We start from the raw sequence: 52,945 nt of genomic DNA, 5'->3' as shown, positions 1-52,945 counted from the left end.
TATTTGAGTTGTCATGGTGAATTTACTTCACCATGACAACTCAAACTGATGCACAAAATGTCATCCTAGAACAGCTTAAGAGCTGCTGAAAGGAACAAGGTTTGAAGAGTCTATAAAAAAATCTATCCCATACAAGCACTACAAGTACAACTTTTATCCAGCTCTGAATTGAATGAACAATTACTACACCAATCTTATGTTAGAATATAAATAATGCCATGTATTTAACTTTGTATTTGGTCAAAAGAGGAAGGTGAAATTACAGAGATTTCTCAGCACTTTATCAATAATTTGAACCTTTTCATTTGCAAAAGACAAAAAGCTCTCTCAGAAGAATGCTTGAATACTGTAAACCTTTCTCAAAATACCTATAAGACAAGATAAATTGCACATTTCATATACATAAGCATACTTTAAAATAAAAAAATCCAGTGATACTACAACTCACAAATATTACAATCCAGGGAGATTTTCAGACATTACATTTTTCTCTCTTGGCTGTAAAAAACCAAGGCTTGCTCAAATTCTCTAAAAGTAAGCACAATACAAGTTACGTGTTTGTCAATAAATTATGGACAAATATCTTTCATTTGAGAGTTGATGTACATCCAGGTGTTTCCGCTTAGGCCAAATCTCTTGACCTTAGAAATCTGTTCGAGTTAGGTGAAATTAGACTTGGAAGAGGTTTATAATAACAATATACAAACTATATGCATATCGGGGGGGTGCTTCCATTGACGAGTGGTTACCATGCGTGACCATGGGGGTCTTAAAAAGCACCCTAAACAAGTATTTTCCATGTTCTGAAAATGCACCCCTTAACAAGTATTGGCATGTGAAACCCTACCATTAACAAGTATTGGAAACAAAATGGTACCCATGACAAGTATTCCCTGAATCGACCCCCCTAAACGAGTACAAAGATATTCGTGTCACAGACGTCGGCTTTACGTTTACTTGCATTGGGTTTAGTACCACCCCACACACCTCGCTCAAATCGGACCATAAACACGTAGTGTTGGGGCAAAAAGTACATCCTTTATAATTACAAGTATTTCAGTCTTATAACATCGCAAATTTGACTATTAACACATAGTTTTCCTAGCAAAATATATACCCTTTTAAAATTATTTTAGTGTTTTTGATACCTTTATTTGTAACGTGCCGTCTTAAAAAAAAATCCTTTTACGTTGTTCTTTTTATCACGCATGGTATCCACTCGTTGATGGAAGTGCCCCCCCTCCCTCCCCAGATGCATATATATTCCATTGTGCTAGATACTTGGTATCGTGTTATTATTACCCATTTAATAAAATATGGTTTTACAATCAGGGTCCTGTAACACAAAGGTTGGCGATTAATCATACGCTTGATTTTTACGATTGATTGTACATTGTAGTCAATGGAATCAGTCGTAGAAAAATTGTTCTACGATCATTGCTAAGCTTTGTGTTACGGGCCCCAAGGCTCCGTAACACAAAGATTAGCGATCAATCGCTAAATGAACTGACCAATCAAGATCAATGTTACAGGCGCAGTTGGTTTAAAATTCTGACCAGGGACCAATCAGTGCGGTTCTTTCATATTTGCAATCTAACGCAAACCTTCGTGTTACGGAGCCCTGGTCTGTAAAATTCCTTCCTGTTCAGTGATTATTCGACTATCAGAAAATCACTATCACTTATGCGATCAGTCTAGACTGCAAAATGTGTAATTTACCTCTTCAAAGTTGATCAGATTTCTGAGGTTCCATGAGATTTGACTCTGACAGACTTACTTGCTGATAATTGTGTGTTCATTATAACCTGTGTACTTCGTCACCACATCAGGGCCTCGTAACACAAAGGTTAGCGATTAATCGCTGGAAATGGCCTATCAAGATCATTATTGCATGCAAATTTTTCTCAGTACACTGACTAGGAACCAATCAGAATTGCTCTTTCAAATTAGTGAATTACTAACCTTAGTCACATGGGCTTATATCCTTAACTTTGGTCTGAAGTTGTAGTTTAACTATGGATAGCCAATTGTGACGGGTATCTCTAACACTACAAGTTCAATTGATCAGCATATTTGACATTAATATTTTTCATAACTGGCTGGGAATGATATACTGAAACAGTTCTCTTCATCATAAAAACATGTGGAAAGAACCATGTCAAGGTAAGAAACATATAATGTAAAAGTAATCTTGAAGTGTCTGGCTTCCCATAATTTTAGCACAAAATTAGACCAAGGCCTAAGTTAAACCGGAATTCAGAGGCCATGTCATCATGTATAATCTTGACTTTATTGTGTATAGTAAATGTAGTGCAGTAATAATCTGTACAATCCAAGATAAAGACAGATTAATAAGTTTTTCTTCATTTTCATTTTAACAAAAAGCAATTTCACTTGTGTTGTAGATGAAAAACATCAACACAGTTTCACCATACAATGCAGGGTTGTCCATATACAGTCTATGTGATCTTCAAATAGTTCAGAGATCTTTGATTCTCATAGCGTCATTATCCACACTCCTTACGCATTCATCATTTAACTTCTATACAAAGAATCCTCAGCACCGGAATAATATGGCACAGAGGAAATACGTCAGCAGTCATCACATCACTACGTCTAACCATTTTGCCATGGCAACAATGTCCGAGTGAAAGCCTATGAAGTAAAGTCATAACAGAAGGCTCTGGATACTGTCCTTTGATGACTCCTGAACTCTCGCCGATCCCATCTCCTCCTATGTTGCTATGATAACAATGCAGTAGGGTGGTGGGTAATCTAGGGGGTGATGTTATCACAGAAAGCTAGGGATGTAATAGCCTTTTGATGACCATTAAACTCTCGTTTGACCTCTCCTTCTGCTATACTCCATAACCTAGCCGTCCTATCAGATGATGCTGAAAAAAAAGGAGAAATTGAATAATAATAATAATACTATGCAAAATATATAACGCTTAATACAATGTTTCTAAAGTGCTGAATACTATTACCCCAACTTTAGCATGGCTATAGTGATCAGGTATTCAAGCATTCAAGAAATTTCTTCCTACCCATTAACTACACCTGGGTGGAGAGTGGCAAATGAAAATAAATGCCTTGCCAGAGGATACAAGTGCTGTGGTGGGATTCAAATGCAATCATAGCTCTAATTTTTACCCAGTAACAACTAAAATTTTTCATATAATTTTGCCCATTGTTGTTCTACATGTATTATAAACCTCACATCAACGACTCCTACCCACAAATGAAATACTGTTACAAAGTTTGTTAATAGTACTATGGAAACTTGACACTTCAAGTGATTCATACAAACAGTCCTACCTCATCAAAATCGAAAGTAAAATAAGAATTATGACATTTTGGAGTTTTGCTTATTTTTCACAAAACAGTGATATGTACAACTCAGTGACATGCAAATGAGACAGTCAATGATGTCCCTCAATCACTATTTCTTTGGTGTTTTTTTTGTTCGAATTATACATTATTTCATTTTTTACGGATTTGACAATAAGGACAAACTTGACTGAACCATATAGTATCAAGCAATGCTAATTCCACATGTTCTAGGAGGAATTAATTGTTGTTTCACTTGACAATGAGGAGAAAATTAGAATATTTAATATTTCATATAAAAAAATAAATAGTGATTGGTTGATGTCATCAGTCTCCTCACTTGCATACTGACCAGGATGTGCATTGAACTGTTTTGTGAAATGAAGAAAAAGTTTAAAATGTCATATTTTACTCATTTTACATCCGATTTTGATCAAATTTTCAGTGTTATGCTTGTTGGATAACACTTGTCATTTTACAGTGGCTTTAACTTCATTTGATGTTTCCAATGATTTGGAGGAATTAGTCCTGCTGAGTCTTTATTTGCCTCACCTGGGTTGGGTGCAACATAATCTTGAAAAATTTCTTGCAAAATGAAATACATGTAATCATCATGGCTGGCATTCAAACCCGTTTGTAGGTTGAGACAGGACCACCTAACCATAATGCTTGGTGGTTATGGTCGTTTTACAACATTATCATTCAAATGCCCAACTCAAATTATCTACATGAGTGGATGATATTTGCCCCCCCCCCCAAAAAAAAATATATTACAAAATAATTGGAAAGTAATTCTCACCTGTGACTACATATTGTGAATCAGATGAGAATGCACAGTCCCACACCCACTGCTGCATGTCAACACTTAACGTTTGCAGAAGAGAAAAGTCTGCTGTCCTCCAGATCTTAACCGTCTTGTCTCCTGATGTAGTTGCTAATAGCCTGTGGGAAAAACCATGTGACAAACATTGCATTAGTAACACCAATTTGTAAAGTTTGTATATGCTCTTTAATTACAAACAGATAACAGCTTTAAAGATAAAAGAATGCAGTTGCAGCAAACAATTATTTCATGAGAAAGTCTTTTAAATCAATCAAGGTTAATTGTCACCCTATTATCATAGATCTAGATCTGGTACATCAACATTTATATCGTTACAAAATCATGAAATCTGAGCTGTAAACTGACAACACTTATGATCATTATCACACCAAATGCAGGATGGTGTATTAATATTGCTCGGAAAAATACCCGACATTTGATGGAATTCCTTATTTATTTTGCTCATTTCTCAACAATTACACAATTAATTCCAGAGCCGCTTGAAACACATTTCTGTTTATACATACAAACAAACACTTGGGTGGTCACTTTATTGGATTCTGTTCAAACTTATTTTGAGATCATTACCACAACAGGCATTTCTCTTCAACAATCCATACTTCACATTTACTACTAGGAAACTCTATAATGCACCAATTCCTTTGAACATGCAAGTCAAATTACAATGGAGAGCTGAAAGGCTTTTGTCAAAAGTTGGTGGACAGGGACAGCATTGGAATCTTATGGCTCTGGACGACATATTTGCAATTGTTCGTTCGTTGCAAATCTTCAGCTGATCTGCTGTCCCAGTCCACCATTTTTCAACGAAAGCCTCTCAGCTCTCCATTGCGATTTCAATTGCATTTTCATCGTAATTGATGCATTGTAGAGTTTCCCTATAGGAAATGCTACATCTAACTACCGGTAATGTAAAATTTAGTACGGGAAGATAAACAAAGTTGTCTTTAATTTGTTGACACCTCTGCCCGAAACAATGATCTCTTCATTCATATTCTCTGGTTGAGATACTTATTCTTGTGTCATGCACTACAGGTAGGATTGTCTGTAATTAATGCAGGAATAAAGTTAATACACAAATGGTGACCCATTCTAAGTGTTAACTCGATACCCATGTTTTTCTTGTTTTAACATAACGGGAGGGAATTTCCTACCACCTTCATCTTATTTTGACAAATTATAAACTCTGCATTCTGGTGCTTCTTCTTATCAAGAATTTTACTGGACAGAGTTCATATATGTATGTAAGCTCTGGATTCACAAAACAAGTTCACTGATGTTAGTATTGAATTCCTGGCAGTTAAATAAAGAACTTACGTGCAGTCCGGACTGAACTTGCATTTGAGGGCATACTTCTTGTGAGCAGGGATCTTTGTCTTTGGATGGAGCTGTGAGAGGGCGTTGTCACCCTGGCCTTGGGTGATCCTCCAGACGTAGCAATTGCCTTTGTTGTTGACTGCTGCCATATGAGTAGCCTCAGGGTCTATGGCTATCGACTGGATAGAGGAATTCTGCTCTGGAACCTGAGAAGAAGATGTAATGTGTAACATTACAATTATGATAAATCAGTTAGCTGTGTACAGGATAGAATATGATTTATATGACTTTTAAAAATATGGTTACACAATTTTTTTTGCCAGTTACAATTTGGTCTAGGAATTTTAAAAATATTTTTTAAAAGCAATAATAATAATGAAAGATAAGGGCTAAAAGGACGCAAAAGACATATTAATCAAATTATAACTTGATACTCTCTTACTTTACCTTAAGATCCTTTCCTGGAGGCTAGACTTTGATGCAAAAACAATCAACAATTACTGATATGGTTTACGGTACACCATGTGAAGTGTTATAGAAGCAGTGGATAGAAGAGAAGGAAGTGGATAGGCGAGAAAGTGGAGATTTGAGAATAGAGTATTCTTTCTTGAGAATAGTCCTGAAAAGGACTGTAAACCAGAAGGAATGTTGAGTGAGAAACAGCTTGAGTAGTAGAGCTGATGAGGAGATGCTGGCTTGCGTCGGCGAGTAGAGATGATGAGTAGTAGAGAGACTCGACGTTTCGGACAGGTTGACTGTCCGTCTTCAGGAGTGAAGACGGACAGTCAACCTGTCCGAAACGTCGAGTCTCTCTACTACTCATCATCTCTACTCGCCGACGCAAGCCAGCATCTCCTCATCAGCTCTACTACTCAAGCTGTTTCTCACTCAACATTCCTTCTGGTTTACAGTCCTTTTCAGGACTATTCTCAAGAAAGAATACTCTATTCTCAAATCTCCACTTTCTCACCTATCCACTTCCTTCTCTTCTTCTATCCACTGCTTCTATAACACTTCACATGGTGTACCGTAAACCATATCAGCAATTGTACATGCCACCATGCAAACCTTCAAACAACATCTGAATCAACAATTACATGTGAAGGCTATTTCTTCTTAAAAGGAATGCAATGTGATAGTATTTCTGATAATATGTACTGACTTACCAGCTGTTCGTTGTGGCAGCTCCGTAAATCCCAAATGTGCACAGTTCCACTTTGATCACCAACAATTAACTCTCCCTGTTGATGGAAAGGTAATTCATTTATTTATTTGATTTCCAGCAAAAGAAATACAAGAAAATAAAAAAAAAACATTGACTGATGTCCAAGGATTGCCAAAAGGACACTAGTTCCTATTAAAGGTTCTCCCATTATCATCTTTTGATATGTTATTTACAATGTGAAAAAAGAAAAATAGAGTTGAGTGGAAAAAGGGGGAAAATTTCATAAATTACAACATTACAAGGTGAGTGTGTCATGCATGAAACATTTGAGAACAAATTCACTGTCACTGACTTGACTGTGTTAAGGGGAATATCAATTTACAGACTTTAAAGGACAAGTCCACCCCAACAAAAACTTAATTTGAATAAAAAGAGAAAAATTCAACAAGCATAACACTGAAAATTTCATCAAAATCAGATGTAAAATAAGAAAGTTATGGCATTTTAAAGTTTCGCTTATTTTCAACAAAATAGTTATATGAACGAGCCAGTTACATCCCAATGAGAGAGTTGATGACATCACTCACTCACTATTTCTTTTGTATTTTATTATATGAAATATGAAATATTTATATTTTCTCGTCATTGTCATGTGAAATGAAGTTTCATTCCTCCCTGAACATATAGTATTCCATTATTTCAACATTTTGTGCTTCAGGCAGTGAGGTCCTAATCATCAAATTCGTAAAAATTGAAATTTTGTATAACTCAAACAATAAAAAACAAAAGAAATAGTGAGTAAGCGACGTCATCGACTCTCTCATTTGGAAGTAACTGGCTCGTTCAAATAACTATTTTGTTGAAAATAAGTGAAACTTTGAAATGTCATAACTTTCATATTTTACATCCGATTTTTATGAAATTTTCGGCATTGTGCTTGTCTAATTTTTCTCTATTGATTTAAATCAACATTTTTCTGAGGTGGACTTGACCTTTAAGTCTTGAACAAGCAGATTGAAAAATGAAAAATACAGTGCTGCCAACTTAAATATTCATCTTTCAGGGGTACTTTTTTGAAAGGCTATTCCTTTCATTTGTTGGACATTCTACAATAAAAATATCTAATACAAGTTAAAGAACATCATACAGAATCATTGACACCATTGTACGTTAACTATAATTTTGACTTTATAGGAAGGTGGCCTATAGCTTGCTGCCACTAAAAATTGTGAAAAGCACCTGAAATACAGTTACATGTACATATGAATTACTTGAGCACAGCTAACTCGTCCCATCACATACATTAGTCAACCTCAGGTTCAGGCAGTCATAGAGGGAAAGTGATATAATGACTTTCGTATTTGAGACAATAGTTGTTTTTACAAAGTCATTTCCACTCGTGGTGATGGACAAAGCCTGTAACAGGAACTAAATGTGGTATTATTCTTCATGATAGAATGACTTAAAATGTGATGGTTCAATGAAACAAAAGGGCCTGTTTCTCAAAATTAAGTTTAAATTCAAGTTCAAAGCTATCCTAAAGAATGTTTTTCATATAGGATGTCAAAAACTTTCTACTGGTGATTTTGTGAAAACATGCACAAATTCCATAGAAGGTTTATGTGCAAAGTGAGCTTTTGTTACTTACTTGGTTTGGGTGTAGGCAAGCACAGTTTACAGGGGCATTGACTTGAAAGATCTTCTGACAATGTAAGTTATGTGCTCTGTCAATGAAAAAGTAAATGAACATAATCTTTAACTTCTTGTAAATAAAATGAACTACTTCATATAGAAAACATCTCGAGTATAAATATACCATACTATACATGTTGTAAACATTTTGGTGAAAACGTACACAAAGCTCTGTACACTTCAAAGAAATACCGGGCTTGTAAACTGTTTCTCTGCATATGTTATACTGTAGAAGTTTGTACATGTATATTGGTACAGCCCATACTAAATGTATGGGTATTTTCCCCATTTATGGTGACAATTCCAAGCACTTTTGCTTTTTTTTAAAAGCCACCCAAAAATCAAACAAATGAAAATAAATAAACAAATATAAAAATGAACAAATAATGAATGAACAAATAAATATATAAATCACAATCGTACACTTTTGAGCAGTTTCCTACTTTTTTATTGCCATAAATTTTCTAATTTTCCACAATTTTAATGTTTATCCAAAATGAATTAGACACCAATGTTGATGCCTTCTATAAATAAAAGCAGCATCAGAACCCTCTTACATAAAATGATGCAATCAATCGTATTGTCAATCACATCAGTCAGTATACAAACACTATAAAAGGAACAATCAAACTTAATATTGATTGCATCTCTTTTGTTGTACAACATACCTGAGGTCCCATATCCTAGCCGTGCAGTCCTCTCCACCTGTAAACATCCATTTGCCTTCTTCCTGGAACCCAACCGATGTAACATTCTTAGGAATTCCCTCATAGTTGATGATTGGTGTGGTGTCCCCTGAGTTGATATCATACATGCGGATGTGCTGGTAACCTAAAAAGATGACAAATTACCGGGGGTGAATTTCTTTGAACTGAAATTTAATATTTATAAAAGTTCATTCCAGTGTATGCTTTTAGAGAAGAACTTAAGTTTAAAAAATGGATAGAACTTCAATCTTCAGATTTTTTAAAAATCTTATACAAGGAACATATCTATTCTATGTCATGAAAGACTTTTATTAATACAAATTCTGTTTTTCACAAAACTCTGAAATAGCATTACCGCTCTTTAGTAAAGCCTAGAGGTAAAAAGGTCAAGCAAGCACTTCAATGAATAGATCTTATTCAATGCTCATTTTGGGAAAAAAAATCTGTTTCATGAATATTTACTGCAACAAACTAAATCTTGCTACAAGTTCTGCTATCATTCACAATCACAGCAATTTTAGGAGTCCCCTTCAGTTCTTCATTGAAGTAGTTTGTGACATATATGGAACAAAAAGTTGTAGAAATGTGCAAATAGCTTAAAGAATCTGTGATGGAGAAACTAAATCTGCTTTTTTTAAAGGTCAAGTCCACCTCAGAAAAATGTTGATTTGAATCAATAGAGAGAAATCAGACAAGCACAATGCTGAAAATTTCATCAAAATTTTATCTTTTATTGTTTGAATTATACAATATTTCAATTTTCACGAATTAGACAATTAGGACCTCCTTGCCTGAAGCACAAAATGTTAAAATAATGGAATTCCACGTGTTTAGGGAGGAATGAAACTTCATTTTACATGACAATGACGAGATTAAAAATATTTCATATTTCATATAATAAAATACAAAAGTAATAGTGAGTGAGTGATGTCATCAACTCTCTCATTTGGATGTAACTGGCTCATTCATATAACTATTTTGTTGAAATTAAGCGAAACTTTAAAATGCCGTAACTTCTTTAAAAATATTTTACAACCGATTTTGATGAAATTTTCAGTGTTGTGCTTGTTGAATTTTTCTCTTTTTATTCAAATCAAGTTTTTGTTAGGGTGGACTTGTCCTTTAATACTAACCTGCAGCAGCTAATAAACTCCTGTCAGGGGTGATTTCCAAATGATTGACTTGCTGAGGATTGGAAAGAGAAAAAGATTATAATGACAATAATTGATAAGAAACAAAGATATTTTAACTGAAGTTAAATTAATAAAATGCCATCAAACACCATGGCTGCTGATTGAACTCAATGTCCTTCTCATGATCATTTGTGCTGCAATATAGAAAAACACTCTTGCCTTAAAATAATGAACTTTAATGTCTGATTTTATAATATACAATTACAATAATCAAATTAACTTCCCTAATGTTTAATCATCTCCTTAATATGGTAAGCCACAACTCAATCAAGGCAAATGCACTCAAATTGGCATCTGTGTAATTTCATAAGCAAATACATTACTGTATAGCCCATGAGTTACAAATAATAATAATAATAATAATACATTCTATATCACCTACATCTACCAAACATGGACTATTTTAATTACTTGCTGTCCCAAACTACTATTTTCACCAGCAAATAACTATGAGTACATACACAACAGACATGTTTTTTTTGTTTTTTGCTAACTGATGTACAGATCATTTGGCAACAGATGGTGGATATAAAGACTTTAGTTCATCTCAGTCAATCTCAATTTTCACAACTTCAACATGAACATGCTACAGACTAGTTAATATGCCTCCAAGCTACAACTTTCAGAGTTTAGAATTATCTACAGAATTGACTAAAACCCATCACAGACTTTCAAAGCTATGAAATAAACAGCAAGCTTGCTGTTCATGGTACCGGTACCTTAATAAAATTTTATTTCAAACTTGAACCACAGATTCTATATCAGTGCTGAGGCTGCTAAAATTACTTGTTTTCTTAAAGGGAATATTTAACTTTGTGAGCAATTTAAAAAATTATCATATTGCTCTTTGAAAATGTTATGAACATTCGACTAACAACTCAAAAATACCCATGTGAAAGTTTGGGATCATAACATATTCGGGAAGTGTTTTTAAAAACTGAAAATCTGAGGCAATGTTTGAAGAGAAAAATGCACTTCTCGACGGTTGATTCATGATTCTGTGTCCAATTTAAATCGATATTATATAGCGCCACCTTGTGATGTATGTAAGAAAGTAGGCGGAGCTTACCACGGCGGAATTCAGTTCTCCGTGATCTGTTGTGTTCGAAGTTTGTTGGGGGGGGGGGTCTGTGTTCTCTCGGTGTCCGCTCTGTGTGATAAGCGCATGTGCCTTGAAGTCTGTAATAGCTCTATGGTGAAAGGGTTTAGTTGTGTGTGTATCGCTTGCATTTCATTGGGGAATCTAATGTACTGTCAGGTGTCGAACTCGTGAGTGTCCATTCCGCCTTTGGTCTGTACATTTTGTATATGCTATAGCCTGGGTCAAGCCACATGTATGCCTCGAATGATAGACCAATAGCTCTATGGATAGACCATGGGATTTTGATGAATTTATATTTTGGCGACATAAATTAGTAGCAAATAAAACGGCAACAGAAAATAACGCTAAATAACGGCCAGGTCTACAAATACATGAAGAATCCCAGAGCTGCGTACAGTGTTGAGTAGGGATTTTTTTTTTTTTTTTTGGTTATGTGGATCATGGAGGGATGGAGTGTGATTTTCCAGAAGCTATATTGTGCCCCTCCCCCCAAAATTACCTTTCTGTTCTTTGCTTTACCTTTGCATAAACTACAATACGTCCTTGTGGTTCTTGATTATTCTCTTTTACCTGGTCACGATATAGCAAACGTCCGTCGACTGGTTCGATCGAGATAAACTGATATGGACGATAAAAGAGGCGAATGCACTGAATATAGCTCCATGTATGTATCCGAGCGCAACTCTTGTCATGATATGTCGATGTGCATGTTTACATGCACGGAACATAGCTGGGAATAAAGGCAGCCCGAAAGGCAGTGACCTCCCCTCCTCCACCCCCCCCCCCCCCCGTGCCCCTGACATGGAAACTTCATCATCCACCATCGTGTTTGTGTGTTTACGTTCTCCACGAGCTCCCCCAACAAAGATCATCCCATCCATTGGCGGCGGAAGCCAAAAAATTTAGGGGGTGTCCACCTGAATTTTCATGGACACAGGTAAAAAAATTGACAAGCGCCCACAAAAAAGGGTTATCAACCTAAATTTTAGGAGTTGCTTACCTAAAATTTTTGACAAGGAAAAAAAAAGGTCATCAACCTAAATTTTAGGGGGGGGGCAACACACGTTTCAGGGGGGTCCACGTCAGTGAATTTAGGGGGGATCACGCAGGAAAAAAAATTGACAAGCAAAAAAAAAAAAAGATTATCAACAAAAAAAATTTAGGGGGGCCGTCCCCCCCCCCCCCGCTTCCGCCGCCTATGTTCCCATCAACAATCTTCGGTATAGGCATATCTTCACGTAAGATACTTGGGAGAAACTCCCGGGTCCTGTTGCTTCCCCCCCCCCCCTCCGATCGATCGGGGCCTATCCGTTTTAGACTATTTTGGAACGTGTTAGATATAGGGTAGTAATTTGCAAACCCAAACATCTCAACTCCCGAGACCCTGGAATATCATGACTGTATAAGACCTACAAATTATTATGCATAAGTTTGTTTTGTGTATTTGATTTGCATGTATGACAGTGTGTTTTTTTGGAAGGGGTAGCCGTATTTAATTTTATCCATGATTGGGGTCAATAATTCTTTACATTTCTCCGCCATATAATCCGCTCATGACACCTTTCAAATCATATCACATTTCTTTTTCAATTTCCATTTCTTTCCCGCTATTTTATTCTTTTCTGCTTCCCTTCGCTCTTCCTTCCGTAAATTCTTTACAGTATAAAGACGCAATCTGATTTTTGTTACACAATCCTATGAACCTTACGTGAAGATAGTTTTTTGTGTTCTTTTCTAGCTCGTAATACCTGAAAACCTGTAAATTGGTTATTGATTTTCTTTATACAATTTTTTTATAAACCCCTCATTATTTCAGCGTATTATGAAGCATCCTTTACCTTCAATCTGGCATTGTTTATATATATCATCATATCATGTTCATTGTAGGAAAATAATGAAAAATGAAACAATGTAAAAATCTTAGTTTGAGTCAGAATTTTAAACAAAACTAGTCACACCGTCAATCACGAAAGTTCCCGTTTCTGCTCGATCCAATCACTGTAATTTTTAGATTCCATGGAATAATTAGTCCATCATCACCACAGCCATCAAGTAACAGTACACTTGAATTCGTGTATTTTAAAACAAATGCTTGTGAATGAGCATAATTGTATTTCCGTCAATATTGAAAGGCCATCTCTAACAGGGTAAGACCCCCCCCCCCACCACCACTCTGGATATTTTATCGTCGGTTAATATGCGTGACTGTCGGGATAAGGGAAGAGAGGGAAAATAGAAGGGAAAAGGGTGGGGAAGAAGAGAAAGAAGAAAAGTGGAAAAGGGGGGAAAATTAAAAGAAAAGAGGTTGTCGGACTGACGCCTACTGGAAAAAATGATAGAACTGATTGTCACGAAGGAATGTTCCTCTACTCCATGTATATAGGCTAAATACCATCAGTGTAATGTAGGCACACAGGGCTGTTCTAATAAAATGCTTTGAATGTATAGGTTTTATGTCTAAATCCCTTAAAATTAAGCCCATCATTTTTTACGTACAGTGATTAAAATTGCCCGGCCGTAGGTCCCAGTCGCGAAAATTGTCGTCATTCAATTAGAGTATTCAATATATTCACAAAATTCTTATATACGTGTTGGGCAGCACTTTTAAAATAGTCCCTTTCAGATCAGTAAATTTAGTTCGCAATATAGACAGCTTGTTCTTTATTGTTGTACAACGTCCAGTCGTGATCAAGTATTTATATCACAAAATATATTGTTGAGATGATAACCTTCGTATATACGTGTAGATAAAATAGCTTATTGTGTTTCGCACTTGCAATGATTTTTTATTGAGGTACATCGAATTTGATATTTACATTTAAAGAATAACCTACTTAGAATGTTTAGTTGTCGGGTCATAATATAGAAAACTTCAGCTCGCGCTATTCGCTTGCATTGTTTCAATGAATATCCCCCATGTCAGCAGTGACGTATCTAGAACAAACGAAGCCCAGGCAAGTGCTAAAATCGCACCCCTTTCAAATTGTAGGTCTATTATATATATACTCGGCAGTTGACCAGTCAAAACAAAATAATAGTTTAGTCCGTTTCTTTTAATCATGCAAATGATGCGTATCTAGCGTAAACAATGTATGCGAGCGCTAAGCACGTGCCTATTAAGATCGTATAAAGGAATATTCTAAGCAATTTTTGTAATGATTAACATAATGCATATCCAGACAATGAAAGCAGGCGCGAAGCGCGAGCCGAAAATTGATATTGAGACCTACAATCGGGACATTTTTCACGATGCGTATCTATAATTAAGCAACTCATGCAAGCACGAGGGTGAGCTGAAAAAATATATTGAGGGGAAATTTTAATAATAATAATAATTATAATACTAACAATAATAATAATTCATAATAATAATGGTGGCTTATATAGCTCACAGGTCCACCTTTCGGTGCTCATGGCGCTTCAAAAAAAAAAAAATAAACACAACACACACCAACAATATAAAGCGAAAGGGTATAGATTTTGAATTCTCCTGAATGTTAGTGGGAGATCAAAATTTAGTTTTCAACTGGGACTTGAATGTTTCTGTTGATGAAAATTTGACAATTGATTCCATAGCTTTGGTCCTATAACAGAGAATGCATGGTCCCCCATTTGTGTTTTGTTCTGGGTGTCGGGAGCAATAGAGCATCAGATGATGATCAGAGCTACATGAATGCTAATATTTTGAGATAGAGCTTCGGAGATATATGGGGAAGAGAGAATATAGATTGAATGACGTATAAGTAAAAGAATTTTGAAGGTGATTCGTTTATCAACAGGCAGCCAATGTAAGGACTGAAGGATTGGCGAGATGGAGTCATACGTTTCAGTGTACGTTAGGAGACGGGCAGCAGAGTTTTGTAGACGTTAAAGTTTCGTCGAATCTTTTTGTGGGAGGTTACAGAACAATGAGTTTGATAAATCTAAACGAATGGAAATCAAAACATCGATAATTTTTAGGACTTTTGTAGGAATTCATGAAAAGGATACGTATCTCATTGGGGTAGGCCCTAATGTGAGCGCGAAGCGCGAGCTGATTATTGTTTTACACAAACATGTATATCCTCACCTAAAAATGTCCTTTTAATTATCGTTTGTAAAACTAATGGAGAGTTTTTATCTCCCTTTTGACAAACCAGAAAAAATATACTTCCGAACTGTTTGCAAGAATTAATAAAAAGGTATAAAAAAAATTATGCAAACTCGTAGCTATAGATTAAAAGTTATGACATTTGCGTTTGAAAAAGGATTTTATTTTTATAAGGAGTGTTTGTTAGAATTCAAGGAGAGAATATAAGTAGATCACTAATCAAAAGTTGTCACGAATATTCATCTCTGGGTAAGGACATGCAAGATCATTAAAGGTGCATAGGACGGGGGTATTAATCACACCGTCAGCGGTATTCCTTTTCTGCGTCTTAATTCCTTTGTCTTTTCTCTTCATTTTTTGTTTTCTTTTTTTTTTCTTAGCATCCCTCTTTCCATTTTGCACCACTGAAAGTGGCTCCCGGGGCACGTGCCTCCCTTGCCGCCCCTGCTAGATACGCCATGTAAGAAAGTCCACTTTTCATGTCGGAAAAAATATCAGCTTGCGCTCTGCGCTCGCATCGATTGTCGAGTTACATACATATAGAGAGAGAGGGGGGGTGGGGAAATCAGCTCGCGCTTCGCGCTCACATTGATTGCTTACTCATCCTATTAATGACTTCAAAAAACGTGGTTAATATGTTCAGTTCTCAATAATACTCATAAAAAATTATTGTACATGACAGAAAAAGTGCTTAGAATGTCCGAGTTTGGGCGGAAAATTAGAATTTCAGTTCGCGCTTCACGCTCGCATCATAAAGTTATGCTTATAATATATCCATCCAATTTTTGGTTGAAAATGTGATTCGAATATACATTTTTATGTCCGAGGTTTTTAAAATGTACAACTCGCGCTCGCATTTTATTGATTGGTGAGATTTGTATGACATATTTATTCATGAGTCACTGCAAAATGGATACTTTTGTAGGTGAGTATGTTAAAAAATCACTTCTGTGTTTCGCGCTCGCATGCATGAATCATAGATACGCATCTTGTTCATGACTACAATAACTGCCCAGAATATTCAACTCTCAGTTCTAAATAAAAAGTATATAATAAAATGAGCTGAAATGTGATATATTTAGACCTTATGAGATATGGTAAGATAAGACTGTATTAGAACTTCGATCCTTAGTAGTACGTCAAGCCCTCCAATATATAACAGATAAATAAATGAAATGAATAATGAATAATGCCAAAACTGAGAAAGCTGGTAATGCCCCTTGGGCCTTGGTATGGCGAAAGAAAATGTGACTGAGAGTGTCGAACACTTCCAAGACTCATGGTCGTCTGACGTCGGTACCGGTAGTATACGTTTGTAGAATCAAGGGCTATACCGACAAACATTTTGAACATTTACGATGGAGTGTAGCTCGTAAGCAAAAATATAAATGAATAAAGAAATAAAATAAAATAATCACTTTTGAAAATGAACACCACTCCCCCCCCCCTCTCTCTCTCTATTGCATGGTTGTGGAAGTTCGTAGAGTGTTTTTCGTTTGCGCGGGCGAGGGGCTCAAATAAAGGATTATAGGTATGTTCGTTTTGATCACACGAATCAAGCAGTAAAATGATACATTGGCACCTTGAGCACCTAACAAGATGGACACGTGTGTTATATAAATCTGATATTATTTTATTACTATCATTATCATTATTTAGAACAAATACGCTACTTGCCCCTTCCAATTCCCTCGTCTCCATTTTTTTTCAGGGGGCCGCGGGTTGGCTTAATCTGTAGCGTTCCGTTCCCGCTACCCCTTTCAATAATTTTAATTTTTTCATCGACCATTCTGGAGATATACGATTTCATCTCTCCGATCCGCTTCGTCAGTGTGTAAATGTGCTGGCGTGAAGAGAGGGGGTCGCTGGCAACCAACCTCCAACCTCGGACAAGACAAGAAATTGAAGAAGGAGAAAAAACAAAGCACATTTTGATTTTAGAAACGAAAATGTCTGCTATGTTCTTGTGTGTCTTTTTCCCCTGTTTATATCCCATAATGATGTAATGATATTCATTTCAAGATTTCAAAAATCACGACATGTTCAGACCCCCCCCATGTCCAGGATTGCACTTTGTGAATAATTAGAGAATTCAACCACGTCACACTATCGTTTTTGTCCTTTCATTTTACGTCTCTCTCCCAATTTTCTCTCTTTCATGTGTTGTATAATAGTGTACACTTTGACGTCGAAATAAGATTTGCAGACCAACGAAGGGAATGGGAAAGGTATCGATAAATGGAAGCGAGGGGGGGGACGCCCTCCTGAATTTAAATAAGTGGGGCAGTTCCCCCTTAAAAAGGAAGAGGGAAAGAAAAAAAAGAAAAGAAAGAATAAATATGGAAATAAAATAAGAAAAAGTTGAATATTACGATTTACTAATGATACCAAACTAGCAGTTTTGACAAAGGAAAACAATTAAAATTTAAAGCAAAATAATCATACAATCAAAAATATATTTACAAAAAATCCCCTCCGAAATTAAGGTGTTTGGATCAAACCAGTACATTATAGCATTGTACCCCCATATAAATCTTGGAGGTGATTTAGCACCACCGCTTCCCAGGGTCATGTGCATCGGTGTTTCCACAGATCCAAAACAAACTTCTCGAATTTATAGACATTTCCTGGAATTTCTAGTTTGATATTTAAAAAAAAATCGTACAAATAATGTAGCCAGCCGAAACAAAATTAAGGACTTAAAACCCGTTTATTCATGCCCTTTTTTGAAAGATCAACATAATTACGAAATCCGTTAGCGCGAACAGAAAATTTTCAGCAAACAATTTTAAAAAATATGACATGAATGTTGATAGTTGCTATGTTTAATTATTGTTTACTTGTAATCTTCGGATTTCCCGAAATTTCCTTGATTTGTTTCATTCAGAACCCTTCCTGGAAAAGGTAAAATCTCCCGAAATTCCGAAAATTTCGGGAGATTTGAAACCGTGCATCCCGGAATAGCTTTATACATGTATAACCCTTTATAATGGAATTTTATATAAGGAATTTCACGAAAATGCTATTGAAATAAAAATATAGGGTTTGAATATAAGATCGAGGAACTTTTAAAACTCAACTCTCTGCGTTTACTATTATTTCTTTATTTTATTCTTTAACTTTATATGCCCTGTCGCCGAACACTATGTGTCTTTCCACATTTTTTTAAAAATCCGATTGAATTGATATTTTTAGGTTGGTGCATGACTTCATATTTTTTGGTACAAAATACCATCTTGACGTCTCAGGATTCTGGAGTTTCTTGGGCTTTTCTACCTATGCCTATACAGTGCGTATCAAAAAAAACGGGACAGATTTGAAAAGTCTATAAAATTTTAGTTTCAAATTATTATGTCTATATTTTGGTGTTAATAGGTGCTCTAAGGTCTGGTCTTTCAAATGCTATTAAAAAAATTTAGTTTCGTTCATGCTTGAGCGAACACGGGACGTTTTTGTTGGGGGTTCAAAAAGAGGCTTGCGCCAGAATTGCAGAATATGATTAATATGATGATCGGACTTCTTGCTTATTAGCAGACTTCCTCTTAACCTTTTCATTATCTTTGCCATAATTTTCAAATCATGCGGTCAAAATTCATTTTCAGATCTATTTATTTGCTTGAATTATTCTGTTATTTCTTTTTAATATGCTCTCTGTTAGCTTTGAGTATTCCTTCTTCAAGCTAATTTTTTTTTTTTTTTCAACCGAATAATGGGAGAGCATGGATTTTTATATTCAAATCCTTTCATTATGTGCTACAAATATTATGGTGCCTTTTGAACAAAGCCACACAGATGGGTGGGCGCTCGGGTTGCGCCCCCCCCCCCCATTAAAAAAACCATGACCAAGAAAAAAAGTGGACAGGAAATAAAAGGAAAGTAAAACATGATATTATTTTCTGAATATTATGTCAAAATCTATCACAAAATTTGATATTGTAATAAAAAAGTGGGAATATTTGCATGCTCACTTCGCTCGCTCACAACTTTTTAATACATTTTACCCGATCTGCCATATCTAGCTCCTTCAAAATTGACTCAATACACCATTGTCATTGAAAGACATGAATCCCTTCCTGTGTTTCCTGTCAAGCAATTAAACTTGGTCAAGGAATTAATGACCCATTGAAAAATAGATTCATGTCTTTTAAAGGTACATAACATTATTTGTTTCACATAATAAAACGATTTTGATAATCACAAGTTTTCCCAATTAATCATTCAAATCTTCTTGCTTGGGTTGACAAAAAAATCTTCTTTTCTCAGTTACTTATGAAGGAAAATTAAAAGGTAAGAGAAGTTTAAATGAAAAAACAAAATAATTCAATTAAATAAATAACTTTGTAAATGAAATTTGAGAGCATAATTCGAAAATTGTGGCACAGATAATGAAAAGGTCAAGAGGAAGTCTCCTGATTAGCAAGAAGTCTGATCATTGTATTACACATATTCTGCAATTCTGGCGCAAGCCTCTTTTTGAACCCCCAACAAAAACGTCGCGTGTTCGCTCAAGCATGAATAAAATTAATTTTTTTTAATTGCATTTCGAAGATAAGATCTTAGAGCCTCTATTAACACCAAAATATAGACATCATTATTTGAAACAAAAATTTTATAGACTTTTCAAATCTGTCCCGTTTTTTTTGATACGCACTGTATAGAGCAAGGGGAAACAGAGAGGATCAATAAGAAAGGATATAAGAAGAATAAATGTGAATGAAATAAGGAAAGAGGAACGATTTGAAAAACAGAAAAATAGAAATCATTATACAAAAAAATTCAATCGCGAATATATAAAAAAAATCAGCTTGCGTTGTACATGCGCTCTTATCATTATTTAGGAAAATATGCAATATTACAGAACAGTTTATCCAATGTTCAGCAAATTTCAGCTCGCTTAGCGTATAATCTTTACACTTACCATAAGACCGTATTTTAGAATGACCCGATTCAGCTCTTCATGTCAAAATATTAACAATTTTCAACTTGTGCATCGTGCTCCGCGCTCGCACCATTCTGTTGTATAATCAATGCAAATTAAATAGTAAGTTTGAATCTCGGCTTTCAGTCATTTTTTTAAAAGCAATATGCTTACAATATGACAATCCTCGATCTTGCTAATTTTTAATTTATCGTAATAGTTGGATATGGATAATTTGGTGTGTGTGTGGGTTGAATCATAATGTTTAATTACACTCTATGATTCATGCCAAAATTTTAAACAATGTTATACGCGAGAACATAAATCAAAATGTTTAAGATATCCATACCCTGCTTGATTACCAAGAGTAGAATGACCCGTTTAAGATGTACATGTACATAAAACAGTTCGCGCTCCTATATTTCCTTTCAAATCGAAATATAAGAGTGAACATTAACTTGCGCTTCGCGCTGGCATCATTAATTTAGGCCATAGTAGGTCCATGATTATAAAAATAAAGCTACGATGTACTTAAAAAATCAGACTTTAGTTGCATGGGACATCCCTCCTAAATGATAATAAGTATTGTATCTGCTGATGTGAAACGTGGATGGAAATATTTCTTACCATCCCCGAAGGACCTAAAAATATACATTCTGGCACTGGCGGCGGAAGATTATGCTTCAACGCTGCCAATCCAGAATCTAATATTTTTATACTTTCGCCGCCGGCCGCAGAATGCAATTATTTTTATGTCCTTTTTATGCCCAAGATATACCTTTATATATATATATATATATATATATATATATATTATACTGCACGAACTCTTTTTACTAACTCTTTTTAGGAATCACATTACATTGGTTGTTTGGCTGTGTGCAGTTATGTGTTGGAGGGGGAGATAAACAGCTTTATGTTGTGCAGGGGTGGATCCAGGACTTTCTAAAGGGAGGGGCACCATTTCCTGAGAAAATTTTGACACGGCAAAAAAAATAAAAAGGTTTTCATCTAAAAGGTATTTCGCCAAAAATTTGTCAAGCAAAAAAAAGAAGAGGAAAGGACCTCCCGTTCAAGGGGTGGGTGGTGCACACGTGGGAAAAATGTATGGCATATTTACCTCACAAGTTTTGATTACTCTCAAAAAGGGGGTGCAAGTCGGATTTGCCCCCCCCCCCTCCCCTCCTTGACCAGCCAGCGCAGTTGTGCTCGGCCCATCAGAGCTCAGTCTTAAATATATGAAATATTATAATCATATGACTGCACATGCATTAGAAATGAAAACATTATGTCCTGCATTATGTTCATTTTTCGAGCGATATGAGAAGAGTCTTACGTAATACCAAGTAATTTGCATACCCACATCAACTATGAAACGTTCATGCATGGGATGAAGGCATTCTCCCCCCGGCCCCGGATCCTCCCCTCAGTTCACGACATACTACACAGAGCTCGAGAGACCACATGTCCTTATTCCATTCGCAAGTACATGTATGATATGTTTTGGATCGCACATATTCTTATGCTACACTTTAGATTTATCTTCAAGTAATACATCGACCCAAATTTGCCACGTTACTATCATCCCGGCGAGGAATCAGTAAGTCCGCAATTTTTCTTATCTAAAAGGGTCTGTACGTATCTTGTATTGCGCTCAGATTCTGTTTCTCTTTGAAAGTGAATTTCTCTGCTTCGACACCCAAGAACCGGCAAGGCGCTACATTACACGGCACGGGCCAGCGGAACATGCGCTGCATGTAATGTTTACAATTCTCAGTGCAGCCGCCGACACCGGCCGTAGAGGCCCTCCCCCCCCCCCCCCACTATTCACTGTTGGTTGATTGACAGTTCTCGCTTGCGTAGCCGTTAATACTAGTACGATCTCAACGGCAGAGGGAGTCGTACAATTTATTTCAAATTGGCGAAGTCTCAGTGATTTGAAAAATCGTCTAGTAGACGCGATCCAATATAATCACATATTCCCACATACTAACAACTTTTCATCCGAAATAAAGATGATTTCTAGGGTTTCTTGGAACAAATACATAAACTCATAAACATATTTCATCTTAGTTTGAGAATTTTTTAAATCAGCTTCTCACAAAGTTAAACGATCCCTTTAAGTTTAGAATGTACCGGGGGGGGGGGCACTCAGTACATAATGCATAGTGGGTATGTACCGCAGAGGGGACCCCCATTTTTACACCCATATTTCTGTTCCAAGGCATAGCATTTTGTTCTTATCGAGAAAAATTAAGAAAGAAATCCGCTCCAAAGCTTCGCATATTTTTCGTTACGCCGTTCCGGTTGCATTGATCTGCTGCAATTTTGGTGAAAAGCGGCCGCCGAGCACTGTCCGACCATCGTCTCTGCCCGCGCTAGCTGCATCATGCACGCATGCCCGTTCCATAGGGGTGCATACGCACGTACTCACACGCTGGCGATCCGTTCCAAGGACCCCCGTTTTCACAAAATTGTAGTTCAGAAGCCCGTTCCAAAGACCCTCCTTTTTACAATAAGCCCGCTCCAAGGCCCCTGTTTCTTGTCTCGCCCGCGGCACACCCCTACCACTTTTTTGGTCGAGTGCCCCCACCCCGGGGAATGTACATGTACACTTAGAGTCATAAATAGAGATGCCAATGAGATTGTACATCTTAGCACAGAATTCAAGGATAGTCAAACACCTTGCCCTTGGTATGGAACCCATTTTTTTTTCAGTAGGAAAATTTGGAAATCAACACATATCACTGACTAGATGATTTCTTATTTTTGAGAATATAATGACTTTGCAAATGTATTTTGGCCCCGTCATTTTCATCATCTTTTAATGCAAATTCTCCTTGGCTTAATACAATTAGAGGGTGGCAGATATCTGCCACCCTCTATATGCCGAAACATCTTGTAGCTTAGCTATTACACAGACAACAAGATGGCCATGTAAACATCGCACCTGCAGGTTTTTTCCTGTGCTTTCATAACTTTTTTTTTTAAGAATTGTTTCAAAATGAAATTGAAATTGTATAAATGTTGGAAATGAAGTTCTAGCCCATTTACATGATTTAGATCTTTAACAAGGAAAGTAGAAATATTTGGGGCAAAATTTGCAATGTTGACTGTGGTATATGCACAAGAATGGGGCACAATCCCTGGCTCCATGAAATAAGCAAACAGACGTTAGTGAATGATTTTTACTCTCTAGGAGCCTCCTGGCTAACCCCAGCCCAGGTCAGGATGGAATGGTTCAATGACAGGGACATTACTTCAAATTCAAAGGCCAAAATAAAGGAAGAGTAAAATTGAAGAGGAAATAGATTTTTTAAAAAAATATTTTTTATAGACCTAGCCATACATTCTACTATTTCTATGCCTATTTCTTTTTTTCTCTAAAAGCAAAGAGCCACCTAGACCAAAAGCTACGGTCTCTGTTATGTTGGTTGTTTCGCTGAACTCTGTTGGCTCCACTCATCAAATACAGAGACTAAAGTTCTAGCGTGATCTGTACAGGGGACTCAATGGCCATGTTTGTGTATAAAGTTCGGATAAAAGAGGTAAGTGAAATTGCGCGACAGCCGGAGTAAGTCACTGTTTTTTCCCCTTTTAAGTTTATTTTTCCCCGTTTTGGTGCAGTTCAGGCCAAAACGGAATAATAATGTTTATTTTTGTAATGTAAACTTCTTTTATTTTTATGAAATAGAGACAGGGGGATTCTGCAGTGTAACTAAGTCCCCTTATGGTGGCTGCACGATAACAAGCTAGCCGTCTGTGTACGAGGAGAAATTTAAAAAATAAAAAAATGTTTAAAAAACTCCTGGAAACAGACGGCTGTCTAAGAGCCACCATGCCACCACCCCCCCGATCCCCAATGCCTCTCTGACGATGTCACTCGCCACTCATCCACGACATCACACTTTCGCATCGGACACGCCCTCTTCAAACTCTTGACCGACTATAACCTTAATAAAAAATCCAATAGATTACCACACACGATTTCATGAAACTCACCGATTCTTGATGTTGGACAGTGCGGTGGCAAATACCCGTGTGTGCGTGCCAGAAACGAATAGTTTGGTCATAGCCGGCGGTAGCGAGAATTATTTGATCGCTTGGATTTCCCATTTCTGTTTAAAAACGGCTAAGAAGTAGCCAGCTGAAGGAGAAATAAAAGACCCAAACTAATCAAAGAAAGCAGCTTCCGCACGTCATCTGATGAAGGTAATTGCACGTATAAAAGGCTCGGTATGGTAGCCCTTCTCGTAAATTGAAAACGCATAGTCTGTCTCGGGATCTACCTACAAGTTAACGGTACAAAATGATACCAGTCTTTTGTTTGTAAACAAGGCAAAGACCTTACCGCGAGCTTGCTTCGCGCACTTACAGTAATTGCATCGGCAGCATATGACATATCCAGGCGCTAGGCCAGCGCAACGGCGGAGGAGGAGCTCTCTGGAGCTGATGATTGCGGCATGAGCGCGCGCCGTCCACATTTGCAATGTGCCGCAGTTAATGCACAACTGTTAGAAAGCGATCGTTTAATTCATTTTAAAATTTAGTAGGCCCTAGAAGAAATTAACCGTCAATACTAACGTTATACTGGTTCTCAGAGAAAGAGTTGAACTGTTGAAAATCTAATGAAGCTTTAATGTGACAGTGAAAGGGGAAGTTGAAGTCGCTAGGCCTAAGGCTAAGTAAGTTGAATAAAACTTTTACTGAGCTGCAGCAGTCCGAACTCCGAACTCTTTCCAAACAAGTGCCCGGTTCGGAGGAGCTTAGGTCAGAATTCAAGTTCAACTTGCAAAGAAGACTTGGCATTTATATCGTGATCCAAGGCCGAAGACTTAAATACATAAGGTTCAGTTCTGGACGCAGGATCTGCTGTTCCTCTTTGTCATGTTTGTCCAGCTCCTGGTGATAACTTGGGAAAACAGGTAAAAGTTAACTCTTGTCGATTGTCTAATGTACAAATAAATCAGAATAAAAGAAACTCGGTTGAACTTTTTATAATACATGTATTAGTTCGACAGTAGCCTTGGGCTTGGCTTGACCGAGGACTTTGTGATGATATTTTTTATATTTTGACACGTACTTCTTCATCACGAAGCCTTGAAGATCCTTCCATAGGCATGTAAGGCTTTAATAAGCGATGTGTCAAAAGGCTGTTTTTACAAACAATTTATAGGTATAAATTATTATTTAACAAATAATAACATTTTAAAATCATTCAAAATAGTATATGATGATTATTGCTAATCTAATTATCGATATCGTTTAGATATTTTTAGCGCGATATTGACGGAATTTCTGTTGATCTGTTACTTAGTGTAAGTCTACAGCGTGTTTACTGTAGTCTGTCCAAAATGTCAGAGTTTTTGTTTAAAAATTCAACTTACTCTCATTTCTTTACTTCTGCATCAATTATGTTCATAGCCATATATCTAATGTTAGGCTTACTTGGTAGGCCTGCATCTGATATTATGATCCTTGGGTAAATATAATACCACATGTGAGCCCAGAAGGATGATTGGGTCAGGGTCATTGGTCCCAGAAGGTCCCAGATTTGGGGTCATGTGACTCGTGTCCATCCTTTTTAAAAGTTTTTGTGCATCCTGCTCTCATTTCTTTATTTCTGCATCAATTTTGATCACAATTGGTACAACGATCCTTGGGTAATACAACATACATGTGCAGGATGTAGGATGATGGGGTCAAATGCCAGGTTTAGGTTTTTTAACTTGCCTTCTTAATTTCTGCATCAATTGTGTTTATACACTTGATGCCACTTGATACCACACGTGTGTCCACTAGGATGATCAATAAGATCAAAAGTTATTTAGGGTCGGGTCAAAAGATCATTTTGTATAATTAATTGATTAAGAAATCAGGCGAGACTCATGGTTCGTGAACCACCTTGTTTGGAAGTCTGGTCTGAATCACATTGCCTAGGACTGTTGGATGATTTACTTTGAGTTATTTTGTAAATGTACTATAAAAGAACTATTTTCGTCCCCCTTATCTCTACTAGATCTGAAACAACATTTATGCTGTGACTGGTATTACTACGAGCTGTAGATTTTAGAATTTCATTCAAGATGGAGACCCAAAACATAATTTATGGAGTTCCATCTCAAGCACTTCCAATGCCTGATCAATACCAAAGGTAAGTCTAGGATAGATATCCCCTTCAGACCTGGGTCCCGTAGCGCAAAAGTTTGCGATTGATCGTACACTTGATTATCACGATTGAATGTACATTGCAGTCTATGCAATCAATTGTAGAAAAATGTTAAACAGTTCTTTGCATACCTTTTTATTCAATAAATAAAGGCTCTACTGGTCTTAACAACCTCAAATCTTATTGCAGAATGTCCAGATCTAGCTTCAACTAATTTATATGCAAACTGGATTCTATTCATTGTTTTGTATTAATTCACAGGAAAGAAACCTTTAGGTCGTTTATAAATTTGAATTGGCAATAATCAAGTTTCAGCAGTTCAATTATATGCTGATATGGCCACACCTTGTCTTGCTTTTTGCATACCCTATTGAAAGTACAGTTTTTGTGTGTGTTTTCTTTTTTGGAAGCTCACCACCCCCCCCCCCCCCATCCCATCCCATAAGGCTATCATACTGACATTACTGAGTTAAAGTGCTCTCGAGTCAGATTCATTCAAGAGGGTCACCACGGGAGCCATGTTGGAGGACAAACAATAAAAACCTGTGTTTCAAACCGTGATCAATCATTGTTTTTATGGTCTGGTAATTCACAGGTTTCCCATTGTTCTGTCCTCCAACATGGCTGCTTGTGACATTATGTGGGAGCCCTGTATAGTAACCAAGACTATAATGTGTTGAACTGTCTTAAAGTAATCGGTACTGCAATGCACAAATTGCAGAATAAGATATAATTGTTGCTTCAAAATTTGTAAAGTAACTCATTTTTATTCTATCTAAAGAATTATCTTGAATTGGACATTGTTTTTCCTAGGTATATACTTCTTAAAAAGTAAAAAAGGAACTTGAACAATGACAATGATTCTCTTCACCTTTCTCACAAGTTCATTGCACAACTCATTCACTTTAAAATTTACAAAACAAGACCTGCTGCAATGTAAATGTATTACAAATGCATCGGTGCTAGAGGTTGTCAAGGGAATTTCATCATTATACTGGTGGTGATGATAATGATGGTGGTGTTGGTGATGAAGGCAAAGGTGATGGGGACGGTGATGATAATGGGTTTGGTGGCAGTGGTTGAATGTAAGGTACTGATTTAAAGAAAGTTCAGACAACGATGATGAAAGTGTTGGTTATGGTGAAGATGATGCTGCTGATGATGATGAAGATGATGTTCAAACTCAAAGGTTGTGACAGTGATATTGGTGGACTGGTGGTGGTTTTGATGAGGGTGGTGGTGATGATGATGAAGATGATGATTATAAGATGATGATGATGAAGGTGATGGTGATGGTGATGGTGATGATGATTGTGATGATGATGATGCTGATTGATGATGAAGATGATGGTGATGATGATTGTGATGATGATGATGCTGATTGATGATGAATTAATGATGATGATGCTGATTGATGATGAATTGATGATGATGACGACGATGATGATGATGATGATGAATTTTTGAGCTATCATAGGGGTTTTTTGTCCATGTACCTAGGAGTTGGGAAGAATATCATGAAAAAGTGGTTCTTGCCAAGGGATGCTTTTGAAATGCCCTCACATAACAACTGAAACAGTCAGCTGACACTTTGGATTCAGTCCTTTCCAGGCCTTTTCATGCTCATCTATGTGCAATTTTCTTAATTCTTGTTAGCAAATAATATTTTTAGGTACATTATTAACATCGCTTAATATCCTGTTTTATTAATTGTTTTAGACTTGTTCATTTGGATCTGAAAGGAGCTCCTCCCAAGATGGATTATTTACTGAAAGTGAGTCATCAATTATTTCATTTATGGCTTGATGTAAATAATGATGATCAATGGTGGTAATATTATTTGTTTTTTTCTTGCCTGTATAGCAGAGTGAGAATATAAAGGTGCCATGTTCCCAATAGCTCTGCGTTGTCAACATTGAAATCTTAACTTAGGTTAAGTTTTATACATGTTATCTTAAATTTAAATGGTCATATTTCATGAAACTTTGAACTTATGGGTAATCAAGTATCATTGATCGTCTTGCATGGATTTCAGGTCACATGATCAAGGATAAAATTCATTTAGGGTCAATGAACTTTGACCATGTTTGGGTTATTAACATTTAAATCTTAACCAAGGTTAAGTTTTTGAAATCTCAAACTTATATGGTCGTATTTCATGTAACTTGGACATATTAAGGGTAATCAAGTATCACTGACTATCTTCCATGAGCTGCAGGTCACATGATCATTGTCAAATGTCATTTAGGATTAATGAACTTTGACCATTTTGCATCAGATGCTTTAACAAAGTGAAGATTTTGAATTTTCAAGATGATGTACAGAATTGTGTTTAGTCCTTGTTCCATAAAACTTTCACTACTGCAATATTGATTGCAAAAGCAGACGAGACTGATAAATAAGCAACATTGGATGAGGTTTAACATTGTAGTGTTCATGGGGAATCTCGGGTACTCTTTGTATTTTCCAGAGCAAAATCACCTCTGTATTTTTTCCCCTGCTCACAACAAGTTGGCTCTTACTTTTTTTTCTGGGAACCCAAAAAACTTGAATGAATGGAGTAATGATGTTGGTACTAGAACTTTAGCCTCATATGTTAACCCGTTCGCGACGGCATAGTAGAATAGGTTCTAACACCCCAAACGAGATTAATCAGCCGACCATGTCAAGTTCGAACAGCTCCATTGTTCCGTGCGTGCGAGCTGGATCGTTGATTACAAAAGCGTGTGTGCGATCCACGATGAGTGAATTGATCGATTGATAGTTTTCGCGCATGCGTAGTTCATTTCCTGTTTTGGCTGCACGGAGTTCAGAGCTCACCTGTTGCTCAAGAACTATAATTATGTCCGCACAAAGTGACTTCTTTGAGAATGTATTGTTTGTGATGTGGGTTTTGAAGTTCTTCTTGGACTTCTTCTTTTTTGATATTACTATTATCATAATATTATCATTCTCCCTTCCTTTCTTCTTCCTTTTCTTCTTTTGCGATCTTATTATTATCAAAATTATTATTCTCATTTCTTTTCTTCTCATATTCTTCTTTTTCGATATTCTTCTTATCTTATCATCCTCATTTCCTTTCTTCTTCTGTTCGATCTGTGTCTCATCTTTTTGTTCTTATACTTCCTATTTATAGACCCCCCCTTCTCCCTTGATATAGTCTTGCTTTGTTTCCTCTTGCAAATGAAATCCTCCTTTTTTTTCCTTTTTCTTTTTTATAATGCTCCCTTTTCCTTTTCTCCTTCTTCTTCACTGATAATTGTGCAATCCTACACCTCCTCCATCTCCTAAGTTTTCTTTTTCTATTTCCCTTCTATTTATTCTTGTTATGATTTTGCTTGTGCTTCTTCCTTTTCGTTTTTTTTCTTCGTCGTCTTATCTTCTCTTACCTATTCTCATTCTTTTACTCCTGTCATCCTATTTTGCTTTATTTTGTTCTCTCTCTGTTTTTTTTCTTCTTGCAAAATGAAAAAAATGAAGAATATGATATTTCTTTTTAAAAGTATGTCCGCCAAAACATGAATCTTCAAAATATCTTTATATGCATACAAGTAATATTTTCTGAACAAGAAATCATAATCTTCTCGATAGGGAGCAGTTCTTACCAATCCAAAAGTTTGCAAGGTGGTATACGACAATTATTTTGAAGATTATTTATCATTTATCATCCAATTATTTAAGTTAGCCCACCCCATCCCCCATGATCACCATTATCTTCTCCTTTCATCTATTTTTTCTGTTTCGTCTGCTTTTTTTATTTTATCTTTTTCTTTGTCTTATCATTATTATATTCATAATCTTGATCATTGTTGTTATTATTGTCAAAATCATTATTATTATTTTTATTATCCGATTGTTATATTTTCTTTTATTATTTGTTATTATCATTGTTAGTGTTGATAGTAATGTTTATAATTGTTATAATTGATATTATGTAAACATTTGAATATTTACATGTAAAGAATAAAAGAATTTAGTTTAATTCGATTGAAAAATATTATTGCTATTGTCATGTTTGTTTGGCGCAGCCCGAAAGAAGAATCAGTTTCGCTGAATGCCATCCCCTCTAACCTCTCTAATCCCCTTACCTCTAGTCAACCTCTACTCTCCTCTATTTTCCCTTTACTTTTTCCCTTCTTTTCAATCAGTAGCTTACGCAGGGGGGTAGGGTTCTATTTCATACGAGGCGCTTTTAATCGAAAAAAAAATGTACTACAACACTGCGCAGACAAGTGGGTTATGTTCTCCCTCTCTTCTTCATTTCGTGTTCCGTGCCCCCGGCCCTCTCTCTATTTTTCCCTTCTTAGTATTATCTCGTCATCACAGAAATATGTCCAAACCCGGCCCTCCAAGCCCAACCCATAATAAAAATAAAACCTATTTTAGGATAGGTGCCCGGCATATTCGGCACATAATCAATTTCAAATGATGTCTAGATTTTATGTCGTCTAGAAATGTTCAACAAAAACCTCCAAATTATTTCCTTAATTCAAAATCCAACGGAGACGTTGCCATGTATTTGTGTAAAAAAAATGAATATTATGTATCACATGATTCTAGTAATTAAATTTGTATTATAAACAAGACATTCTGCCTTTCTTTCATTATCCAAGAATATACAATAAGTCCCTGCAATCCGTTTTATTTATTGTGGACTTACTCAATTCTCAGTTTATTTCACTAGTTTAGAACGTGTGTGGTTATTTTCTTGACAATTATGTGCAAAGGATTTAATGATCAACAAATGATTAGTAATGCATGGAAAAATGCAAGAAAGAATAACATAAGTATATGTTGGACAATTTAAAATGGAAAAAAAAATGAGTGTGACCAGAAAGACATTTTCGGTTTTGCTGGTAATCTATTTGTTAGAGATCGGCGGTGAACCAAGGAATTCTCGGTGGAGGGGACTATAAATGCGCTACTTTTTCTTTACTTTTTTTCTGACAAGCAAAGGGGGAGGAAATAGAGGTCAGCAATGAAATCGCAACCCAAGTTACACCATTACTATTTTATACCCCTTTTTTCTAATTCTAGTGCATATGAATTATATTCCATCGTCTAACCCCCACCCCCCTATTTGATTCGCCACACTCACTGTCAAATTTTCGGACAATATGATTTGATTACATTTTAGGAACTTTCCTTTTGGAAATTATTATTTCCTGCGTTCAGTTTGTTTTAATATACAATTTCGTCAAGATGGAAAAGGACTCTGAAAATGATAACCTGCATTGCCAAAGTAAAATTCTAAAATGTCGTAAGTGTATATAATTTCTCACCCGGTACATTCACCTTTACAGAATTTCGATGTATTAAAATAATTCTTATGTTGTATTTCTCCCCTTCCTTTTTCCTTGTAGCCAACAATCCATAAGAGCTCCGATGAAAATACAAATATAACGAGTTAATTAGAGAACTGTAAGAGGAAGAGCGTGCTTAAAAAGAGATACATAGAAAGGCCATTCTCGCCTGCCTAAATATCATATTCCAGCTCATATTGACTGATACATATTATCTCTAATTAATTAATTTATTGTCTTTATTAATTAATTCATGTACTGATTGCTTTATCTCATATCTTTATCCAACTTGAGCGTCTGTTATGGTCTATGGAGTACGGCTAAAAATAAAACAAATAACCGAATGGACGTATATGGAATCACAATATGCTTTATGCCGTTTTTCTCGCACCCTTCTAACAAGCAATTAAAAAAAATAAAACGAGCCGTATGATGATAATGATTAATAATTCATATAATATCCACTAAACATTGTGATGAAGGCGCTCTACTTATTTATTACCCGGCTTACATCAATTTTGTTCCGTAAAAAGCATTATAGGCCTGTTTGCAGACATAAACATAGATATTTTATTTTAATATATTCTGCTTTTCATTCCCTCTATCTTCTCGAATAATATATCCATGGAATGCATATTTACTCCATGCTCTGGATTCCTATCGCATCACATTTTTTTATATGCAGGTCAAACCAAACCACGATAACATGCATCAGAATAAAATCAATCGGGGAAACCTTAGATTTTTCGAATATTCATATAATGAGATTATATGGATAAAACATGCTTCATATACTTTGTACATCGTAAATAACACATATTAGACTTCATTAGCATGATTATTATTTTTTTTTTTAAATAATATTTTATTTTCTTCCTCTTTCAAAACAATAAGTTGACAATCACAATTCATATAAATAAAGATTCTTTGCATGTATACAAGCAATTAACAGTCAAACAAATAAATATATCAATATCAATTAAATTACAAATATTTTAAAAATGATTACAAATGAAATCAAACCGCCATATTTCTCTTCTATCATGTCTATAACAATATGAAACTTTTTTTTTTTAAGAGAAAAAAAAATTACCTCAATATCATGTTAATATCAAAATTATGTCAAATCAAATAAGAAACTCTACAAGCCTTCAAGAGGAAGATTACATATATATGTTTCACTCACCCACGCACCCCACACTCCCTACTACACAATATACCACCCCCCCCCCCTAAAAAAAAAAAAACACACACACGCCCTCACACACACAGAAGACCCCCCCCCCCCCCCTCCCAGGCAGCAAACATACCATTGCACACTCGCATTCACACGCGGACATACCATTACACACTCACAACACCAGCAGACACATCACACCTGTTTGCATTCAATGTCTCATTCACCCTCAGTTCTTCCCATTTCTTTACATGCAAACTCAATTTGCCCGATTTTATAGCCAAGCATTTTTCTTCCTCCCTACGTTCTGCAATATATTTTTGTATTTTATGGCAGGAAGGAACCTGACTATTGGTTCTGGATTGGAAAATGGCATGTTTGATGAAAAAGATTATACTGTTTACACAATTATTTCTATTCGTACTTCCAGATAATCCCAAATGTATATCTCTCCATTCTAAATCTCTTAATTCAGATATACAAAAATATTTAATAAAAAATTCCCATAAAGGTTTTACCTTAGAACAATTTAGAAAAATATGCATGTATGATTCGGTTTCCCTGCCACAAAAAGAGCATAAACTGTCTTTAACATACCCAAATCTCAATAACTGTTCTTTGGTATAAATCGCCCCGTGTAAAAGTAAGAACTGGAATTCTCTTTGTTTCCTAATCAACGTTGTGCTCCTGGTTTGGGAAAACCTATTACACATTTCAACATCTGTAAAATTCAAATTAATGTTTTTATCTTTCAATGTTAAATTATACGTTTCCCGTAAATTTTCAACAAAACTATTATATATCGTTTTTTTATTTTATCACCTCAAAAGTAGTTTCCAGCTTACTGATATTCAAATTAACATTGAAGTTCTCATCGTCAATCTTTATAAATTTAATAGAGCTGTAGGCATTTTTCCAAGTAGTTGGAATAGCATGTACTATATTAATAATGTGGAGCAGTTCATCTGCAGTTACCCCAAGATTTTGAAAATAAGCCACAGGTCTCACAACCCCGTTATCAAAAATATGATCTACAGTGTAAATTCCCTTATTATAAAGATCAATGTCAAAAATCATTTTACCTCTTACACATATATTCTTATTATTAAATATAATCGGATTAACTTCCTCTTTTGTATATCTATATTTTCTCATATCTTGCCAAGCCTTCAGCATTTCAGAATAAAATTGTGGCATTGTCTGTGTTAATTTGCAAAAATCAAAATCGCATAGAAATAACAATCTCCCACCAAGTGATCTAAAACAGAAATCAAAATACAATTTCCACCCAGCATCGCGTTCCCCGTATAAAAGACGTTTCAGCCACATTAGACGTTGGGCCTTTATGAACAACTTAAAATTCATCATTCTTAACCCACCGTGTGAGTAATCCTGATACATAATGTTTCTCTTTATACGGTCTTTACCCGACCATAAAAACTCAAAAGTGATCCGTTCCACCTCAACGAACAACCAGTTAGGAACAACTAAAAGTGACGAGACGTAATTTAATTTTGATAATGCATAACTTTTCAACAGATGTATTTTACCCATTAGGGTTAGATCCCTTTGTTTCCACCATCCCAAAAGTCTTTTTATTTTGCTAAGTATCTCTTTGAAATTTAGATCTTCTTTTATTATTACATTTAGAGAGAAATAAACGCCTAAGATTTTAATTTGCTGAACCAAATTTCCAAAATTTGTTTTCCCTTTGTTTATCTTCAAACCGCTCACTTTTTCGAATTCTTCCAAAAGATATTTAAGCCGTTTAACAGAATTGCTATTTTTAACAAACAGAGTGATATCATCGGCATACAATATTTGCTTAATTTCATGAGATCCAAACTGAATTCCTTCAACTAGAGCGTCTCTTCTTATTGCCAAAGCTAGTGTTTCTATGCACAGCAAAAACAGATAAGGAGAAAGGGGGTCCCCCTGTCTTACCCCTCGTTTTATATCAAAATAACCAGTGGAATAACCTCCATTCATAATACAACTAGTTATATCTGTATATAAAACACGAACCCAAGAACAGAAAGACTGGCCAAATCCAAATAATTTAAGAGTCTGAAAAAGAAAATCATGGGAAATAGAATCAAAAGCCTTTTCAAAGTCCACCGTGATCAAATATCCAATATTTCCAAAAGAGGACTGAAATAAAATATCATCGATTAATCTCACACCATCTCCAATGTTCCTATTTTCAACATACCCTATTTGATCAATATGAATTATTTCATTCAGAACCTTTTTTAATCTTTTTGCTAATACCTTTGATAAGATCTTGTAATCAACATTTAAAAGCGTGATCGGTCTATAGTTTTGAATGTATAAAGGGTTTTTGCCTTCCTTTTCTAATAGTGTAATCACGCCCTGCCTTTGTGAAGTTGCTAATAATCCCCTATTATACACTTCATTTAACACTTCCACCAAAAGTCCCCCAAATAAATTCCAAAAGGTATAATAAAATTCAACAGTAAAACCGTCGTTTCCAGGGGTTTTATTAAATTTCATTTCTTTCAAAACACTTAAACAATCCTGAATAGTAATTTTACCTTCACAAATATCTCGACTTTCTTTGGATAATTTAGGAATATCCTTAAAGAAAAAAGAGTTTTCATTTACAATCACTTCATTCAATGAATATAATTTTTCGTAAAATGACTTTAGCTTCTTTAATATTTCACTCCTATCTTTTATAATCTGTTCACCTTGATCATATATTTCTTTTATTACACTTTTCCGTTTATTTGACTTTAATAATTGTTCAAAATATTGTGTTTTTTGTTCTCCGTCCTCAAACCAAAAAGCTCTTGATCGGATTTTTACACCTTGTCGGCTATAATCAAACAATTTGTTCAATTTAGACTTTTTCTCCTCCATTTCATCAAGTATTTTCCTCGAAGGCTGAGTCGATAGGTGGATTTCCAAACTTTTTATATCTTCCTCTAATTTTTCAATTTCATGTTTCCTAAGCTTTGCTTTTTTCTTTGTGTACTTATTAATAATCTCCCTCATTTTCATTTTTAGAAAATCCCACAACAATAATTTATCTTTTATTTTCGGGAGCCATTCTTTTTTTAATTCAACTACTTTATCTTTGAATAAATTCACGAATTCCTGATCTGCGCACAGACTATTGTTAAACTTCCAATATGAATTGCCTAAGTGCGGCTTGTCTACACTGCTTGTCAACTGAAGCAGAACGCCCGAATGATCTGGCGTGATTGACGCTACAATATCACAACCATTAACTAAATGTTGAAAAGCAGAGGACCCGAACCAATAATCCAATCGACTTTGCATAATAGGACATTTTTGCCTGAATGTAAATTGTTTCTTTTCAGGATTTATCCTCCTCCATATATCTTCTAATCCGAATCTATCTAAAAATCCCTCAAATTTCTCGTTAAATCTGTTTTTATGAAAGATTCTTGGACCTAAATAATCCAAATCTCCATTCATTATTGTATTAAAATCTCCCCCAATGATTATCATTTCTTCAGAGCTGTAAAGCTTTGAAATACATTTATCCAGTTCCTCTAAAAAATCAATTTGCATCTTCTCCTTATCTCTTGTGGGGAAGTAACAATTAACTAAAATTATTTTAGATTGTTGAAATTCTAACTTCATAACGACATATCTTCCATTTTCATCAAAAACAACATTATCCATTTTTATATTTAAATTTGGAGAAATGAGAACAGAAACACCTCTACTATGGTTCGTTCCATGACTAAACAATATAGGCCCATTCCACTCTAATTTCCACTTCTCTTCAACCTCTTCCGTACTGTACGTTTCCTGTAAAAACACAATATTACTCCCTTTATTTTTGCAAAATTCAAAAATATTTTTTCTTTTAGCCTTGTCTCTGAGACCCCTGACATTTAAAGTGAGTAAAGTAAAATATAACCTTCTATCCATAAACATTTACCAAATCCGAAAAATACAAGATAACTTGAATGAATGAAAGACATGAAAGACTATTCATAAAATGCAAACAGGCAACACAAAACTCCATACAACCACGCCCTCTCATAGTATCACACTCCAAACACCCCCATTCATTCAACATCCAACACAATAATTCGCCAGTCACCCAAACACACTTCCCCATGCCATTCACGTGGTGATCATGCATATCTAATATGCCAACACCAAGTTAAGCCTAACCCAAACATATTATATCCAAAGAACTCCCGTCTATTTCCAAACATTACATTCTATGGGAACCAAAAAATGCGTGAATAGGGTGGATCCTTTTGCAATTCAAGGAATTAATTGTTTAACACTGCACCTGTCTGGTTTACTGTGGAAAAGAAAATACCCTTTCCATTGCTTTCTAAATTACCCCACACACACACATTAAACCCACTGCAATGAAACTTTTCCGATGTGCCTAAATTTGTTTGAGAATGAACATTCTCACCTTTACGCCAGTCATGTACCATAACAAGCATAAAAAAGTAGGGGTTTGGATTTAAAAAAAAAAAAAAATCTCATCTAGGTTTTACTCAGATGCAACATGACATAAAAGAGAACGATCTACTAAATTATTCATCTTCATACTAAAAAAAAAAAGAGGCTATACAGCTAGCTATCCGTCAAGCTGCAACTAGCTATAACATATCTTACGTCACTGATGTGAGGATAATCAAACGATGGAAATCATGCACCATTACCCTACAACTCCATATCTATATTTTTAAAGTGAGTGTATTATAATAATACCAATTCATAAATCTTCCATTTCAAAAACCACTGCGGTGACAAATATTATTGAAAACAAAACACCCCCCATTCCATTATCAACATTCCATGCTCCGACAGTAAAGAGTAAGCATGTTGTAAAGCTTAAACCTCGTATTATTTAGTTTCATTAAGACGCATAACTAATCAAATCGCATTCTTTTTTTTTCCACAAATATTTTCCAAAGACTGATAGCATTGCCTTGCCCGGGTTATGCATCAGAGCCCTAATTAGAGCAGAGAGAGACAAAAAGCTAGGAAGACCTACACTTTGCACGTAAAAAAAAATATTTCATTCCATACACAATTAAAGGAAATAAATAAATAATGAAGAAATGGTTTCTTGCTCCTGCTCTGAGCATATACATATTTTCAATAATATCAACATTCCAGTCCCTTTTTTTCCTTGATAATGAGGACTAAACCTTTTTTTTTCACTCAAATCAAATTCATTCAACATCCAAACATATCCAAAGCAACAATTCGCCATACACCCAACCACACTTTCCCATGCCATCAACGTGGTGGCCATGCATATCTAATATGCCAAACCCCAGGTTAATAACCCAAACATAATACATCCAACTCATTAAGGCGCATTACTAATCAAATCGCATTCCCTTTTTTTTTTCACAAGTATTTTCCAAAGACTGATAGCCCTGCCTTGCCGGAGTTATGCATCAGAGCCCTAATTAGAGCAGAGAGAGATAAAAAGCTAGAAAGACATACACACGTTGCACGTGAATGGTTAACTACACCTGCACTTTGCACGTAAAAAGCAATTACATTCCATACACAATACAGGAAATGAATAAATAATTAAGGAATAAATTCTTGTTCCTGCTCTGAGCATATACCGTTTTCAATAATATCAACATTCCAGTCCCTTTTTTTCCTTGCTAATGAGGACTAAAGACCTATTTACTCTAATCATATCTGAATAACAATGCTCCCATTTACACTTCGTATTTGCTCGCAATGAAAAATCACCCCTTATACATTTTTGTAACAATACATGAACTGTATAGTGTACAGTAACAGGTATATTATTTGGATCACATTCTTCTCCCTCTTTTGTATATGCAATTTACATGATCTAAGCTCACCACATCAATTCCATTCACGAAAAGAAAGAGAAATAAAACGAGATGCTGTTACCTAGAATTGCTTGGTGTATTGCCTACAATAGGCACCAACATAACCAGTGATGCAAATCAGACCTACAACCCGTTCAAGATTGCATGAATCAAATTAGAGTTAAACTACTGGAGACACATAAAAAAAAAAAGTGGCCCCACGACCCAATTATTACTACCGAAATGTGATCGGAATGCCATTATTATTCATCCCTATCTTCACACTTGTTCGGAGGCAACTGAAATTTTTTTATCCTACAGGTGCACTTGAAACCTCCAAGTTAGACAATAATTGAAGGATTCCAATCACAATCCCAATCCATTTTCGAGTTTTGGTATTTTTTTTTATTCACACCTTGACCGACCCCCCCCCAATGCCGTAGTCTGACCTTTTCTCACAAAATGAGAAATATATACAAAGTAAATCTTTACCTTAAGTTGAGGGAACAACGCAAAAGCGATTAAATGATTTTAAAAAAAAAATATATCAAAATAGTGAAGGACAAACATGAAAACAGCAACTGCCCTTACTCTACTCATTGACAATTATCTGTCTCATCTTTGTTTCTTCTGGAGGAATTCGTGACCACAGGGGAAAGAGGAAAATAAAAATGGGTTAATGTTCTTATTTAATGGTCTTGTCTTTACCATCAAAAGTTTTAAAAATCCCATTTCACTTTCTTTGGTGAATTCTTCTTCATTCATCTGTTTGTTTTGAAGGCTTTGTTTTCCTATGTCACGGTGTTTATCACTCTTTGGTGTTAAACCAAACTGACAAAGGGTGAATTCATCCGTACATCCTTCCCTTTCAAGTCACTCGTTTACATTGTTAGTAAGTGGCAACTTTATTGATCTTCGCTGGATGCCCTTTTGTTATTTTCAAAGGAAAGGGGGCCATGCCTCCATCAATTACCCCATCCGTATCGTTAGAACAAAATAGAGTGTATGTACGATCCGAGGTATTCTCAATAGCCAGCTGTATACACTTTTGTTTAGGATTATAGAAATCGATATCAACTTAAAGTCGTGTACTCTCTTCTAGTTTAATCTAGCTTGATCAGTTCATGAAGTTGAATATTATGACAACCATTTTCAAGAGGCAAAATAATGCACCTAAATGAAAGAAGAAAACAAAAATCGATGTGTTATAAACTGAAATCATGATTTTTTTTCTTCCTATATTCTACCAACGGCGCCATTTTGAAACCTCACTAGCAATTTTTTTTGTATTGAGTAGTTTTTATTGACAACTTCAATTCATATACAAAATAAAATATATGTAACAAATAAAACTTTGAAACATAATATTTTCATGAATGTTACAATAAAACACAATGTCAGACATCTTCCAATACATAATTATAAATAACATTGATTATAATATATGCATCAAGAAGAAACTTCTACAGAAAATTCCAACATATTGATTTTTTTCCAGTGTCAAATAAAAAACATAAGAGAAATTTTCCAAATACAAAAATAAATCATTAATAAAACCTAAACGAATTGAAGCCATCAGCATATATATTTTTGACCCATCACCTCGGCCTCCTCACCCAAATAAATTCAAACACAAACTCAGCCCTTGTCATTACCCCCCCCCCCCACCCTCCCATGAACACCCACATCCCCTATCCGGTGGAGAACTGGCTCTGGGCTCCAATACATGGTCTAATATTTAAGTTTTCCCATTTAGAGAAAGCAATCTAATATAGTATCGATCATGTCGATCGTTTTCGATCTATCGTTGATCATATCAGCGCACGCACGCAGCTCTGCGTGCGTTTTGGGTTGCATTTCGCTGCTCCCATTATTTTCCCTCACTCTTATTGATTACCGTGTATACGTGGTCCTGCGAAACTGAAAATCATTGAAATCAAGCTTTCATCGTGGCAATGCCCACTGTACGCGAATATAGGACTCTCATCGAAGCATAACCCGGGAGCATAACTCGTTTTATAATGCTTTATAAACTATAGAAACAAAAGGTAAAAACGTATGACTTTTTGGAATGTGTAGTTTAATTAATGGACATTGTAATTGTAACACAGAAAAGGCAGAAACATAGTATGAAATTGTATTTTTAAGGCCTGCAAATGGATTCGAGTAATAGCCTTTGGGGAACCGACTATATACGGCTCCCGTACATGAATGAGTTTTAGGGAACCGTATATAGCCGGCTCCCGTTGGCAACGGGTTAAGGGGTTTATTTAGACTGGTTATAAATGTAATTAGCATGCTTAATTCCTTTTCAACTGTAGGTTCTTTGAAATCCTAATATAACAAGCATTTTCATAAGAGGCAATTTCCTTTCACATCTTGTACACTTGCATATTGGAAGAATTCTGGATGTGACAACTCATAAATTAGACAGTACTCCTATCCTTCACTTAAGCATATTAAACAGTATTGCTAGTAAAATATGATATTATTTATTTGGTAAAATGATAAAATATTTACAAAACAGCAATGAAAAAAACAAACATGATCGTGTTATTACACCTTGGCATGCACTCAGATGTCTTGGTGCAGATATATGCTGGTAGTGGAATTGCATACGAAATTGTAGGTCCCCAGAGCAGTGGAATTTCCTCAGTAACCCAACTCACTTCCTGGAGATAATTGCATATTTTGATTATTATTTAAACATCTGATTAGGTATTTTTTTGTTTACATCCTACACACCAACATATTGGAAGAGTTCAACACCCTAATTACATCACATACTGTATATTTTGACTTATGTGACATTATAAATTAGTTACATAGGTCAATGTTTATATAGAGTGATTAAGCAATGTAATTTAATGCAAGAAATGACAGCATGGTATTCATATTGCTTCTTTAGAACCATTCTTTGTGTTTTATTTGTGTTTGATTCCTTTAGGTGTTTCCATTGTTCAAAGAATGGGGTGCTACAGGACTTCTTGTTGAGTACGAGGACACCTTCCCATATACAGGGGAACTTGATGTACTCCAAAAGGGTGATGAGTTTTACAAGTAGGTCGTGAGCCCAATATCATCCCCTGAAAACTCTAATTTTAGATAAAGGCCCCTCAATAGATTCAAAGTTGCTTTGTTTCTTGTTCTTAAGTGTGCTCAGAATGTGTTTTTTATTCTGTATTTCCCCTTTATTTTGCTTAAAATGTTTTATATTAACATATATTTGTCAATGGAGTTATTCTAGAGTTTCTAATTCAATTCCAGAATTTCTAATCCAATTGAGTTATTCCAGAATTTCTAATTCAACATTTGGAGCTATTCCTGAATGTCTAATTCAATGGATTTATTCCTAAATTTTTAATTCAATGAGTTATTCCAGAATTTCTAATTCAATGACTTATGCCAGGATTTCTAATTCAATGAGTTACTCCATAATTTCTAATTCAATGACTTATTCCAGGATTTCTAATTCAATGAGTTACTCCATAATTTCTATTGAGAACACACCTTCTCCTTTCATTTCTTTGGATCAAATCTCTCTTTCTCTTTCACGGTATCCAACATTACCTTTTTCTTTTGGGTGTTTACCAAGATAATACAATACAAAAAGTTAATATTATTTTTTGTTCAATTACGTATAGTTCTGCAGACGTTGCCACTCTCCAACAGGCTGCTAAGAGTCTTGATTTGGAATATATCCCTCTCATCCAAACGTTTGGTCATATGGAGGTAGGCTATAAAACATTGTGAAAATATGTCTTATATGCAGAAGTAATTATCATCCAATATCACTAGCTCTTTTTTCATTTGTTTCCCACTGAATTATGCACTCTTACTCATTTTAAAATAAAAATAATAATATATATTCATCAGATTTTTCATACATTTTAAAAATTTTGTTTTGCCATGAACATATTACATCCAAGAGGATTGAAGTTTTTATATATGATTACTTTGAAGAAAAAAAAATAGTTGATAAAGAAAATCAGATATTTTTGCTTTGCGATGCAGAGTGATAAAGAGCTAAGTCTGCTGTGCTTGAAGAACCCTTGTTACATACCGACATGTACATCCATATTTTGTTTAAGAAAACAGCCTTGTGTGTTGATTTGCAACATATTTTTAACCTGGGTTTGTAATTAATATGCATTTGATGAAGACACATTTCTTCGTCTGTGTAAAATCTCTTCTGGTTTGTCAAAAAGTAAATTTTCTATTTGGAAGAGATTATTTGTTTTATTTTCAGTTTGTATTAAAGCATTCAAGGTTCACTCATCTTAGAGAACACCCAGAGGATAGGAGGAGTCTATGTCCATCTCATCCTGGTGAGTCATTCATATTTCAAACAGGGAAGCCGTCAAGGCCACATCATTCCTGGGGACCGTTTCATGAAGTTGTCAGCACCGGCACCTTGTCTTTCTCCGACAGTTACCATGGTAACAGTCAGAGTTTAGTGCCTCTCAGCCAATCAAAAACCGACTATTTCACTGAAATTGTCGGCTCAGACTTTTTAGTCAGCGCTGGCAACTTTCATGAAACACCCCCCCCCCAGGCCTTGGCTTCAACCTCAGTCCGAGTCACATCCAGCGGCCTCATGATGACTCAGAAGTGCTGGCCTTGACTACATACCTCGTTTCAAACCTAATTCTTTATAATCAATGTCCATATATTTTTGAAATATATTTATATATCATGTTTGTCCATGTATAAAATATTTAACCATTTATCACACACAAGCCTGTATACTTGCATCAATCCAATGAAAATCCCTGAAATTGTCACAAAATATTATTTTTACATGTTTTCACTGGTACGGAAAATATACCCTCTTAAAGCGTTTGGCGGCTTTGGCCATATTTATCAATAGCCGGATTTGGGGGTTGAAATTCCTACTGGTTCCAATGTAAACTGTATACAAGGTAGCAAAATTGGAATTAGAATTTTTTCCCCCGGTTTAATTTGACACGCAAGATTTGTATATCAATATATCTGATCGGCCTATTAGAAATGGTGAGGATAATGTTTGTTTTAAAAACTCTAAAAATCCCCACTCTTAGGCCATAGAATGTTGCATTTTTATAAAGGTTTCATCCCCGATTTTCAAAAAAAGATTGTAATGAGACAGGAACAGAATACCTTTTTAACTAGGGTTTTCTTATAGAATTCATCAGTACTAGAAGGCAGATTGTCATAGAAATTGAAATTGATGTGGAGATTATGAATATACTGGGATCAGTTGCAGATTATATGAATGTGCACCATCCTTTACCTACAATGTAGTAACCAAAATATGCAGTCTTGAGGCAATATCTTAATGCTTTAGATTTTTTCCAGATAGCTTTGATATTTTTATTGACAGATCTTATCACAATGTTGAAAAAGATCGTGGGTGGATTGTTTGCCCCTGGAACATTAATTATATGCGAAGAGATTTAATCACGAAACTAAGTTAATGAAGGACTCCCTTCCGAATTTGACAGGATTTGAGATGCTTATCTTGATTTCTAAAAGTAGATGTTGTGGGTGGCATATCTTTACATGTAATCATCCGCTGTACAGGTGAAACTTAAAAGTACATGTATTTAATTTGTTTGGATATCTTCAGTTTTCATTATTTACTGTGTCCTAGAAATTCAAATTGAGAATGCACATTCGGTATTTACATGTAAAAAAAAAACTGATACTGAACTGATATTTAATTGTAAGTACTGTTAGGTGATGAGTTCAAATGATGAAAACTTTGAAAGTATTTGAAATTTGAAGGGGAGAAAAGGGAAAATAGAACCCCAAATACTATCTGAAATTTTTATTGCAATATTGAGCCAGTTAGAAATGTATCTATGAACAACACTGCATAGTAAATCTTTCAGGAGTGTGTTCTGTTTGTGTGTGATGAGTGAGTATGTGATCAGATGGAATTTCTAATTGTACTTTGGAATTCAACTATTCTTATCTGATTACACATTATGGTCTTCTCTTATCAGACAGCAATGCTTAGAAATTATTAATTATGAATTAATTGATTATTAACATCAGAGCTGCCAAGTAGTACTGATTTTCCGTATTTAGTACCGAAAATAGAGAAGAATACTGGTGGTTTCATGCAAAATACTGATTTCTTACGTGACTTAAGTTTCAGTTTATTTGTTGTCCTACGGTATTCCTGTGAAAATACTAATTTCCTCACCAAAATACTGATTTTCAGCCTTGAAAATACTGAAATGTTCTTGTTCAGGTTGGCAGCTCTGTAACATGCAATGCTGTCAATTGGACACTGAAGTCAAATCAATAAGATTTATTGTGTTAAAAAAATGAAGAAGGTGTAAACAGAAATATAAATTGATCAGTATATATACAACCTCTCCGACTAATAAAGTGAAACAAAAATTTACTTTGCCATCCAAATGATTTATATTTGTTTGTTGTTTTAGATTCGATAGTTTTGGTACGGTCCATGATTGATCAAGTTATGGCACAGCACCCTAACCTGAAATACTTCCACATAGGATCAGATGAGGTAGGTATCTTCTTTTGATAAAAACATGTGGTTTTTTTGTTTTGTAAACACTGCTCTAAATACTTTATGATTTTAGGAGTATAACATAGTGAGATATATATAATAATAATAATGTGTCCATTTATATAGCGTAGTTACTATGTGCGACTGCGCTTTGATACTTGGTATCATATCATTACCCCGTCTGTAGCTAAGCCGCCATATTAATAGGCGCTATAGCGTTCAAGGAATAAATCCTACCGGGTACCCATTCACCTCACCTCGGTCAAGTGCAGCACAATGTGGATGACTTTCTTGCCAAAGGAAATCACACCATGGCTGGGATTCGAACCCACGACCCCCTGTTTTAAAGTCTGGAGACTAATCCACTGGTCCACAACGCTCCGCATCTATACTAAATACTCCACATATATTAAATATTGTTTACAACTGATTACAAGTTTATGTTGCAGGGCTCTTTCCTTCCTTCTGATATATGTACATGTAGTTTCATAGCTTCTAAAATGGCTTTCAGGAGACATGTATAAATTGGTATTGTGAATGTTGGAAGTTGTCAAGGCCACATTCACCCCCAAAATATGTGGGCCTTGGAAAGATATTAAGAATGAACAAGCAAGAAACTTCAAGTAAGATTGCTTCCTGAGGCAGTTAACAAGAGCATGATAATTTGTCTTCAGTTTTCATGTTATGGAACTAGTCAGGTGAAAATTACGTGAGAGATTTCTGTATGCATAAATCATTGAACATCTCATATAGATTGTCCTGTTCTTTACTCAGAGATGATAAATCTTGCAAAACATTTTTTTACCAAGAAGAGCAACAGGCAGTATTGGGTCTCTGTATACTCTCATCATGAAAAAGAGCATTATGATTGAAAAAAAAATGATAACAGAGGCCTACTGCAAATTCTGACCCTATCTCACTCCCTCTCCTATCTCTTCCTCTCCTTTTCTTTCACATTACGGTATCCTCCCCCCTCTCTCATTCTTCCTCTATCTGTCAATCCATCCCATCTAGGTATGGATGAAGAAACGTTGTGACAAGTGTTGTGGGCGGATCAGACATAGTTTCCTTGGAGAGCCTGTCAGTTTATTCTTGATTCACGTCAAGGCCGTGCTCCTATACCTCAAGGAAAAGTACCCCAACGTCAGACCAATCATGTGGGACGACATGTTGAGAAATGCCAAGTATGACTTGCTCAAAGGTAAGTCTCAGACTCAATGTTTGCTTTCAGGAGAGTGTTTCATGAAGCATCATGTCAGTGATTTTCACTGATAAGATGTGCTCTGAGCCAATCAGCTTCAAGGATTTTGGTAGCATATAACAATATTTTACTTCATGAAATACTCCCCAGGATCACAGTTCATAAAGCTTACTATCACAATATAATGCAATTATTTGTATGGCTTATTTGCTGTCAGCCAATGATATGTCACATGTTCAATTCTAACAGTCATCAGAATTTTGTTTTGTGAAACAGGACCTAGTCTAACAAAATGATATATTCAATTCCCAATCAGAGTCAAATATGGAAAGCCAGCAAGGGTGAACATGTCAAGGCTGAGCATGTGTACCATTCTAGTTTTACTTTGGTTCGCTGTAATTTGAATTTGACACCATTTGGTAACTAGTGCCAGGGTCAAATGAGTTGTATAACCCACATACATACATCATTTACTTTACATCCTTTTCATTGCCTCTTATGGTAAATTCCTTATCTCATTTGAATTGCCTCACTGTTGCAAACTTCAATCTGTTTGCAAGAGTGTAAATCTTTCTTAATGTCCTCTTTTGTATATTTTGCTTCATTTCTTATATGTTAAATATATATTAAATTTGTTATTAAACGAGCACTGTCTTGATTGTCTCTGTTACATTACTTGAGATTGCTGCTGTCATGATCATAAGTGGGGTGGGTGGTTTATCACATGAATTTAGAACACTAGGTATGAAGGGTAGTTGAATGGGTTTTAGTTACTAGTCCATATTTTTAATACTGTTTTGTCAATGTTAACAAGGTTGACCATATTCACCTCAATTCCAGCAACCACCCCTTCACCCCTTCAACCCTCCCTTCAATCAGCATGATTCATTGCATCCTCCGTTCTCAGCCAAACCCTCCTGGGGTCCGTTGCAGAAAGAGTTTCGTTTAAACGCAAGTAAAAAAATCAATTGCAAGTCCCAAATGGCACGCTGTTGATTGGTAGAAAATCAAGTTACGTATGAATTTTAGAGTTGCGATCGATTGCAACTCTTTCTGCAACGGTCCCCTGCTCTCCTCCACTATTGATGGGACATGGCTGTGTGGTATCCAAACAAACCTTGATTGCTCACTTTCACTTTAGATTCCAAGTTGGATGAGCTTGTTGACATCATGGTATGGAACTACTTGGATACGTCAGAGAGCTTTCACAACAATACTCCTGGCCAGGTGTGGCGACTCTATGAAAAAGTCTTCAAGAATGTCTGGATTGCTTCGGCTTTCAAAGGTAAAAGAACTCTTTGGGATTCACAAGAGAGGATGGTTCCTTATATACACCGAACTTGTGCCTCCAGAGTAAACATGGCTTGCTGAAATAATTTAGCACAGTGACTGCGCACATTAGGTGCTGTGTGAGATGCAATAGATTCCAGTTATTTGTAAAAATGTTTGTAATAGTGATAAATCCATAATTTATTGTTCGAAATAGACATGAATTGAAATACTCCGAAAATATGCTTTGCCCAATTGATCATGAGCCCGGCAGCCGCTGTGCAGCGCCAGATCGACGAGGCTCTATCCCTTTAATTGTTGAATGCCAAACAGGGTAGCAGCAACTCCCATCTTTTAACGTCTTTTGGTCTGACGCGGCCAGGGTTTGAACCCCCTACCTCCCGGTTGTGAGACGGACGCTCTACCAACTGAGCCAACACACTGGTAATGATGATAATGATATAAAACATTGTATTATATATTCTTAGTGGTGTCCATGAGTCAATCTCACTTCTAATTTTCCAAATGTAATAGAAATGCAGGTTTCCTTGTACAGTTAAAGCATTTAATAAAATGCTCTTGTTCTGTGGTTCTCCAAGGTGCTTTTGGACCAACCCTGTTCCTAACACCAGAGTTAGAACACATACGAAACCAGGAGCTATGGGCGGGACACCTGTCAAGCACCATGCCAAAGAGCCTCAACTTCAAAGGAATAGTATTCACTGGTTGGCAGAGGTAAGTTCACACCATTAGATACCTAGGGGGGGGGGGCTGGAAGTTTGGGTTGTTGCAAAGAAATTGTTTCCCTTCTTTGAGCACAAAGTGTTTTTCCCCTTACTCCATTGAGACAATTTTTTTTTTCACCTTTCAGATGTCAGTGGACCAAGTTTTTTTTTTACTTGTATAGCAAGTCAATTTTTTGGGGGAAGGGAAGAATTTCCAGCCCCCCCCCCCCCCCCCCCCCCGGGTATCTAATGTGCAGCCCTAAGGATGCTAAGTGCATATATTTTGTTAAAATATGTTGTGTTTATTTCAATTTCATAAGAATTACGATGTTTCAAATTTGTAATTTTAAAGCAATGATCAACAAACAACTGTTAATATACAAATATACCAATTAAGAAAAGTTTTTCTCCCTTCTGAATATAAGTGCCATTGAGTTTGTGTTTCATTATTCCCCCAGGTACACCCATGAAACAGTTCTGTGTGAGCTCTTGCCAGTTGGCTTGCCCTCGCTTGCATTCTGTTTACAAACTTTTATTCAAGGTACACTTATTCAGTCCTATATTCCTTAATGTTATTTTGTGTGATATGCAATGTTGTATGCATCTGACTTACAGATATTTCAGCTACTTAGTCAGTTTTCATGATAAAATTTTGTGCAATGGAATGATTGAATCCTGTTAGTTGTTGGTGCAATACTGAGATCAAAATCAGACTTTGATAAGCTCAGATTGAAGGGATTTGCAATGGGATTAAGAAAAGTACAAATAAAATCATTGAATGTTTACAAAGATCACACTATATGTTTTTTTCTACCCTACATGTTATCCTTGCAGTGTATCAAATAGCTGTGAAGTAGCTTAAGTGGGAGCAAGCCATGTCTATAGAATTAGAAAAAAAATATCTAAATTGAAATGATAGTAAATCTGTTTAAAATTTGTGACTGCATTTATTGTCTTTTGTGGCTTGCATTGTTATTGATCTAAAATGAATCTTGAATCTTTAAACTTTGCAGGTCATTTTAGTGAGGAGTTACACCAGAGTATATCTCAAAGGCTAGGTTTCCCTCAGCTTCTGGACTTGGAAATAGAAACAAACCTACCGTTATCAGAGTATGTTTGGATATTTCTTTTCATATAATTTGTCTGTACATAAAATGTACAAAATGAGTTTGTTCTTTTTTCAGAATACCTTGTAAGTAAAAAAAAATGAAACCTCACAAATCCCCAAATTAAGAAGAAAAAAAATTATATATGGCCTGATGATAATTATATAGAGCATTTTCTCCCATAAAATTTGATATCATATTTATGTGGTATGTATTAACGCTTGGATAATCAGTTGGTATTTTTTACTGTGATATAAAGTTTCACCTATCAACTTGTCTTAATTTTCATTTTCCTCTAGAAACAAGTTTTTATTTGGGTTGGATACTCCTTTAAGCGCTGTATAAATGTCTTCTTTTTTCCCAGGATGCCTGTGGGTGTTCCAATGGGTACTTATCCTGGTAGTGGGGTGTATATGTGTGCCAGGCAGCTTGCTACCATCCAATCATCAAAGGAGGGACAAAAACTTTTTAGGCTTGCTAGTCAAAGGTTAGCATTTTTTTCATTATTCTATTTATCTCATGAAAGGGTTTGATGAATTTATGAGAGCTGAATTAATTGGTTAAATGTTAAAAACAAGGAACTTCCAATATTTTCTTTGAGGTATTTCCAAACCTCTAATTCAGCTTAAGGCAAAGAACTAAAAGAGAGTCTCTGTATGCCAACAAAACAAAGTTTACTAGAGCTTTTAGACATAGAAATAGATACAAGAAAGCCCTTTATCTGGGTTCATTAGGTTATTTCTCTATTCTAAACTGTAGATGTTTACATTTTTTAAATGAAATGTATACTGATTTTTTTTATCCTCCTATATACAGATGTCCCAGTAAAGCAGAACAATATTTTTTATTCATTTCTTGTTTCCATCATTTGTATTGAAGCATCTTCTAATAACAAAGAAAATGACATCAAGATTATCGAATTTGATTTTAAAAAAGCAAAGTATTTTAAGGATCGCCATTCCGCTTTTCCGGGGAAACCCAGTTTAGCTTGTGAATCTAATTGCTTTACAGTGGCAAATGCCCATAAATTTTTCTTTTATTTTACTTATTTTGTTACCAGTGCCTTATTGAAGAAAGAAGGAGAAGCATCATCATCATCAGAGAAACCTTGTTCACCTCTTGCTCCCCTCTCTGATGATGAAATGGGACCGGTCTTAAGGTGAAAAGTGTGAAGGAAGTGGGTCATGTAGAGACTTTCATATAAAACTGAGGGTTTACTGGCTTGACCCAAACATATATGCTATGTATTCTGAATTCTAGTTCAAGTGATGTGCTCAAATTATAGGAAGCTGAAAATGTCAATTTTTATAAACACTTATATATTTCTTATGTATTATGTGTTTTCTCCCAATTCTTTAAAGGTGAAGAAAACTAATTATTTAGTTTTTCCAAACAGTATGAAGGATTCGAGCACAAAATGTGCTGACATATTGAACCTCTACTATAAGAGATTTCTGCCACATCCAGCTCTTCATTGTCAAACCACTTCTTCAGACCAGAGTTTAAATTAAAACTGACCTCAGAATATAACCCACAGTCTTTTACTGAAGTACTTGTAATGCTTTCCTTGATTGGTTTCCTTTTGGGAATACCCTGCTTTCCATCTTGTTTGGTGTGCACTTTCCATGGCTATGCTTTACTTTAAAATATCTTTTTAATTTATTTTATTTATTTATTTAAAAATCTTTATACAGGATAAGCATGTTCAGGTACACTGTTTTTCATCATGGTCCTGTAGACATAGTAAATATCTAACAATGTACAGAAAAGATGCATTAAACAATTCAAATTCAGGCAGAGTAAATTATAGTAAAACAAAATTGAGTAACATAGGTATTAACAAACATAGATATATAAAAATAAAAGATATCATACATGTGCACTGGGTAATGAATACCAAACTGAAAGTTGAAAACACAAACCGGCATAAAGAGAGCAGAGAGCATGTTACGAGAAGTGTGTTTTCTTATATTTGCTTTTAAATGTATCAATTGAAGTTGCATTCTGGAGTTCCGAGTCTAAACTATTCCATACATTTCCTCCTGCATATCTTAAGCTATTCTTAAAAAACTCAATGTTCGGTTTAGGTATAACTACAAACAAAAAAAAGTCTTATGCAGTAAAATCTTTAAAGCACTAGTAAATTTAGACAAGGTAGTTCTTTGAAGTCATTCATAATTCCTTTCTGTCCTCTTTCGCATCACAGCCTCCTTGCCAAGCTGACAGCCCTGAGGTCAACGGCAGATCAAGCACTCGGCGAAGTCTACCATCCACCCACATCCAAGGAATGGCTGGATCTGTGTCTCATGCCCCTCATGAAACACCTAGAAAGGAGACTAGCAGCAACCAAGGCATTGGATCACTGACAACTAACTCCTGGGTGATGGAGTCTAGGTATCAAGCAATAGCTCTACACCAAAGGTTGTGTGTGAGTGAACACCAGGGACCGTGCTGTCCTAGGTGTGCTTCTGGAGGCTTTTGATATCAGCAAGAAGGTTTCATCGATGATTGTGATCCTGAATCCTGATTCAAGTCAAGCACTGAGGTTTGCTTTCAGCAATTTTGATCCAGAATTGTTTATTATGTTGGATGCTTTGAGTAATAATGAGTTACTTCACAAATAAATTATCATTCTGCCAACACTGTTTCAGGTTATGTGAATGGACCATGATGCAAGAGATGCCAGGTCTTTTCATAAAGTTTACTAGACTGAAATTGACCTTTGCAACATTATGCTTTGTGGTCAAATCACCATTTGAAAATAAAGCTACAACGACCCTATAGCTCAAAGCCATTGGGTATGTTTTCAAAGCCAAAGTATTTTGCAGTGACAGCTCAGCAATAAAAACAAATAATGTAATTTTTGTCAATTTGAAGAAGCATATAGTGATCAAAATCACTTGTAATAAGAATTGTGTTCTTAAATGAATGATTATAATGTGTGTTACTCAAACGAGTGCCAAAGATCAGTTATATTTTTACTTTTCCAGGTTTGCTCTATCCTGGATTGATTTTTTGATAATGGAATACAGGTATATAGAAATTTTGTCCATTTCTGTGAAAAAGTTATATGAATACATATTTATATTAAATGTGCCTGTGAGTCACTGCGGTCATAATATTTTTTATGACAATTTTTTCCAGACTATTTTGATAATAAGGAGCTATTATTGTCAAATGATCAGGGGAAAACATTTGTTTGAATTTTTATTTTGCTGGAGTGGGTCAGTACAGCTCCTTCATAAATGTCACACCTGAACCCTGTTTCACAAAGATAGGATTGATCCAA

The 52,945-nt window shown here is 35.6% G+C and overlaps 2 protein-coding genes across 3 annotated transcripts; one reads left to right on the top strand and one right to left on the bottom strand.

Annotated features, from left to right (window-relative positions):
• Positions 1–1,644: 1,644 nt before the first annotated feature.
• On the bottom strand, positions 1,645–25,249 carry LOC121422187 (target of rapamycin complex subunit lst8-like). Of its 2 annotated transcripts, none has more exons than XM_041617076.1 (8): positions 24,940–25,249; positions 10,186–10,237; positions 9,014–9,176; positions 8,302–8,377; positions 6,655–6,729; positions 5,489–5,694; positions 4,130–4,272; positions 1,645–2,894 (listed from the first exon to the last, which is right to left on the bottom strand). In XM_041617076.1, exons 1-8 carry the CDS (start codon positions 25,162–25,164, stop codon positions 2,776–2,778), a joined length of 1,059 nt encoding a protein of 352 aa, XP_041473010.1. In that variant the 5' UTR covers positions 25,165–25,249; the 3' UTR covers positions 1,645–2,775. The 2 variants fall into 2 exon arrangements, with proteins under 2 accessions (XP_041473010.1, XP_041473011.1); XM_041617077.1 differs by lacking the exon at positions 24,940–25,249 and adding an exon at positions 24,358–24,721 and having other exon boundaries at positions 1,646–2,894.
• Positions 25,182–52,177, top strand: LOC121422186 (hexosaminidase D-like). The gene is made up of 15 exons (XM_041617075.1): positions 25,182–25,280; positions 26,375–26,509; positions 28,244–28,298; positions 41,780–41,892; positions 42,477–42,564; positions 43,082–43,160; positions 45,267–45,352; positions 46,370–46,556; positions 47,698–47,841; positions 48,425–48,560; positions 49,009–49,091; positions 49,564–49,660; positions 50,021–50,143; positions 50,717–50,815; positions 51,863–52,177. Exons 2-15 carry the CDS (start codon positions 26,442–26,444, stop codon positions 52,020–52,022), a joined length of 1,518 nt encoding a protein of 505 aa, XP_041473009.1. The 5' UTR covers positions 25,182–25,280; positions 26,375–26,441; the 3' UTR covers positions 52,023–52,177.
• The last annotated feature ends 768 nt before the right edge of the window (positions 52,178–52,945 follow it).

Source organism: Lytechinus variegatus, chromosome 10, assembly GCF_018143015.1.
Source record: "Lytechinus variegatus isolate NC3 chromosome 10, Lvar_3.0, whole genome shotgun sequence".
Taxonomy (NCBI): domain Eukaryota; kingdom Metazoa; phylum Echinodermata; class Echinoidea; order Temnopleuroida; family Toxopneustidae; genus Lytechinus; species Lytechinus variegatus.
This window is presented reverse-complemented; position numbering and strand designations above follow the sequence as displayed.

What these genes read in the sequence shown, in the direction of transcription:
- LOC121422186 (XM_041617075.1), top strand. Translation starts at nt 26,442, where the DNA reads ATGGAGACCCAAAACATAATTTATGGAGTTCCATCTCAAGCACTTCCA. An exon ending in ATGCCTGATCAATACCAAAG is followed by an intron (nt 26,510 to 28,243) that starts GTAAGTCTAGGA and finishes TAATTGTTTTAG; the next exon opens with ACTTGTTCATTTGGATCTGA. An exon ending in TCTATGTCCATCTCATCCTG is followed by an intron (nt 43,161 to 45,266) that starts GTGAGTCATTCA and finishes TTGTTGTTTTAG; the next exon opens with ATTCGATAGTTTTGGTACGG.
- LOC121422187 (XM_041617076.1), bottom strand. Translation starts at nt 25,164, where the DNA reads ATGCCAAGTCTTCTTTGCAAGTTGAACTTGAATTCTGACCTAAGCTCC. An exon ending in CTTGCCTACACCCAAACCAA is followed by an intron (nt 6,730 to 8,301) that starts GTAAGTAACAAA and finishes TTCCATCAACAG; the next exon opens with GGAGAGTTAATTGTTGGTGA. An exon ending in GCTGCCACAACGAACAGCTG is followed by an intron (nt 5,695 to 6,654) that starts GTAAGTCAGTAC and finishes TCTTCTTCTCAG; the next exon opens with GTTCCAGAGCAGAATTCCTC.